General features: G+C 38.5%; 2 protein-coding genes across 3 annotated transcripts; one reads left to right on the top strand and one right to left on the bottom strand.

Moving 5' to 3' along the window:
* Positions 1 to 31,692: 31,692 nt before the first annotated feature.
* On the bottom strand, positions 31,693 to 44,406 carry LOC115713462 (intracellular protein transport protein USO1-like). 2 transcript variants are annotated; one of them, XM_061114092.1, is made up of 4 exons: positions 44,284 to 44,406; positions 37,920 to 42,700; positions 37,447 to 37,826; positions 31,693 to 37,373 (listed from the first exon to the last, which is right to left on the bottom strand). In XM_061114092.1, exons 3-4 carry the CDS (start codon positions 37,645 to 37,647, stop codon positions 36,888 to 36,890), a joined length of 687 nt encoding a protein of 228 aa, XP_060970075.1. In that variant the 5' UTR covers positions 37,648 to 37,826; positions 37,920 to 42,700; positions 44,284 to 44,406; the 3' UTR covers positions 31,693 to 36,887. Both variants share the same exon structure in this region; 1 of them encodes a protein (XP_060970075.1).
* LOC115712333 (F-box/kelch-repeat protein SKIP6) lies at positions 43,952 to 45,682 on the top strand. Its single transcript, XM_030640607.2, has one exon. The coding sequence runs from the start codon at positions 44,285 to 44,287 to the stop codon at positions 45,464 to 45,466; it is 1,182 nt and encodes a 393-aa protein (XP_030496467.2). The 5' UTR covers positions 43,952 to 44,284; the 3' UTR covers positions 45,467 to 45,682.
* The last annotated feature ends 15,266 nt before the right edge of the window (positions 45,683 to 60,948 follow it).

A 60,948-nucleotide genomic window follows, 5' to 3' on the forward strand; every position in this document is an offset into this window, starting at 1 on the left:
CATTTTTGAGAAAATAGGAATGGAAAATAACAAAATGGGAAAGTTGCGAAGTAAGGCCCAATACCCTTTGTATGGTCGGGCCTATGCATAGGAAATTCCATTTGTAGTTTCCATTATTTTAATTCCATACAATTCTAACCTAAACCTAGAGGGTTTTCTATAAATAGAATGTTAGGTCCTTTTTTGGCAATTTAGTTGTCAAAATATTTATTAATTAACGTGTATTTTATTGAGCATTAAATTTGTTTTTATCAACTCTAGACCCTTTTTCTAGGGGGAGTTGTGGTTAGTACTTGTGAACATATTTTTTTTAAAAAAATGTTAGCTTGTTTTTGGTTTCTTTGTGATATTTGATTGTGTTACTCATGGGGAGTAGTTATTTGCTCTTGCTAACTTTATCTTGCAGGTTCCTTATGTTAAAAATTATTTTGTTCATCTAAAGTACCAAAGGGGGAGATTGTAAAGTCTTTTTTTTTGGCAAGTTAGTTGACAAAATAATTTTTCCATTTATGGTAAGATTATTGAGCATTCATATTCGGATTCTTACCATATAAATTCAGATTGTAGTTGCTCTTTTCCTTGTTTGGAAAGTTGCACTTTCAGCTGAACTTTCCTTTGTTGAAAACTTCTCAAAAGAGAAGGAATTCTCTTTTGGAAAGTTGTCTTTTTTAGTGAAACTTTGATTATTGCCTTTTCCTTATTGATTTCGATTGTATCTTGATACAATCAGAATATCTAATCTGTTTTTGGCAGGAATCAAGCATTGATAGAAGATCGGACTCGATTTTAGCAAGTTTCCCGATTCTGGTGTGATCTGCTTTGTCAGCATCCAATTCTGATGTAGCAGATCGTGTTTTCTTAGGAAAGTTTTTGTACAGCTGTAGATTCGAACTTGTGGTTGCCTCTTTGGTTTCTATGTTCTATAAATAGAGCCTAGAGAGAAACCATTCGAATCAGCTCTTCCATTATTCATTTTTTGCATTTATCCTTTTTGAGAGAAGAGTGTTTCTTTGTTTTGTGAGAGCCTAGCTATTCATCTAGGTTCTAGTTGTTCTATTTCTGTTCTTACTCTGTCCTAGAGGTTGTGAAGAACTACTTGACTGAACAAGAGATTGGTCTTCGGGAGAAGACTTGGTAAAGCCTTACTTCGGGAGGAAGTAAGCACTTGGTCTTCGGGAGAAGACTTGTTGAAGCCTTACTTCGGGAGGAAGTAAGCACTCACACTTCAAAGACGAAGGGAGTTTGGGCTTGAAGGTGTTTCAAGAAGTCAGATTCATAAAGTGGATTACAAAGGATTGCGGCAATACTTTAGAGGGAGTCTAAACTTGTTTAAGTTAATTGTCTTTGTAATTTTGATACTTTATTAATTGATTTCATTCTCTGGGCGTGGCCCCGTGGACTAGGAGTGTTCGTGAGAACACTGATACCACGTATAAATCTCTTGTGTCAAGTTATTTATTTTTCTGCAAATATTTTATATTCTTCCTATTCTGTTTTGCTGTAGCAGAATTACTTTCTGCTGCTGCAAACGTTTACAGTTTTTATATTTTCTTATATACAACTGACATTTGCAAAAACACGGTTTTTCAATTGGTATCAGAGCGGGACACTAAACTCTTAGTGTGGTCCTATAACGTTTTTGTGTTAAAATGTCATTTTTTGCAGAAGGAAGTTCTATTTCTAGACCACCGTTGCTTAATGACTCTAACTATCCTTATTGGAAAGTTAGAATGAGGGCCTTCATCAAATCTCAAGATGAGAAAGCTTGGAGAATGGTTCTATCAGGTTGGTCTCTTCCAGTTGAGACAGATTCTTCAGGTAATACTACTATAAAATCTGAACTGGAATGGTCAATTGAAGATGATAAACTTTCTGCCTACAATAGCAAAGCCTTGCATGCTATCTTTAACGGTGTAGGTGAGGGTTACATTAAACTTATATCATCTTGTGTTTCTGCTAAGGAAGCTTGGGAGATCCTTCAAACCCAGTTTGAGGGAACTTCTGATGTGAAAAGATCTAGATTTATCATGCTTCAAACTAAATTTGATGAGCTTAGGATGTCTGATAATGAAACCTTAACAGAATTCTATGAAAAATTATCTGATATTGCTAATGAATATTTTGCTCTTGGTGAAAAGCTTGATGATTCTGTTCTTGTGAGAAAAATTGTTAGAGTTCTTCCAGAAAGGTTCGATACTAAACTTTTGGCAATGAAGGAAGCTAAAGATTTTAGCACAATGAAGGTGGAAGAATTGATGGGTTCCTTACGTACTTTTGAATTAAATCAACAGATTAAACAAAAGGACAAACCCAAATCCATTGCTGATAAAGGTAAAAGTATTGCTTTGAAAGTTGCTGATAATGAAAATTCTGATAGTGAATGTGATGATGAGATTGCTTTATTAACTACGAATTTTCAGAAATATATGAAAAAGATGGGAAGTAGAAAGAACATTTCGAAAGGTTCAAAAGGTAATACTTTTATGAAACCATCTGTCTCTAACAAAAAGGGAATTCAGTGCAAGGAATGTGAAGGTTTTGGGCATATTCAAGCTGAGTGTGCAAACACTTTGAAAAAGAATAGGAAAAGTTTCAATGTCACGTGGAGTGATGATGAAACCGAAAGTGATGAAGATAATTCTGAAAATGTTGCCCTAACCTCTGTTATGACTAATGTGGTGTGTGATTCACAAGTGAAAGCTAAAATGGTATGTCTGAATAATACCACCGATCATGAGGAATCAGATTCAGATAAGTCTGAAATCTGTGAAGAGTCTCTTGCTGAATCATACAAAGTCATGTGTGAAAAATGGATTCAGGTTGCTTCTGAAAATAGAGAGTTGAATAAATTGAATAAAAAATTGTCTCATCAAATTGAATTGTGTGAATTGAAAATAAAAGAGTATGAGACAAGTGTTTGTGATAAAGATGAAAAAATCACTCTCTTAAAAAGGAACTTGAAAATTTTAAGAAAAATGTTCAAATGCTTAACCCTGGATCTTCTATTTTTGAAAAAGCTCAGAATGCAGGTCAAAGAGGTTTCGCAGGTCTTGGTTCAAATGGAATGGAAAGTTCTGGAGTCACGAAGTTTGTAAAATCTAGTGTTCCAACGAACCTCTCTGCGGCTACAAAGTCCGCTGTAACAGTTTCACAGCCTGTTGCAGCAAGAGCTGTGTCTGATGCGACAAAATCTCCAGGATTTTCAAAAAGAGTAAGATCTCAGGTAAAAAGATTTGTTCCCACTTGTCATTTTTGTGGTAGAAAAGGACATATCAGACCTAAATGTTTCACGTTGAAAAATCTGTTTAAAACAAATTATTTTGATAATTTGGAAAAATCTCAAAAGAAACATAAAGGTTTGAAACAAATATGGGTGAAAAAGAATTGTCTAGCTGGTTTTTCTGATAAAACTGCTGCATCTCAAATGTGGTATTTTGACAGTGGTTGTTCAAGACATATGACAGGTGACAAGGACTTTTTGACTAACATTCGGCCTATGCAATGTGGAGAAGTCACCTTTGGTAATGGCTTATCTGGAAAAGTTGTTGGTATGGGAACTCTAAATTTTAAAGGGTTACCTAGACTGAAAAATGTGATGTTAGTTGAAGGACTGAGAGCTAATTTACTTAGCATTAGTCAAATTTGTGACCAAGGGTTTACTGTTTCATTTGATAATGATCATTGCTATGTTCTTAATGATGATAATGAATGTATCTTGCAAGGATTTCGATCCAATGAAAACTGTTACACTCTAACCCCTGTGTTTACTTGTCATTCAGCTATCAACAACACCATAGATTTGTGGCATGCCAAGCTTGGGCACATTAATTATAAAAACCAGAAAAAATTGTCAAATGCAGGTATTGTTCAAGGTCTTCCCAAGCTTGGTAAGGAAAGTGTTGGTAAGGGTGAACCGTGTCAACTTGGGAAGCAATTAAAAATCACTCACAAGCCTGTGTCTGATATCAATACCTCAAAAGTATTGGAATTGCTTCACATGGATCTTATGGGTCCAATCCAAGTTGAAAGTTTGAATGGTAAACGATATATCTTTGTTTGTGTTGATGATTTCTCGCATTTTACTTGGGTAGATTTCTTAAGAGAAAAGTCTGACACTTTTGATGCCTTTAAAACTTTTTGTTTGAGATTAAGAGTTGAGAAAGGTTGTAATATTGGGAAAATTGTTCGAATTCGAAGTGATCATGGTAAGGAGTTTGAAAATTTTGTGTATGATGATTTTTGCAAGTCTACAGGTATAACTCGTGAATTTTCAGCTCCCAAAACTCCTCAACAAAATGGAGTTGTTGAGAGGAAGAATCGAACATTGCAGGAAATGGCAAGAGTGATGTTAAATAGCAAGAAGTTGACAAAGCGCTTATGGGCTGAAGCTATTAACACAGCTTTCTACATAATAAACAGAGTGTTTATTGGTCCAGGTACCTCAAAAACATCTTATGAAATCTGGAAAGGTAAGCGCCCCAATGTAAGTCATTTTCATGTTTTTGGATGTGTGTGTTATGTTTATAGAGATCGTGAGCATATTGGTAAATTTGATGCTAAAAGTGATGTTGGTGTGTTTATTGGATATTCCTTAAACAGTAGAGCCTATCGTGTTTATAACATGAGAACTCAAACTGTTTTGGAATCAGCTAATGTGGTTGTTGATGATTTTAAAGATTTTTCAGAATTTTCCACAGAAGCCAAGATAGATAGTCTCATGGATGCTCCTCCAGAAGCAGCAAAAGCAGATCCTGATGCAGCAGAACCCATTTCTGATGCTGCAAATGACGAATCTGCTGCTGCAACTGAGACTGGAGAACCAGAATCGTCTATCTTGACTCATCCAAACATAATCAGTGATTCTATTCAGAAAGAACCAAGCACCAGAGTCAAATTGAATCATCCAAAAGATCTCATTCTTGGAAATCCTGAAGAAAGCATGGTAACTCGCAGAAGGTATGTTAATTTGATCAGCTTTCTTTGTTTTGTTTCTCAATATGAACCGAAAAATGTGAAGGAAGCCATGACCTTTGAGGGATGGCTCAATGCAATGCAAGATGAACTCAACCAATTTGTTCGCAACAAGGTATGGATTTTGGTCCGAAGACCAAAAGGTATAAATGTAATTGGAACAAAGTGGTTATTTAAAAATAAAAGTGATGAGTTCGGTACAATTGTGAGAAACAAGGCTCGTTTGGTGGCACAAGGGTACACACAGGTAGAAGGTATTGATTTTGATGAAACTTTTGCTCCTGTTGCAAGATTAGAATCAATTCATTTACTTTTGTGTATTGCTTGTATTTTGAATATTAAATTGTTTCAAATGGATGTAAATCTGCCTTCCTAAATGGTATTTTGAATGAGGAAGTTTATGTTGAGCAACCAAAAGGATTCGAAGATCCTCGATTTCCAGACCATGTGTACAAGCTTGAAAAAGCTTTGTATGGTCTGAAACAAGCTCCTCGAACTTGGTATGAAAGGTTAACTCAATTTTTACTTTCACATGATTATCAAAGAGGTAGTGTGGATAAAACTCTTTTCATCAAGCATATAAAATCTGATTTTATCATTGCTCATATAAAATCTGATTTCATCAAGCATATAAAATCACATAAAATCTGATTTATGTTGATGATATAGTTTTTGGTTCTACATCTAACCATGAAGTGCAGGTTTTTATTGATCAAATGAAAAGTGAATTTGAAATGAGCATGGTTGGTGAGCTTACTTTCTTTTTGGGTCTTCAAGTGAAACAAATGGAAGGAGGTACATTTGTATCTCAAAGTAAGTATGCTAAGAATCTTGTCAAGAAATTTGGTCTTGAATCGGCTAAGCAGGTAAGTACTCCAATGAGCACCACATTGAAATTGACAAAAGATGAGAATGGAGTAAAGGTAGACACTACACTCTATCGTAGCATGATTGGAAGTCTTTTGTATTTAACTGCTAGTCGTCCTGATATTTGTTACAATGTGGGAGTTTGTGCTAGATATCAAAGTAATCCTATGGAATCTCATGTATCAGCTGTAAAAAGGATTATTCGATATGTTAATAGCACTCTTGATTATGGAATTTGGTACTCGAAAGATACTAATTCTAATCTTGCTTGTTTTAGTGATGCAGATTGGGCAGGCAATGCTGATGATCGAAAGAGCACAAGTGGAGGGTGTTTCTTTCTTGGGAATAATCTAGTATCTTGGCTTAGCAGAAAACAAAATTCCATTTCTTTGTCCACTGTCGAAACTGAGTACATAGCTGCTGGCAGTTGTTGTACTCAACTATTATGGTTGAAACAAATGTTGATTGATTATGGATTTGAATTGGGTGTTTTGACTATTTTTTGTGATAACACTAGTGCCATAAATATTTCCAAAAATCCTGTTCAACATTCTAGAACTAAGCACATTGATATAAGGCATCACTTTATCAGGGAATTTGTTGAAAATAAATCATTGCAATTAGAATATGTTGATACTGAAAAACAATTAGCTGATATTTTCACAAAGGCCCTAGATACAAGTCACTTTGACTCCCTCAGAAAGTCTTTGGGAGTTTGCATTGTTTAAATCTCTCTTGTTCACATTTTTGTACAATATTGTTATGTGATTCTTCTCTAGCTTTTAATCTGCTTTCATTGTATTTTGACAAATCATGTTTATGCTTTTGGATTATAATTAGTTAGGATCTCATTCTAATCATACTTTGTGATGTTGTGTTAAAAGGATCATGTTACTCTTTATTTGTGTCTAGGATTAAATATTGTTCTTATACAGAGTTGAGCAATTTTTGTTTCAGTCTTGTCAGGCCCCTTGCTGGAATAGAGCTACCCATACTGAGGTGTGAAAGCCATCTTTTGAGTAAGCTGGAACATTGTAATTAGCAACTATGATGAGGATGCACTACCATAGAAAAGGGTTACCTTCAGTATGGTGTAATAGCATCCAGTTGCGGGATCAAATTGAAAAAGGCGAAAATGAAAAATCTTGCCAAGGACAATGATCCTATTTTCACTGCACACACTTATGTCTGACAAGTGTGTTCAAATTTGTAAGTCTCCTCTATTAAAATTAAATTGATAATCCTGGTTCACAATTTTTAGTAACATGCATATCCTTTCCCTCAACAATCAATTAAGTATGATTTGTTCATGAGATACTAACTAGTTATTTTCCTTAAAAGCATAACATGTATTTTATTTTGTCAATTTTCAATGATATTTGATTACATTGCTTGTTTAGAATCTCATATATTTATTGTACACATTATATTTTATTTTCGGTTTCTAAAAAAAATAAAAAAAAAAATAAAAAGAGAGGGAGACGTGTGACTTGTTTCATGGGTTAAGGAAATCTTGTACTTAAATGGTAAGTATCAACATTTATTCTCCTTTGATTTATTTTGATATGTTTCCAATTAAAGATTAATCTTTATATGGTTATGTGTCTTTAATTTTGAAAGATTGACTTATTTTTGGAAATATTGTTGGTAATTCTAGTTTCCTTTTATTTTTTTTTTTAAAAAAAAAAAAAGAGAAAGAAGATGCAAGGAGTGGGCGGTTTCCTTTTGTAGTCGTGGGCTGGTGGTTACTCAAATATTTTGAAATTGGTTTCCTTTTTGCTCAACTCTCCCATGTTTATTTAAACCAATTTTTGTCATTTATTCTCACCACCTACCCGATTCCATTTCTTTGTCTCTCTTGCTTGTTTGTTGTTCATTGTCTCTTTCAGATCAAAATGGTGAGAACAAAGAACCTACGGCATCTCAAAAAGTTGGTGGAATCCGAACAAGCCCCCTCAAATGCTCCTCTTGCTGCTCCAATCATCTTGCTGCCATGGAGGAGGTTCAACAAGAGATGTCCAAGCAGCTGTCCTCATTGATCAAGCTTTATGGGGCATAAGTTTTCTTTCCTTTTGTTTTTGTTGGACATATTTCTATATTTTCATTTCTTTTTGTCTTTGGCCCTTATAGATAAACAAAAAGGGGGAGTAATTGGGTTTTTAAGTGTATACTCAACTGTCTAAGGGGAGTTGAGGTTTGTGTTTGTGTTTGTCTTTGTCTTTGGTCAAAGTTAGCTTTTTATTTTGGTTTAATGTTGTGCTTCTTAGGGGGAGTTTTTATGTTTGTTTCGCTAACTTTGTTTTGTAGGTGTTTGTTAATTAATAATATTTTGATTATCTAAAGTACCAAAGGGGGAGATTGTTAGGTCCTTTTTTGGCAATTTAGTTGTCAAAATATTTTTTAATTAATGTGTATTTTATTGAGCATTCAATTTGTTTTTATCAACTCTGGACCCTTTTTCCAGGGGGAGTTGTGGTTAGTACTTGTGAACATATTTTTTTAAAAAAAAGTTACCTTGTTTTTGGTTTCTTTGCGATATTCGATTGTGTTACTCAGGGGGAGTAGTTATTTGCTCTTGCTAACTTTATCTTGCAGGTACCTTATGTTAAAAATTATTTTGTTCATCTAAAGTGCTAAAGGGGGAGATTGTAAAGTCCTTTTTTGGCAAGTTAGTTGACAAAATAATTTTTACATTTATGGTAAGATTATTGAGCATTGATATTCGGATTCTTACCTTATAAATTCGTATTGTAGTTGCTCTTTTCCTTGTTTGGAAAGTTGCACTTTCAGCTGAACTTTTCTTTGTTGAAAACTTCTCAAAAGAGAAGGAATTCTCTTTTGGAAAGTTGTCTTTTTTAGGGAAACTTTGATTATTGCCTTTTCCTTATTGATTTCGATTGTATCTTGATACAATCAGAATATCTAATCTGTTTTTGGCAGGAATCAAGCATTGATAGAAGATCGGACCCGATTTTAGCAAGTTTCTCGATTCTGGTGTGATCTGCTGTGTCAGCATCCAATTCTGATGTAGCAGATCGTGTTTTCTTAGGAAAGTTTTTGTACAGCTGTAGATTCGAACTTGTGGTTGCCTCTTTGGTTTCTATGTTCTATAAATAGAGCCTAGAGAGCAACCATTCGAATCAGCTCTTCCATTATTCATTTTTTGCATTTATCCTTTTTGAGAGAAGAGTGTTTCTTTGTTTTGTGAGAGCCTAGATGTTCATCTAGGTTCTAGTTGTTCTATTTCTGTTCTTACTCTGTCCTAGAGGTTGTGAAGAACTACTTGACTGAACAAGAGATTGGTCTTCGGGAGAAGACTTGGTAAAGCCTTACTTCGGGAGGAAGTAAGCACTTGGTCTTCGGGAGAAGACTTGTTGAAGCCTTACTTTGGGAGGAAGTAAGCACTCACACTTCAAAGACGAAGGGAGTTCGGGCTTGAAGGTGTTTCAAGAAGTCAGATTCATAAAGTGGATTACAAAGGATTGCGGCAATACTTTAGAGGGAGTCTAAACTTGTTTAAGTCAATTGTCTTTGTAATTTTGATACTTTATTAATTGATTCCATTCTCTGGTTGTGGCCCCGTGGACTAGGAGTGTTCGTGAGAACACTGATACCACGTATAAATCTCTTGTGTCAAGTTATTTATTTTTCTGCAAATATTTTATATTCTGCCTATTCTGTTTTGCTGTAGCAGAATTACTTTCTGCTGCTGCAAACGCTTACAGTTTTTATATTTTCTTATATACAACTGACATTTGCAAAAACACGGTTTTTCATAAAAAGTGTTGGCTTGAGGAAATGTACACACATCTTTGATCATTTTGTTTCCCTCAGAAAATGCCTCACATGCCTCTCTCTCTCTTTTCTTCTCTCATAATTTCGAAATTCCTTGAGTGAATGAGTAGTGCCCACACACATCAAGTGGTACCTCAATCATAGTATGTAAGACTATGGAAATTCTGCATCAAAGAAGGAGAAAAGAAGATCCAGGTTCAGATCTTGGTGATGCTCTGCTACAGAAAGGAATCAAGGGCTAGAGATCTGAACGGAAGGAGTCATATTATTCCGCTGCACCCACTGTAAGGTTTTTTTAACTTTATATGTGTTTATTTTCATTGTTTTAGAATTCATATTAGGTTGTTAATCCAACATACATGATAGTAAATAGATCCTGGTAAAATAATTTCCAACACATGGTTAGTAGACCCAAAATCAACAATCCGAGTGGATTTGTCGTTCTCTAAAACACATTATTCAAAGACAAAAGCATTACCTTCGTTTGAATTTTTTAGAAGCCAGGGACATCGTTCTTCTTAATGTCCCTTTTCATTACAGAACATAGAAGATTATGTCTGATAATTGTACTTGAAGAAGCAGCTTTGCTAAAGCCTTCATGCTTAATCCTTTTCCTCATATTAAGATTTGCAAATCTAAGAGGTCCCATTGCAATCAGATTCCGTTCATGGGCTCGTAATTCTGCTTCGAGCTTGTCCATGTCGAAGGAGTTGAAATTGTTGAACATGTAAGAAACAACAAATTCATTATAATCCAGAGGAAGACTATTAAGAATGAATTGTACCCATTGTTCTCTTTATAAATCAATTCCTAGTAGATTTGCCTTTTGGAACTTCAGATTCATCATCAACAGGTGCGAGTTTATGCAACTACCAGGATGCATTTTCACACTATAGAGTTCTTTTGCTAAGATATTAACTAGGAGTGGATCGGGGTGAGGGTTATTCATATTGGCACTACAACACATCAATAAAACAGAAGTAAGGTTTTGGTTCATAATTCATACACATGTTCAGAAAATAACAAATAATCACATATGTTATAAAAATACTAAATCTAACATAGTTTATTTTCCAAGGTTTTTAACAAACTGATACAGTGTCCCGTTTAGGCAAGAGTCAAAGTATCATCCATTGAATAGAGTTGTCAATTCATCTAAAATGATAATCATTATAGCAACCTTTTATTTGATCAAGATTGGAATTCAGCGTTGTCCCGTTTAGGCGAGAGTCAATGCAATTCTATCTTATGAGCTTCCACCATTGTTTCATATTTTGTAAGTCAAATATAGTCGCCACCATTAGGGTGATCCATACCATATAAAACACTTATAAAGCTACTTATCTTTCGAGATTAAACGGTGCTAACTTGCTAATGAACGTTCCTCCATTAGGGAGGATTACTCACTAAAACAAAAGCTATGTAAAACCAACAATGGAGATCGAATGTCTCTTGATTAAAGCTCATTATTTTAAAATATGTATTTTATTTAATCATTTATTCCGTATTATAATAATGAAAAATTACAAATTAAAGTTGGTTTTGAAAAAAAATTATATTAAAAATATCCAACTTTAATTAAATTTCAATTATTATTTAAATTCGAAAAATAAATTCAAAATTTAAAATAGAATAAATTTGAAAAAATATCTTGTTTAAGTTGTTTAGAAGAATCTAAAAAATCAACTTAAATATCTTTCAAATTAGATTTAATTAAATGTAAAATTAAGTTGTAACCACTTAATTTAAAAATATTCCATTTTAAGTTAATATTTGAAAAAATATCAACTTAAAAAATATCTAAAGACTCTTAATAACAAATTCCTAAAATTCCTCAACTTAATTTTGAAATTTGAAATTCAAAAGATATTCAAATTTAAGTTGATTAGTTAGAGATAACTAATTTTCAACTTAAATAGGAATATTTAATGAAAAATTTAAATTAAGTTTCAGAAAGAATCTAGTTGGTTATAATTCTATATTTAATTAAATACAAGAAAATACATATAGTTTAGCTTAGAATATAATTCTTTAAACTATGGTTTTCTTAAATTAACTTCAATCAATTTTATTAGGTTAAACTAATTTAATTAACCTAGTACAGTTATCCAAATCAGGCAAATGGGCCTTCACAATTGGGGTAGTTCATGTGAGGGGGAGCTGGGTTCAGTATGTCGTACCCACTTCTATTGGCCCCCAGCTCTCACACAAGGCCCAAAAGAGAGGAATTTAACCTTAAAATGAACAACTGTTATTAATTGAATAGGCCCAAAAACAAAATGGGCCTAAATAAAATCTATCAAAAACTATGATATTTTATTTAGCAACAACAACCTATATGCATCTATAACAAAATTAAACATATAGGCTCACACAGGCACATATTTGGATGGATCCTATCATGTTGCTAGGTCATACACAGATGAAAGAAGATTGTAAAATTTACCTGTTACAAATTATTTACTTGACCAATTGAACCATGGGTTAAAATCAGATCATTGGATCTGTCAACAAGCTAACCATGGCAATTTAAATCAAGCAATAATAGGTTTTATAAAACTTACATACAAGCTAAAACACATACTCCTGCAACAAGATGAATTGGATAGTTGGATGTAGGATTTATTTAATTTTAGATAATTATTTTCGAAAATATTTAAATATAAAAAAATATTTCGGGTTTTAAGAATAAAATAATAAAAAAAAATTAAACCTATAATTTTTGAAAAAATAGGTTTTAACTAACCTAAATATCATTTTAAAAATAATTGCTAACTACCTTTTAAATTTTTAAAGTTATTTTAGAAATTAAATATAAAATAAAAAATATATTTTTCAGATTTTATAATTTAATTTAAATAAAATAACAAAATTTAAAAGCTAGCAAAATATCTTACTTCTATTTAAAATTACATGATTATAGATCTTATTTTAAATTTAAATAAGGTCAAATAATTTAAAAAAAAATATTAAATATCTGACCTTTAAATTTAAAAAATAAGATAAAATAATCAAATTTAAAAAAAAAAAAGATATAAAATCAAGCAAAAAGATAGATTTTTACTTGTTTTCAAATTCAAATTACACTAATATCTAAAATTAAATTTTAAAAATTTCAAATTAATTTATTTCTGATATTAGATTTGAAAATTGAAAAGTAAAAATCAAAATACAAAACTACACAAAAAATCGGAAGTTAATTCCATGAAATAGCATGAAAAATCGAAGAAAAACGAAAAAAATTGCGAGCTGTACGGACAGTATGCTGTGCATACTGCCCGCGCGTGCATGGGAAGGTGCTTGACCGAGACACCTCGGCACAGGAGGCTGCATGCAGCCTCTCCGCGTGTGCGAGGCTCAGTTTCAGACAAAATTTTGTCTGTGCGCGTGCTGTCCGAGGGATGCCCCTCATCCGCGCGCGTGGGTAGTTGCACCACCCCTGATATTTTTCGAAACTTCAAAAAATCATAACTAATTCAAATTAAATCGAAATTGAGTTCTGTAAAAAAGTAAATTATTTAATGTTTTCCATACTATCCAATAAAAATAATTCCAGAAACAGATATTCAATTATTTTTTACGAAAATTCACAAACATCAATCAATCATCATACAACACACAAAACAACATGATACCATCCAAAACACAAACAAATCGTTTTAAGTCCAAATTTCTTGCAAGCAAATCAATTACCATGGCTCTGATACCAGTTGTTGGAAATTATTTTACCAGGATCTTAGATCTACTCACAAGTATGTTGATTAACACCCTAAATATGAACTTCTAAAACGATTATAAAATAAACACATATAAAGTATGAGAAACCTTACATTGGGTGCAGCGGAATAAAATATCTCCTTTCGTTCAGATCTCTAACCCTTGTATCCTTTCTGTCGCAGAGTATTATCAAGATCTGAACCTGGATCTCTTTCTCTCCTTTCTTTAGTGCTGAAACTCCTTCTTGTTGAATATATTTCTTCACGATCTTCCTCACTATGATTGAGGTATTACTTGCTGTGTGTGGGCACTACTCTAACACTAAGAGGTTCAAAATTATTCAAGGAAGAAGAAGAGTATGAAGGTGGCGGCTAGGGTTTAGAAAGAGAAGGCTCAGGTTTTTCTCTGAAGGAAACTAGAAGTAAAAGTGTATATTTCCTGAAGCCTTCAATATCTATTGATAGCATTCCACATAGGGTTAGGTTTGAATTATTTGACATTAAAATAATGAAAATATCAGATGATAAAGCCTATAAAAGTGGCCGGCCATGGCTATGTGGATTTGGGCCTCACTTTTTGTAATTTTGCAGTTTTATCATTTCCGCATCTCATTTTCTCAAAAACGCAAATTTTCAAATTCAACTATTTAAATGGCAATTCTAACTATTTAATAATTATTAAATAATATTGTCATTTATCATATTTATTAATTGAACCATACAAAGTATCATAATTAACAAATATGCCCTAAAAACTCTTTCTTTACAATTTCGCCCTTACTTAGTGAAAAATTTACAAATAGATATAGTCTAATTTGAGAATTATTATTGATTAATCAAAACCAATTAAATGAGTCTTACAAGTAATATTGTCTCAACTAGTGGGGGGACTATGGGTCTATATAACCGAGCTTCTAATAAGCAGATCATGAATTTATAACCTAAATTCACTGACTTATTAATTCTTCGTTGAATCCACGCATAGAACTTAGAATTGCACTCTCAGTATATATAGAACGCTCTATATGTTCCACCATATAGACACGTCATTAGTTATCCATTGTTATAATCCTAATTTGATCAAAGATCCTCTATATGAATGATCTACACAGTAAAGGGATTAGATTACCGTAACACCCTACAACGTATTTTATCCTTAAAACACTTAACCCCGTATAAATGATATTTCAGCTATGTGAAATGAGTACTCCACCATTTATTTTCATTTGGTCAATCTCGAAGGAGATCATCCTTTACTTTTTATTTGCCAGATAGAAGCTATAGATTCCATATTTATGTTAGCGCTCCCACTCAATTGCACTACCGTGTTCCTAAAATGTACGTATCACCCTGATCCAAAAGTAGGCTTAACTAACAAATCAAAGAACACGAATAACACTCTTGAGATTGAGCCTAATCATATCAGGATTTAGATCATTTGATCTAGAATCAACTAGGTGATATTGACTTGAATAGATATTACAATAAGTTTGATAAATCTATGTCAAAGTTCAATATCGGTCCCTTCCGATGCATACTCCATGCACCCAACCTGAGATTTACTTTAACCAATGCTCTGGAAAGAACATAACATTTCTCCAAATGCAAGTAAACTCTGTTGTAGATTATCATATTAGTAAAACCCTGTGTTTGATAAATCTAGGAATCTTTATTCACATAGTCATGTTTACTTTCCAATGTGTTGACAACACAATAAACAGGATCAAGTATGTAAAAAGGGTTTCAGATGAATTTATAAATCAAATAGACAAGCAATTGATAAGATGAACCAAAACATACACAAATGAATGAAAAATACTTCTGTTTCTTTATTGATGTTGAATAAAATGGATTACATTGAAATGGAGTTTTATTTAGGGCATAAAACCCAACAGCTTATTCGGGGTATAATCAAATCAAAATGCATCCACCAGACCAAGAACATACAAGTTTTCGAACAGATATGGGTTTGTATTGCTATAAGGTCATGTCATTTGGTCTCAAAAACGCTGGAGCTACATACCAAAGATTGGTAAATAAGATGTTTAAAGACCAGATCCTATGAAACATGGAACTGTACGTGGATGACATACTCGTCAAATCCAAGAAGGCTGGGGGGCACATAGATGACCTGGACGAATGCTTCAAAGTCCTTAGGAAGTATAACATGAAACTCAATCCCTTAAATTTGTAACACCCTGGAATTTAGAAATGGATTAGCAAAACCCTAACTAGATAATTATGTATAATTGAGGAATTATATTATTATATAATTTAATATATGTGAATTAATATGAATTTTAATATATTAAGACCCCGTTGGTGAGCCAGGGGCATTTTGGTAATTATGACCCGAGAAGGGTAAAATGATGAAATTAATTTAATTACGTGCTTAATGGAACTATATTATTATATAGTATGCATGTCTTGTCTTTTCAGGTGTGTTCTAACAGGTTGGCGCGGTATAGTCACAATCGGGAATTTCGGGCCGAACTGGGTTTTATGCATGGAATGACAAAATTACCCTTGTGTGGGTGAGTATGTGTGTATTTAAGCCCTGGGAGAAAAATTGTAACGTCCCCGCTTCAAGCCTCCATTGGGTCCTTACACCCACGAAATGAATGGCTCTTATACACGAGTACGTCACTCTGACTGCTTCCTGGATTGATGACTGACCCTACAGACCAACACGAGTGTTTTCAGCGTACTTTGTCCTCACTCACACGCATCCTGGGAAAACTTCCCAGGAGGTCACCCCTCCTTGAAATTGCTCCAGGCCAAGCACGCTTAACTGTGGAGTTCTTTCGAGATGGGCTACCGAAAAACAAGATGCACCTTGTTGATATAGGTAGTACCAATCAATCCATTTAAGCTCTCTTCAATTGTGTAGTCCCATACCTACACAGTCTCAGAATCATCCCACATGACCTTCCCTAGGCGGTGTGGGATTGTACAGCTTACCCGGTATTTCCCCTAACGGATCACGGGACTACTGACTGTCACAATCACCCCCCCTTACGGGGTCCGACGTCCTCGTCGACCACACATTTGTAACGTCCCCGCTTCAAGCCTCCATTGGGCCCTTACACCCACGAAATGAATGGCTCTTATACACGAGTACATCACTCTGGCTGCTTCATGGACTGATGACTGACCCTACAAACCAACACGAGTGTTTCCAGCGTGCTTTGTCCTCACTCACACGCATCCTGGGAAAACTTCCCAGGAGGTCACCCATCCTAAAATTGCTCCAGGTCAAGCACGCTTAACTGTGGAGTTCTTTCGTGATGGGCTACCGAAAAACAAGATGCACCTTGTTGACATAGGTAGTACCAATCAATCCATTTAATCTCTCTTCAACTGTGCAGTCCCATACCTACACAGTCTCAGAATCATTCTACTTGACCTTCCCCAGGCGATGTGGGATTGCACAGCTTACCCGGTATTTCCCCTTACGGATCACGGGACTACTGACTGTCACAATCACCCCCCCTTACGGGGTCCGACGTCCTCGTCGACCACACTTCCGGCTGGGTCAAGGCTCGAATACCATTTGTAACGTCCCCAGGCAGTGTGGGATTGCACAGCTTACCCGGTATTTCCCCTAACGGATCACGTGACTACTGACTGTCACAATCACTGTTAGGCTATTTTTAGCCTATGTTTTGGATCCAATTTATGTGCATTTTTAGCTGTGTTGGGACGGAATTACGCCTGTTTTCTATGTTTTCAGGTTCTTTGGAGTAAAAGAGGTCTCGGGTGCAGAAATTCATTAAAAGACGTGCTGAGCCGAAGAAAAACTTAATTTTTGAGTTTTTGCATATCTGGCCGCGGCGATGAAGAGGCTCGCCGCGGCGAGTTACGAGATACAGAGAGAGCCTAAATTTGGCAAATTCTTGCCGCGGCGAGAGGAAGCTTGGCCGCGGCGAGATCCCGTACGGACCAGGGGCATTTTCATCCATCGAACCCTAAATTTCAATTATAAATAGAAAACTGCGATTGAAAGTCAGGGAGAGCGATTTGGAACCCTAAAACACAGCTGAGAGCGGCAGGAAGAGCATAGAGATTCAAGTGAAGATCCAGAATTCATCCACCAACAGTTCTTTTCTTTATTCCTCTTTAATTTATTTATGTTGAATATTGTCATAGGAATGGTTATGGATTTGTTTCTGAACTAAATTTCCCATTTAGGGAGGATGATGATTGTTGTTTAATGTTTTGCCTAGTTAATGTTTAATTACCATTCCTCAATTCTTGTTGTGAAATTATCTTAATTTGTGTTTAATTTCATGTTTAAGATTGATCACCTTGTGCATGCTCTATGATCTCAATTCGAAATCTGAAAAGTGAGAATTGAGAATGCTAGAATTAAGATAATCAATGTTCTATGTGAAACGAAAGTATTTGCATGACTTATGTGACGAGTAGATTATTACTTAATGCTGATTTCATGTTAGTTTAATTAAGGAATTAATTAGATAATATGTGATTTAGAATCTAGAAGATCTGAAAGGAGCTAGGTTATTTCATAATCTGTCATTCACTCCAAGAATAGGATAGTAATTAAGCATTAACGATTTGGGTAAACAACAACAGGATTCTCCTCCCTATTGTCTCATCTTGCTCAACTTTCAATTGTGTTATTAAGTTTTCTGAATTTCTTTCATATTTTACTGTTTTTAAATCATAATTGCTTTCGATTTGCCGAATAGAATCATAAGTATAATTTAGTGGTACTTAATCCAATTCCCTGTGGGATCGACCTCACCTGTGTGAGATTTACTACTTGATTGCGTATACTTGCGTAGCGTTTATAGAATATAGCAACAAGTTTTTGGCGCCGTTGCCGGGTTTTATAGAAGATTTATCAAAGATTTTTCCAAAGTGGCCAAACCGCTATCCAAGCTTCTTGCTAGTGGAGTACCTTTTGAATTTGGGAAAGATTGTCTTGAAGCATTCCAAATTCTCAAGGAGAAGTTAATCTCAGCACCGATTGTGACTACACCAAACTGGGAATTACCTTTTGAAATCATGTGCGATGCAAGTGATTATGCTATTGGAGCAGTCTTGGGACAACGGGTTGACAAGGTATTCAGAACCATTTATTATGCAAGCAAAACCTTGAATGATGCCCAACTAAACTACGCTACTACAGAAAAAGAGATGCTGGCCATAGTGTTTGCATGTGACAAATTTCGACCCTACTTAATTGGTAATAAAGTGATAGTGTATACAGATCATTCAGCAATCAAATACTTGATGACTAAGAAGGATGCCAAACCACGACTGATTCGATGGGTTCTTCTTTTGCAAGAATTTGATCTAGACATAAAAGACAAGAAGGGTACTGAGAACTTGGTGGCAGATCACTTGTCAAGACTAGAACTGGAAGAAAGTCAGAATACGAAAGAGGTACAAATAAATGAACAATTTCCCGATGAACAACTCTTTAGTGTGAGGGAAAGTCTGATGGTACCATGGTATGCTGATTATCTTAACTTCTTGGCTGCCAATATCACTCCTCCTGAGCTATCTCGACAACAACTAAAGAAGTTCTTTTCTGAGGTGAAACATTACTATTGGGAAGAGCCAATCCTCTACAAGCACTGTGCAGATCAGATAATAAGAAGGTGTGTGCCTGAAGAGGAGATGTACTCTATTCTTAATCACTGTCATGCTTTACCATGTGGGGGACACTTCAGTGGAACTAGAACAAATTGCCAAGGTGTTGCAAAGTGGATTCTTTTGGCCAACACTTTTCAAAGACGCTAGTACTTTTGTGAAGGCATGTGATCGTTGTCAGCGTACAGGAAACATCTCAAGGAGAAACGAAATGCCTTTGACAGGAATCTTGGAAGTAGAGTTGTTTGATGTATGGGGGATAGACTTTATGGGTCCTTTTCCTTCATCGTTTAGCAATCTATACATTTTACTAGCTGTGGATTACGTATCAAAATGGGTAGAAGCTGCAGCAACACCAACTAATGATGGAAAAACAGTTCTTCGGTTCCTTCAGAAGAATATATTCACACGGTTTGGTACTCCCCGAGCGATCATAAGCGATGAAGGGAGTCATTTCTGCAACAAACAGTTCGAAGCACTCCTTTCAAAGTATGGTGTTCGTCATCGAACTGCCCTCCCCTATCATCCGCAAAGTAATGGCCAAGCTGAGATTTCTAACCGGGAAATAAAGATGATTCTGGAGAAAACGGTGCAAAGATCAAGGAAAGATTGGTCAAGAAAGTTGGATGACGCATTGTGGGCTTATAGAACAGCGTTCAAGACGCCAATCGGGATGTCACCATATCGGTTGGTGTTTGGAAAGGCTTGTCATCTACCGGTGGAGCTAGAACACAAGGCGTATTGGGCAATGAAAACTTTGAACATGGATTTAAAAGCCGCCGGCGTAAAAGACTACTACAGTTGGATGAGTTGGAAGAATTTCGAAATGAAGCTTATGAAAACGCCAAGATTTACAAGGAAAGAACTAAGAGATGGCATGACAGAAATCTAGTCAGAAAGGAGTTTCAACCTGGTCAACAAGTTCTACTCTTTAACTCAAGACTAAAGTTGTTTCCTGGTAAATTAAAATCAAGGTGGTCAGGGCCATTTACAGTGGTCAAGGTGTTTCCCTACGGAGCAGTGGAACTAAAAGGTGAAAGTCCTAATACTTTCAAAGTGAATGGACAGCGATTAAAGCTCTACTTGGGAGGTCAATTTGATCAAACCAAGTCCGCCATGATTCTGGCGCCACTTTGAAGATCTCGATCAACGTCTAGCTAAGGACGATAAAGTTAGCGCTAATTGGGAGGCAACCCAGGTGTTCTTTTGATTTAGTTGAACTCTTTTTAAGTTTACTGTTATTTTTCTTGATGATCATTCTGTTTCGTTACTGAAAAAAAAAAAAAAAAAAAAAAAAAAAAAATTTTGATCAGTGGCCGCGGCCATGGGATGTCTGGCCGCGGCCAGAATGTCCTTACAGAAAGTCCTTGTTTTTGGCGATTTCTAGCCGCGGCGAGGGTATACACCGCCGCGGCCAGAATGGACTTACAGAATGGGGCTTATTTTCACGGATTCTCGCCGCGGCGAGGCTACAGGTCGCCGCGGCGAGATTGGTCAGTTTTTCCTTTTTAAATCCCAAATCCCTAACATTTCAAATCAAACCCCACATTCAAACCCTCTCTTCTCCACGCCGAAAACAACCCTTTTCACCATTTTTTCTTCATCTAATCCCATTCAAACTCCTTTTCATCAAATCTAACCATAAACTTTCATCAACAATCATCCTAAACCCTTATTTCTCTCATTAAACACTATTTCCCACTCAAAATCAACCCCAAATCCCTAAAACCTCACCCAAAATATTAAAAAAACCTTATTCATCCTTTTCTTTCTCAAAAGCTTCAAGATGTCAACAATGGAGGATGATTAAAGGAACATTGTCATTGAGGTATTAATTCTAAGACTTCCACTCCAATTTTTATTGAAGAATTTGTGAATTTGTTGGATAGTTTTGGATTATTTGGTGGATATTTGGGATTTTTGCTATATACATTGTTAAAATTGATTGTGTGAATAGAATTGGGTTAGATTGAAGGGGATTTAAATCCCGGGAAGTCAATTTTTAAGGGGAAGTGCTGTCAAAATTTTGAAAAATCTTGAAAGTTAGAAAAATTTGATGCTATGGGTCCAAAGAGGTCAAGGGTTAATGAAGAGGGAGCTTCATCATCCAACCCATCTAGGGGACGCGCTAATCTTGATAGAGTTAGGTTTACCAACATGGAGGCTCAAGAGCGGTTTTTGAAATTGAAAGATAGGGCATTCATTGAAGATAGAGGGATAGACATTGTCAACCTAAGCCAAACTGCCAACATTCCCCCTGCTTTTGCATCTATTAGGGATCAAATCCTACAGAGGCAGTGGACTAAGTTCGTAGATGTCACTGAGCGTGGTAATCAAACTCTAGCTTTGGAATTTTTAGCCAACTGGCCTGAAAGAGACGAGGGCAAAGTTAGAGTTAGGGGGGTTAGAGTGCCTGCTACCACAGCCGCTATTCATGCCCTTTATGACCTACAAACTTTCACTAATGAAGAACAACCCTTGAAACGACAATTTTATGAGAGAAGTACGAATTATGTGGATATTGCTGAGACTCTAGGGTATCCTGGCCTTAGGTTCCATGAGCTTAATGGAGAACCATACCAATTGTACCGATGTGAACTCAACCCAGTGGCCAAGGCTTGGCTTTACTTTGTGAGTGCAAGGATGCTCCCCAACAAGCATTTTTCTGATGCTCAAATGGACAGACTTAAATGGGTTTACGGCATTATGAAAGGGTATAATTTGAATGTGGGGGATATTGTTCGAACGACCTTTGACATTATGGTTGAGGGATCTTCCGGTGGAGGACTGGGGTTGGCTGGAATAATCACTGACCTATGTGAGAAACATGGAGTACCACAGTACTCATATGATACAAAGGCACCGCCCCAGCGCCCTATTAACTTGGCGACTGTTCTTCGTTTCAAACCTCCTCATCCTCATGGTCAACCGCCAGTTCAAAGAGGTCCTCCGGCAAGAGAAGAAGAGGAACATGAGGACATCGAACCACCGCGTCTTGTCGGGCCTCTTGACCCTGCCATGCAGTACACTCACAATCAGCTGAATTATCTGATTCAGCAGAACATGCATATGCAAAATTACATGGCCCAGAGGAGTATCTTCGATGAGCAGCAGGTGGCTCAATTGAACACACTTGTCACGAGGATGAATATCGGTGTGGATGATCCAAACTATTTTCCCATGCCACCCCGTTTCAACCCTTATGACCAGCCACCGCCGCCAAACCCCTTCTAAGGGGCTCAGGTAAGTTTCTCTCACCCTGGTTTATTTTCACACATTGGGGACAATGTGCATTTTAGTTTGGGGGGGGGACTTAATTTATTTTTTTTCGCGTTTATTTGTTTTAGTTTTTTTTTAGTCTTGCGTGATAGCTAAATTGAAAGATGGATTGAATTGTTGTTATTTACTTGTGCAATGGATTGAAACATAACTGTGTGCTTGACTTGCAACTGTTTGAATTAAATTGGATGTGTGCTAGGAAGTGATTCATGTAGATTTAAAACATTGGCTATTCTCACATATCACTTTTGTTCTATTTGGATTGTGGAATGACTGATTGAACATGGAATAGAATTTGTTTGACATACTCTCTTGAAGCGGAATCCTTGATGATTTTTGTTTGGAAAGTGATTTAGGCAAGTTTTCTTTGGAACGATTGAGCCTTTCAAGCCTACCTAAAAAAGTTTTATCCTTAGTATACCCAAAGTTGAGCTTTAGCCTGTTTTAAAAATTTTTTCACCACTTCACGGAGCTGAATTCGTTATTCTAAACTCTTTTCACCCTGAACATATTTTATTATGCCATGAGCCTTGAAGCAAGTTTGGGGGGGAATAAGTGCTGTAAGTGAAAAAATATAAAGTGTAGGAATGAGAGATTGAAAAAAATAATAAGAATATTGTGTGTTGTGCCTATTAAAAAAAAAAAAGAAAAAATGTGTCTTCTTGAAGAAAAAAAGTTAAGAAAATTATGAGGTACACACACAAGAAAAATTGCAATCTCTTATTTCTGTTTTTGGGATATATGGAAAGAAAGCAAAATAAATGTCTAGGCTTGCTTGGTTAATAGTGCTTATGGTATAGTATAGCCTAAATGACTTCTCACCTACCCATGTACCTAAGCCATGTGATTTTAACCGAAAAAGACCTATTGATTCCAGATAGAAATTTGTCAACATTAGTGGAGAGAGGTATGTCATTCAAACTTATTGATCATGTGTTAGTGGGATGTTGGAAAGTTAGAACAGTTGTGATGTTGATGGAAATTGCGATGCTTTATGTTTGTATGAATTACTTACTTGTAAATTGCACATTCAACTTAGTTCTTAGAGTTGGCAAGTTGAAATTCTGGTTATTGATGGATTGAAGTTGTGCAGGTGGTGGTAACAATTTAATTGTTGGAAAGTTCAGCTATCATTGTCAGTTTTTTCTTAGTTTAGTCTTAGTTTACTCGGGGACGAGTAAAGAGTCAGTTTGGGGGAGTTTGTTAGGCTATTTTTAGCCTATGTTTTGGATCCAATTTATGTGCATTTTTAGCTGTGTTGGGACGGAATTACGCTTGTTTTCTATGTTTTCAGGTTCTTTGGAGTAAAAGAGGTCTCGGGTGCAGAAATTCATTAAAAGACGTGCTGAGCCGAAGAAAAACTTAATTTTTGAGTTTTTGCATATCTGGCCGCGGCGATGAAGAGGCTCGCCGCGGCGAGTTACGAGATACAGAGAGAGCCTAAATTTGGCAAATTCTCGCCGCGGCGAGAGGAAGCTTGGCCGCGGCGAGATCCCGTACGGACCAGGGGCATTTTCGTCCATCGAACCCTAAATTTCAATTATAAATAGAAAACTGGGATTGAAAGTCAGGGAGAGCGATTTGGAACCCTAAAACACAGCTGAGAGCGGCAGGAAGAGCATAGAGATTCAAGTGAAGATCCAAAATTCATCCACCAACAGTTCTTTTCTTTATTCCTCTTTAATTTATTTATGTTGAATATTGTCATAGGAATGGTTATGGATTTGTTTCTGAACTAAATTTCCCATTTAGGGAGGATGATGATTGTTGTTTAATGTTTTGCCTAGTTAATGTTTAATTACCATTCCTCAATTCTTGTTTGTGAAATTATCTTAATTTGTGTTTAATTTCATGTTTAAGATTGATCACCTTGTGCATGCTCTATGATCTCAATTCGAAATCTGAAAAGTGAGAATTGAGAATGCTAGAATTAAGATAATCAATGTTCTATGTGAAACGAAAGTATTTGCATGACTTATGTGACGAGTAGATTATTACTTAATGCTGATTTCATGTTAGTTTAATTAAGGAATTAATTAGATAATATGTGATTTAGAATCTAGAAGATCTGAAAGGAGCTAGGTTATTTCATAATATGTCATTCACTCCAAGAATAGGATAGTAATTAAGCATTAACGATTTGGGTAAACAACAACAGGATTCTCCTCCCTATTGTCTCATCTTGCTCAACTTTCAATTGTGTTATTAAGTTTTCTGAATTTCTTTCATATTTTACTGTTTTTAAATCATAATTGCTTTCGATTTGCCGAATAGAATCATAAGTATAATTTAGTGGTACTTAATCCAATTCCCTGTGGGATCGACCTCACCTGTGTGAGATTTACTACTTGATTGCGTATACTTGCGTAGCGTTTATAGAATATAGCAACAATCACCCAGTAGTCCCGTGATCCGTAAGGGGAAATACCAGGTAAGCTGTGCAATCCCACATCGCCTGGGGAAGGTCAAGTGGGATGATTCTGAGACTGTGTAGGTATGGGACTGCACAGTTGAAGAGAGATTAAATGGATTGATTGGTACTACCTATGTCAACAAGGTGCATCTTGTTTTTCGGTAGCCCATCACGAAAGAACTCTACAGTTAAGCGTGCTTGACCTGGAGCAATTTAAGGATGGGTGACCTCCTGGGAAGTTTTCCCAAGATGCGTGTGAGTGAGGACAAAGCACGCTGGAAACACTCGTGTTGGTCTGTAGGGTCAGTCATTAGTCCATGAAGCAGCCAGAGTGATGTACTCGTGTATAAGAGCCATTCATTCCGTGGGTGTAAGGGCCCAATGGAGGCTTGAAGTGGGGACGTTATAAATGGTATCAGAGCCTTGACCCAGCCGGAAGTGTGGTCGACGAGGACGTCGGACCCCGTAAGGGGGGTGATTATGACAGTCAGTAGTCCCGTGATCCGTTAGGGGAAATACCGGGTAAGCTGTGCAATCCCACACCGCCTGGGGAAGGTCAAGTGGGATGATTCTGAGACTGTGTAGGTATGGGACTACACAGTTGAAGAGAGCTTAAATGGATTGATTGGTACTACCTATATCAACAAGGTGCATCTTGTTTTTCGGTAGCCCATCTCGAAAGAACTCCACAATTAAGTGTGCTTGGCCTGGAGCAATTTCAAGGATGGGTGACCTCCTGGGAAGTTTTCCCAGGATGCGTGTGAGTGAGGACAAAGTACGCTGAAAACACTCGTGTTGGTCTGTAGGGTCAGTCATCAATCCAGGAAGCAGTCAGAGTGACGTACTCGTGTATAAGAGCCATTCATTCCGTGGGTGTAAGGACCCAATGGAGGCTTGAAGCGGGGACGTTACAAAAATGGTCATTTGACCATATTTGATTTACATTGAATTAAATTGATTTTGAGGGAAATAGATGGATTTTTCTGGTTACTCTCTCTCTCTCTCTCTCTCTCTCTCTCTCTCTCTCTCTCTCTCTCTCTCTCTCTCTCTCTCTCTCTCTCTCTCTCTCTCTCTCTCTCTCTCTCTCTCTCTCTCTCTCTCTCTCTCTCTCTCTCTCTCTCTCTCTCTCTCTCTCTCTCTCTCTCTCTCTCTCTCTCTCTCTCTCTCTCTCTCTCTCTCTCTCTCTCTCTCTCTCTCTCTCTCTCTCTCTCTCTCTCTCTCTCTCTCTCTCTCTCTCTCTCTCTCTCTCTCTCTCTCTCTCTCTCTCTCTCTCTCTCTCTCTCTCTCTCTCTCTCTCTCTCTCTTGCTTGAATCAAGCTTAAGTGTTGTGAAGTTTTGTTTGGAGGCTTGAAACTAGAGTGTCAAGGAATTGAGGTAGTTTTTTTAGATTTTTAATTGAATTCTCTTGCTGAATTTTATGTTGGAAAAAGCTTTGAAAAGTGGTTTGATCTTATAATTGCATGTTTGTGTTCTTGAGTTAATTTGAGCATGTTATTGTATAAATCTTTGTTTGTATGATGCTTAGTATTTTAATTAAGCTTTAGCTGAGTTTTTGGAGGTGTTTTTAAGGTTGTTGCTGCTGAAAATTATTTGAATTGAGTGAGTTAAGCTCAAGCTCTTGAGCTTGATGATTGCTTAGTTAAAACTTGGTTTCTTTGTGATATTTATGCAATCTGAAATGCTGAGTTACTGCTGGAATTGGTGTTGGATGTATGAGTTTTAATTCCTTGTTGATTGTTAGCATCAATATTTGGTAATTTGTATGTTTGGTTGAGTTTTGGGATGAAATGATTGGATTTTTGTTGCTGAAAAATCGTGTTGAGCTGCTGGTTTTTTGGGTTCTGCACCCAGATGTCGCGGCATGCTCTGGAGCATTCTGCGGCCCGCTCCTCTGAGTGGACGTGGTAATTGGTCAGAGGTGTCGCGGCATGGTTTGGGCATGCCGCGGCCCGCCCTCGTGTTTTTGGGCAATTTCGAGTTGATTTTCAAAAATTCGTAACTTTTGATTCCGAACTCCGATTTGGGAGTTCTTTATATCGTTGGAAAGCTCGTTCCGAGCTCTGTATGATTATCTGAAATTTAAATGCCATGATTGAATTTTATGAGTATGGAACCAGGGGTTAACCCTAAGTATGAAAATCTCGGATTTGTGTGACTAGGATTACCGACACCTGATCAGGAGCACCCGGGGATTCGGAATCTCTTTCCATTGCTGGACAGCAGGTAAGACAGTGATTAGCACGTAGGGTATGCGCAGTGGCGCTTATATTGAGAGTGATATGCATGAATGTTTAGTGACCGGGATTAGGGTTATTACCCTAATAGGAACGGTCTAATAGGCTAGGGTTATTACCCTAGTGATATATGTGTATAAATGCCATGCCATGTTAATTGAAATGAGATTGAGGGATTATGCACTCAAGGTATAATCAGGTTGGACTCGGTAACCATAACAGAGATGAACCAATTCTAAGGCCTTAATGTATTTAGACGTGTGAGAACAACACGTGGGTCTACGTCATGTAGATTAAATGAGCGCAACGCATAGGTCTATGCCACGTAGACATAAATGGGCATGTTGGTATAATAAGCAAGTCTGTGTTATACAGACATATGTGAATGCCATATCTATTAAATAGTATGATGAGCATATTATATTTGTTATGATTGATATTGTCTTGTTGGGCTTGGCTCACGGGTGCTCTACTGCTCAGAACCCGGGACGACTTTTCACTATAACTCAGGCTGACGCTGATGCTAGTCCGTCAGTTGTCTATTAATGGTTATTCATACACTGTGTTATTTGATTCGGGAGCTACTCATTCATATGTATCAAGTAGAGTGATAGAAAGTTTACATAAGACATGTGATATTAATGCTTCGGGGTTTGGAACCCTGTTACCCTCGGGAGACCTGGTAGTGTCCACAAGGTGGATTCAGTCCTTGTCTTTTTGGATTGACGGTTATGAGTTGACCGCCAATCTAATTGAGTTACAATTATCTGCTTTTGACATAATCCAGGGAATGGATTTTTTGTCTAAGTATGGAGCGATGATTGACTGTAAACGGAAGATGGTAGTGTTTGAGCCCAATAGTGCTAACCCAGCGGTGTTAGTGGGTAAAGTTCAGGGGGCACGCATACCGATAATATCACTGTTGAAAGCTAAGGACCTGATGGGTAGAGGTTGTCTGGGGTTCATAGTCACTACATTAGATACCAGCCAACATGTGACATCAGGGCCTGAAAATACGAGATTGGTAAGCGAGTTCCTTGATGTCTTTCCAAAAGATTTGCCGGGATTGCCACCTGTCCGGGAAATTGAATTTGTTATTGAATTGGCTCCGGGAGTGGATCCAGTATCTAAGGCACCATACCGAATGGCTCCAGTTGAGTTGAAGGAATTGAAGATACAATTGCAAGAATTATTGAATCTGGGATTTATTAGACCGAGCTACTCACCTTGGGGTGCTCCGGTTTTGTTTGTGAAGAAGAAGGACGAAACCCTGTGTATGTGTATTGATTACCGGGAGTTAAATAAGCTTACCATTAAGAACAAGTACCCTTTGCCTCGAATTGATGATCTGTTTGATCAACTGAAGGGGAAGACGGTCTTTTCCAAGATCGATCTTCGCTCAGGCTATCATTAGCTGAGAATTCGAGAGGAAGATATCCCGAAAACTGCGTTCCGTACTCGGTATGGACACTATGAATTTCTGGTGATGTCTTTTGGACTCACTAATGCCCCGGTGGCATTCATGGATTTGATGAATCGGATGTTTAAAGACTATCTGGATAGGTTTGTGATTGTATTTATTGATGACATTTTGGTGTACTCTGAGACAGAAGAAGAGCATGAGTTGCATCTCAGAGCAGTTTTGCAAAGGTTACGGGATCACAAGCTCTATGCTAAATTCAAAAAGTATGAATTCTGGTTATCTCGTGTCTCATTTTTGGGGCACATAGTGGATAAAGATGGAATCATGGTGGATCCGGCCAAAATTGAAGCTGTTCGGGATTGGCCAGCACCGAAATCGGCTACAGAGGTCAGAAGTTTTCTGAGTTTGGCTGGTTATTCGTCGGTTTGTTGAGGGTTTTTCAAAGATTGTTGTACCCTTAACGGAGCTGACCCGAAAGAACCAGAAGTTTGTTTGGACTGATCGGTGTGAGAAAAGTTTCCTGGAGTTAAAGCAACGCTTGATTACCGCTTCTGTACTAACTCTTCCTTCAGATAAGGAAAAGTTTGTGGTTTATTGTGATGCCTCGAGACAGGGTCTCGGCTGTGTGCTTATCCAGGCTGGGAGGGTAATAGCTCATGCTTCTCGGTAGTGAAAGGAGTACGAGCAGAGGTACCCTACTCACGATCTAGAACTCGCAGCAGTGGTATTTGCGCTAAAGATTTGGCGGCATTACCTTTATGGCGAGAAATGTGAGATATACACTGATCATAAGAGTCTGAAATACTTCTTTACCCAGAAGGACTTAAATATGAGACAGAGGCGTTGGTTAGAGTTGGTGAAGGATTATGATTGTGAAATCCTTTATCACCCTGGTAAGGCCAACGTGGTTGCTGACGCCTTGAGTAGAAAAGGCCAGAGTCAGTTGAATACCATGAAGCAAATCTCACAGCAGCTAGCAAATGAAATGACTCGAGCTCAGATTGAGTTGGTTGTGTGGCAATTGGCTAATATTACCCTGCAATCTACTCTTTTATAAACAATTAAAGAAGCACAAAAGCAAGATTCAGAATTGATAAAAACCCCAGCTAGGGTTTCGGCTGGGAAGGCTAGTGATTTCTCAGTGGATGAAACGGGAATGTTGAGATTTGGAAATCAAATTTGTGTGCCTATGGATGAAAACATCAAGAAAGAGATCATGGATGAGTCTCATACGACTCCTTATTCAGTTCATCCAGGGTCAACAAAGATGTATCAAGACCTGAAAACCATGTTCTGGTGGCCAGGCATGAAAAATGACATCGCTAAATATGTTGCAAAGTGCCTTACGTGTCAACAAGTGAAAGCTACTTGCAGGGTTACTTCAACCACTGAATATACCAGAGTGGAAATGGGAGGACATTGCTATAGACTTCGTGGTAGGTATGCCTAGAACCACGGGACAATTTGACTCTGTGTGGGTCATAGTGGACAGGTTTACAAAGTCTACTTTCTTTTTACCTGTTCGAACGAATTTCTCCATTGACCAGTATGCTGAGTTGTATGTCAAGGAAATTGTTCGTCTTCATGGTGTCCCAAAGTCCATTGTGTCGGATAGAGATCCGAAGTTTACATCAAGATTCTGGGAAAGTCTGCATCGAGCTATGGGTACTCAGTTAAAGTTCAGCACAGCTTTTCATCCTCAAACGGATGGGCAATCCGAGAGGACCATTCAGATTTTAGAGGACATGCTACGGGCATGTGTGCTTGACTTTGAAGGATCATGGGTAAAGTACCTTCCCCTAATCAAGTTCTCTTATAATAACAGCTATCAGGCAACAATCGGGATGGCTCCTTATGAACTTTTATATGGAAGAAAGTGCATATCGCCCATTCACTGGGATGAAGTGGCTGAAAGAAAGTTCTTGGGTCCCGAAGCTGTTCAGAAAACAAGTGAGGCATTTGACAAGATTAGAGCGCGAATGCTCGCGGCTCAGAGTAGGCAGAAGAGTTACGCTGATCCAAAGTGTCGAGATATTGATTTTTAGGTCGGGGACATGGTGTTTCTCCGAATATCTCCGATGAAAGGCATAAAACGCTTTGGGAAGTAAGGCAAACTTAGCCCGAGGTTCATTGGACCTTTTGAAATCCTTGAGAGGATAGGGCAAGTAGCGTACAGGTTGGCTATGCCCCCAGCGCTGGCAGCTGTACTTGATGTGTTCCATGTTTCAATGCTTTGGAAATATGCCTCATACTCATCCCATGTTCTGAGTTATGAAGCATTGGAACTTCAGCCAGACTTGTCATATGAGGAGCAACCAGTGCGAATACTCGATAGAAGAGAAAAAGTCTTGAGAAGCAAGACAGTGGCACTGGTGAAAGTACTGTGGATGAGCAGTAAAGTAGAAGAGGCAACCTGGGAACTCGAGACGGATATGCAGCAGAAATATCTGGAGTTGTTCAGGTAAATTTGGGGACGAAATTTCTATAAGGAGGGGGTAATTGTCACACCCTGGAATTTAGAAATGGATTAGCAAAACCCTAACTAGATAATTATGTATAATTGAGGAATTATATTATTATATAACTTAATATATGTGAATTAATATGAATTTTAATATGTTAAGACCCCGTTGGTGAGCCAGGGGCATTTTGGTAATTATGACCCGAGAAGGGTAAATTGATGAAATTAATTTAATTACGTGCTTAATGGAACTATATTATTATATAGTATGCATGTGTTGTCTTTTCAGGTGTGTTCTGACAGGTTGGCGCGGTATAGTCACAACTGGGAATTTCGGGCCGAACTGGGTTCGGGCCCGATATGCAAATGGGATTGATTTACTTGGCATTTTATTTGATATGTGATAATCTGAAATTATTTGTGAATTATTTATGCATGGAATGACAAAATTACCCTTGTGTGGGTGAGTATGTGTGTATTTAAGCCCTAGGGGCAAAATGGTCATTTGACCATATTTGATTTACATTGAATTAAATTGATTTTGAGGGAAATAGATGGATTTTTCTGGTTATTCTCTCTCTCTCTCTCTCTCTCTCTCTCTCTCTCTCTCTCTCTCTCTCTCTCTCTCTCTCTCTCTCTCTCTCTCTCTCTCTCTCTCTCTCTCTCTCTCTCTCTCTCTCTCTCTCTCTCTCTCTCTCTCTCTCTCTCTCTCTCTCTCTCTCTCTCTCTCTCTCTCTCTCTCTCTCTCTCTCTCTCTCTCTCTCTCTCTCTCTCTCTCTCTCTCTCTCTCTCTCTCTCTCTCTCTCTCTCTCTCTCTCTCTCTCTCTCTCTCTCTCTCTCTCTCTCTCTCTCTCTCTCTCTCTCTCTCTCTCTCTCTCTCTCTCTCTCTCTCTCTCTCTCTCTCTCTCTCTCTCTCTCTCTCTCTCTCTCTCTCTCTCTCTCTCTCTCTCACACCTAGTTCAAATTGAGAAAAATTACTTGGGAGCTTGCTTGAATCAAGCTTAACTGTTGTGAAGTTTTGTTTGGAGGCTTGGAACTAGATTGTGAAGGAATTGAGGTAGCTTTTTCAAATTTTTAATTGAATTCTCTTGCTGAATTTTATGTTGGAAAAAGCTTGGAAAAGTGGTTTGATCTTATAATTGCATGTTTGTGTTCTTGAGTTAATTTGAGCATGTTATTGTATAAATCTTTGTTTGTATGATGCTTAGTATTTTAATTAAGCTTTAGCTGAGATTTTGGAGGTGTTTTTAAGGTTGTTGCTGCTGAAAATTATTTGAATTGAGTGAGTTAAACTCAAGCTCTTGAGCTTGATGATTGCTTAGTTAAAACTTGGTTTCTTTGTGATATTTATGCAATCTGAAATGCTGAGTTACTGCTGGAATTGGTGTTGGATGTATGAGTTTTAATTTCTTGTTAATTGTTAGCATCAATATTTGGTAACTTGTATGTTTGGTTGAGTTTTGGGATGAAATGATTGGATTTTTGTTGCTGAAAAATCGTGTTGAGCTGCTGGTTTTTTGGGTTCTGCACCCAGATGCCGCGGCCCGCTCCTCTGAGTGGACCTGGGAATTGGTCCCAGGTGCCGCCGCATGGTTTGGGCATGACGCGGCCCGCCCTCGTGTTTTTGGGCAGTTTCGAGTTGATTTTCGAAAATTTGTAACTTTTGATTCCGAACTCCGATTTGGGAGTTCTTTATATCGTTGGAAAGCTCGTTCCGAGCTCTGTATGATTATCTGAAATTTAAATGCCATGATCGAATTTTATGAGTATGGAACTAGGGGTTAACCCTAAGTAGGAAGATCCCGGATTTGTGTGACTATGATTACCAGCACCTGATCAGGAGCACCCGCGTATTCGGAATATCTTTCTATTGCTGGACAACATGTAAGACAGTGATTAGCACGTAGAGTATGCGCAGTGGCGCTTATATTGAGAGTGATATGCATGAATGTTTAGTGACTGGGATTAGGGTTATTACCCTAATAGGAACGGTCTAATAGGCTAGGGTTATTACCCTAGTGATATATGTGTATAAATGCCATGCCATGTTACTTGAAATGAGATTTAGGGATTATGTGTTCAAGGCATAATCAGGTTGGACTCGGTAACCATAACCGAGATGAACCAATTCTAAGGCCTTAATGTATTTAGACGTTTGAGAGCAACACGTGGGTCTACGTCATGTAGATTAAATGAGCGCAACACATAGGTCTACGCCACGTAGACATAAATGGGCATGTTGGTATAATAAGCAAGTCTGTGTTATACAGACATATGTGAATGGCATATCTATTAAATAGTATGATGAGCATATTATATTTGCTATGATTTATACTGTCTTGTTGGGCTTGGCTCACGGGTGCTCTACTATGCAGGAAAGGGTAAGGCATTAGCTGATCAGCCATGAGTTTCAGGAGCAGGGCGAAGAATGTACATGTTCGAGCCCTATCAGACCAAGCGGGTTAAGGGTCTACCTGTGATGAACTTTTGAATTTCATTTTGCCGTTTAGGTCGGCTAGAAAGAAATGACTTGTAATAGAGTTTCTAAAGATTTTTGGGATCCCAACTATTTTAAAAAGTTTAAATATATTACAAGTGTATTTTCATTCTGTTTAATATAAAAGTTTAAATTCTGCGCTATTTTGATTAGTAATCCTGATTAGATGATTAGGGTTTCATAAGTATTTTGGGTAGCGTGCCTAATTATTTAGGGCGTTACAAAATTGCTCCTTTGGAGTCAGCTCAGGTAAGTTTCTAGGCTTTATCGTCAACGCCCGAGGAATTGAAGCCAATCCAGAGAAGATTCAAGCCCTCCTGGATATGAAATCGCCAACAAGAACCAAGGAAGTTCAAAGTTTGACTGGTCGGATTTCCGCACTAAGAAGATTTGTTTCAAAATCAACAGACAAGTGTGTTCCATTCTTCAACATCCTGCGAGGAAATAAACAATTTAAGTGGACGGAGGAATGTGAAAAAGCTTTTATAGAGCTAAAAATGCAACTCGCAAAACCTCATGTACTCTCAAAACCTCTATACAGAGAAGAACTTGGGATGTACCTGGCTATCGAAGAGCATGCTGTAAGTGCCGTGTTGATCAGAGAGCAAAACAACATTCAACATCTGATCTATTACATCAGTAAAAGACTCATTGAGGCTGAAGGCCGATATCCATTGATAGAGAAACTCACTTACTACCTGATTCTAGCAACAAGAAAGCTAATACCCAACTTTCAAGCTCACCCTGTTCGGGTATACACTGACCAACCGTTACGCCAAATATTGAAAAAACGGGATGCCTCTGGATGGTCACTCAAATGGGAATTGGAGTTGGGCCAATATGAGATTGTCTTCCAACCCTGAACAACAATCAAGGGCCAGGCCTTAGCAGACTTTGTAGTAGAATGCACGGGAAAGGAAGAAAGCGTATCAGAAAATAACCCCGAGCCAGAACAAATACCTCAGTCAAGTAACAGTGAATACAAGCCGACTTGGAAACTACATGTGGACGGTCGTCTACAAATTTACTATCCGGTGCAGGAATCACCCTTGTCACACCTGGGGGCAACACCTGCACGCTGTAGTCAAATTTGGATTTAAGGCATCCAATAATGAGGCTGAATATGAAGCTTTGATTGCCGGTCTAAAACTAGCCCGGGAGATGAAGGTCGAACATATTGAGATTTACAATGATTCATAGCTGGTGGTAAATCATGTATTTGGGGAATACGAGGCTCGGGGGGAACAGATGATAGCATATCTGAGCCATATACACAATCTGCTCGCACAGTTCAAAAGCTATGCTCTCAGGTGAATTCTAAGGGAAGAAAACACGACTGGTGACGCATTGGCTCAGCTTGCGAGTAATAATGTAAATGATAGAGGAAATCTGATTCCTATTCAATTTCTCGAAGAACCTAACATCACTGGCACAATAGAGATTGAAATGATTGATACATCTCCAAATTGGATGACGCCAATAACAACCTACCTCAACACTGGGGAACTCTCAGATACTCGAAATAAAGCTCGAAAGATGAGAAGGAAGGTTGCACAGTACATCATAGTAGAGGGAATTATGTATACACGAGGATTTTTCATGCCACCGCTCAGGTGTGTTGCCCAAGAAGAAGCTGTACGACTTTTGTCTGAAGTACACGATGGATTTTGTGGAAACCACGCTACCGAAGAGTTTATTTAAGAAAATTCTAAGGCAAGGTTATTTATGGCCGACAATGATTGAAGATTCAAAGGCCTATGTTAAAAGATGTGATAAATGCCAGAGATTTTTGAAGATACCTCGAGCACTGCCCAATGAGTTAACTCAGATGCAAAGTCCTTGGCCTTTCGCCATTTGGGAAATTGACCTAATTGGACAATTGCCCAAGGGTAAAGGTGGCGTGCAGTATGCAGTGGTCGCGGTTGATTACTTCACCAAGTGGACAGAAGTCGAACCATTAGCAACCATTACGTCCAAAAAAGTGCAAGACTTCATTGTGAAGAACATAATCTGCCAGTTCGGATTGCCGTACAAAATAGTTTTGGACAATGGCAAACAGTTTGACAACCAGTCCTTTACTGATTTCCGTGCAAACCATGGCATTATCAAAAGTTTCTCCGCAGTGGCACATCCCCAAGCAAATGGTCAAGTTGAAGCAGTCAACAAGACATTGAAGGATACACTAAATTAAAGACTTGAGGATGCTAAAGGAAACTGGCCGGAGGAACTTTCGGAAGTTCTATGGTCGTATTGAACAATTGAGAAAACGGCAACCGGACAGACTCCATTCGCCATGGCATATGGATATGAAGTTATGCTTCCCGTAGAACTCGAACCACCATCCCACAGAAGATTGATATATAGCCAAGAGGCCAATCATGTACCCCTTGCTGAATCACTTGATAAAATTGAAGAAAAGCGAACCACATCAAACTTAAAACTGATGGCCCATCAGAAAAAAGTAGCTCGGTATTTCAACAAACAAGTGAAGGCTCAGAAATTATTTGTGGGAGATATGGTCCTAAGAAGAGTATTTTTAAACACCAAAGACAGTACGGTAGGTGTGCTCGGACCTAACTAGGAAGGACCATGTCAGGTGGTCGAAGTTCTAGAATTAGGGGCGTACAAATTGGGTAAGTATGATGAAAAAATGCAACTCATTCTGGTACCAAGGTATTGGAATGGGGAAATTTTAAGGAAATACTACCAATAGAAGTACCAGGTCGAATGACCATATCAAGTACGAAACAAAAGAACATTTGCTCTTAAGTGAATGGCCTTCTGGGCGGGCCATGTCCAAAGGTTCGGATAAAATTACAAAGTACTCAGGTCGGATGACCACCATTGGAAGTATAATTTTCAATTTTTGCAATTTGTTTTATTTCATGTTAAGCTAAAGACCAGGTCAGATCAGTATAATAGCTTTGCTGTAAGTTACTACGGTAACAAACATATTTCCGATCAATAAATGAATAAAAATGTTTATTTCAAAACTCAAATTGAGTCGAACCTATTAGCATGTTATTAATTTACCATAAAGTGCGAACAAAAGGTTTGGTCGAGCCCAAAACCCCGAACAGACAAAAAAGCACACTTGCAAAAAATATAAAAAGTGACCAAGAGTCATACGTCTGCTCGGTCACTTGGGGGGCACCTATACCTGTACAAAGCATTTGGTAAAAAATAAAACAAACAGAATTGCATGATGATTATAAACAGAGAATGAAATTCATTAAAGATAACAAAAGCATGCAAACCCGAGATTAAAGGCTGCCCTGTCAGCTAGTTTTCTGAAAATGAAAAATAAGTTCCAAGTTTAAAGACAGCTTGGTCATTCACTTTGTCTTAAAAAAAGGCCTTATGGCCGAACAGATAAAAAAAAGAGATAGAAAAAGAAAGCATTCAAACGGCTGAAGCCCTAGGCTCTTTGTACGGGTCGGCTGGGTCAGCTGGAGCTGGAGGATCATTTGTTTGAGCGGGGCGCACTTCAACACATTGGTTAATTGAAGAGGTGGGAGTGGTCGCCTCAAATTCCCCGTAGGCCGCCTGAGCAGTGCAGTACTCGAGAAACATGTCTTTGGAATCGCCCAAGTATAATTCAAAATTCGCCTAGGGATTGGCCTTCCAAAAGTCATAGAAAATCTTGAGACCAGTTGTCTCTAAGGCATTCATTTTCCCTCCGAGTCTCTCCACTTCGGATCGCTGCTGCCCGACCTCTGACTTATACTTCTTAACCTCAACTCTAAGCTCCTCCTCCTTGGTCTTCTTCTCTTCTTCCAACCTACGGAAAACACTCCGGAGAACCTCCCTTTCTTCTTGAAGGCTGGTCACTTCCTTAGATAAGGACGCAATGGCAGCTTCAAGTTGATCGGTGGCTTGTAGATCTTTGGTCAGTTCGGCCACTTTCTTCTCAGCAGCAAGAAGTTTCTTATTGACCTCTCCTAGCTCTATCCGAACAGCCCCAAGCTGAACCCGGGCCTCCTCGATATCCTTCCTGGCCAAGTCCACTTCCGTCCGCATAGTGTTGGAAATGGCAGCATTCTTAGAGGCAGCCAACTTAGCTCGGGAATAAGCATAAGCCATCTTCAGACCGGTCTGTATAGAGAAAGAATATTAAAATCCAAATTAAGTGAAGAAGGACAAAAAGAAACTATCAAAAATGACTTACCTTGGAAAGCTCCTTCATAACTCCTCCCATCACCAGTTCCAGAGAAAGGTCATTGTCTGCCCCAGCTAGCTGCTCTTTCACCTCAGGGACCGATCGAGACACATAGTGAGTGAGCATTATTGCCTTGATCAGCTCGGATGCGCCCCTCGTTTGCTCTGGCCTGTCCGAGCTACATCCTCGAGAATCCTTGGACTTAGTCATTTTTGAGACAGGAGGGTCCACAACAGTTTGTTCCTTAGAGAGATTAATGACTACTTCAACTGGTGCCTTCTCTCTAGACAGGGCCGTCTAACCGCCCTTGGACTTCTTGGCCGGAGGAGATAAGCCCGAGCTTCCTACCACTCTCTTCTTCAAAGCGTCGAGCATTTTCTGAGACATGTCTGCATGGAGCAAAAGTAACATGGTTAGAAAAAAGCATGAGAAATATGAAGGCGTGATAATTAAGAAGGTTAAAAAAAGATGGAGTATCCTACACTTTGGCAGGGGCATCTGCCCGAACAAGCACTGATGGGGCATCTTCATTCGACGAGTCTTCTTGCTCCTCTAGGACGGCTTTCCCCTTTCCTGCTACAGGGGTGGATGGCCGAGCAGGTAGATCGGGCTCCTTGATCTGGATCGTATGTTCGATGGGCCTGTGCCCGGCCAGAAGTTTCTTCTTCCTTTTGAGCGGTCTTTCTTGCTCTTCCTCAGCCTCATCCTCCTGCTCAGAATATTCTTGAGCATGTTGTTCGGCCCCAGCTCCTCCCTTCAACTTAGCCTCACGCTTAAGTTGAATAAGCTACTTCTCCTACTCAGAATGCTCCTAAGCATACTACTTGGCTCCGGCCCCTCCCTTCAACTTAGCCTCACACTTGAGTTGAATGAGTTCCTTCTCCTGCTCACCTCCCTCAGCCGGGCCAGCACTGGACTTCCTCTTCTTCTCCTTCGAAGGCTGAGGTACGAAATATGTTGGATAAAGCCCGTACTCCACAAAGTGATATTCCGAGCATCATCCGACAGTTGAACAATCCTCTAAGCTCTGTCCCTAAGAGCCAATGTGAGGGGTGGACGGTAATATATAGGGATCTGTTGAAACCGAGTATAAGTTGTGCCCATGCCTTCCACAAAGTAATACTCGTCAACAAAATTCCTAAGTTTGCTCACGACCTTGTCCGTGGTGCCAGTCAACCACTTGAAGTCTGGCTGAGAGAAGTAGAAGTACCTCGACCTGCCTCGCTTGGGGGTAGACTTCAGGTCAAAAAAACCAACAGACCTCATGCAGAGAAGGCACACCCCACTTCTGGGTGGCGTAGAGGACGAACAGGGCAGACAGATATTTAATGCCATTTGGAGTAAACTGGGTCGGACAGAGGCGGAAGTAATCTGCCACCTTCGAAGTACGGGTGCAAAGGCAGCATTGCCCCTTGTTTAGTATGAGCACCCGACCAGGCACACATCCCCTTCTTCGGGTTTGTGGCTCGGTGATTTGAGGCAGAGACATAACATTCAAGTTCGCCCAGATAGCAAGACTGGTCCAAATCCCTTAGGCATGCCTTAGTGATTTTGGACAGATTACTCACCCATCTGGCACCTAAGGCACCTTGCCTCTTGTGAGGAACTGCAGCACTAAGCTCCTTGGTGACGTAGTCTACCCCTTCGGCTAAGACTTCGCCCTTTGTGGACACTGGCTCCCCGGCCTCATTGTATCCTCCAAAGTTTGGAGGTTTAGCCTCCTCATCCTCCTCAACCTCGAAGGGGCTGCCAGGACGGACATCGTCCTGTTCTTCAATCTCCTGGACCTCAATGTCCCCTTCGCGATCCCCCTCCTCCTGGACGGGCGGATCCTGCTTGGCTCTGGGCAGTGTGGTGAGCTGGGCCACGTGAGGATCGGATGCGTTGACCCTACGCATCATTTTCTTTGTTTGAGCCATCATCCTATAGCTGGACGGATACTGGGGTGAATGCCGAGCTACCGTGACAATAGGAACAGTAATGGGAATACCAAAGTTCCCTGAACTTGGACGGCCAACAAGCAAAGTGTCAGCAACACCTGGCCGGACAACGTATGTCCAGGTGGATGGCAGATAGCGCCTCCAACATTTCTTCAACTCCCAAATGAAGCGACTGTATCCCTCTTCAACGATCTGCTCGGAGTAGTAGTGGTGTTGTACTTCAGGTTCTGGAGTAAAAGAGTGTTCACTACTCACCTCCCAATCTTCAAAGCTTGAATTGGAGGGTCCGTCACTTGAAGAGGACAGACTGGCATGAAGTCGAGGATGATCCTCGTACAGAAGTTGAAGCAAGTCCTGGTCTATTCGGTGTTTGCTTCCCCAAAACTCACCAGGGTTCATCTACAAAAGACAACACACAAGATGAGTGTTTGGTCGGGATATCAAACAATAAACAAGCAAATATGCCGACCAGGAGTACTCAACAAATTAAAAGAATGAAAATATTCAAAAATAAGTCAAAACACAAAAGTTTGAAATTTTTGGGTTTAGGGCAAAACTTCACAAAGCTTTGAATAAGCAAGGTGAAAGACAGACAATATGTGATCAAAAGGCCAACGTCATGAACCACGAAGTGTTACAGATTATTACAAAGAAAATCGTGAAGTTTTAAACCTAGATTTTCTACCTATCTTCTACAGCAAGGTCAAGAACGCATATTTGAAACCCAAAAATTAAACATGCAAAGTAAAAAGAAGAAGGAACAGAAAACTTACTCACTATTCGACGTCTGAGTGCAGTCCAAACGAAACTGCTCGGATGCTTTTGGTAGAAATCTCACGACAAACTTGAAGTGGAAACCTTTTTTGCTCTGAGTTTGTTTAATGGAGAAATTGGTAAAAGTTAATTTGTGAAGGATGCTCAGTTCTATTTATAGGCAGAAAAATGAAAAAAAGGTAATCATTTCAAAATGCCTTAGACGCATCGGTTCCCCCCAAAAGCAAATATTGGGAATCAAACATAATCAAGTGTAACCGTCAAACGTGGTGAGAGAAAACTGAATTTCGAAGCATTAATTAAGTCAGAGCAATAATTAGCCGAAAACTGAAGAGACGCCTGGTCAGCCTCACATCGAATCGCGAACAGACGCGTCTAACACGTGTCACCCATTCAAATTCAAGGGCAGCTCGGATGAAATCTACACGCAACTTCGGAAGTCCCGTACAGACTTGGAGGCAAATGTTATCCCAATTTTTGCACTCTGACGTGGCATCATACGATGGTGACACGTGGAATCAACTTTATGTACCTGCTCACAAGAGATATGCCAAACAGAGCACCACATATATTCGCTCGAACAAAGCCTTCTTAACCGGGCAGTGAACAATCCGAACAGCATGCCAACACTTAGCAATTTCAACTTTCGCATCGTGAGTTATTTTGGGATCAGATCACAGAGATATGGCAAGCTGTCCGAATCCCTTGATTAGTGTATTCAGTATTTAATATGCAATCTGTCCAATTATATCAATTGTAATCTAAAGGGAAATTCTTCCCTCCCAAGCTTATAGCCCTATAAATAGTGTTGCACATTCACTGGGCAAAGGGTCGAAAAACTTGTCTAAGAATTTATATTCAGAGATATTATTGTAAGAGCTCTAAGAAAAGGGATTATTTTCTTTGTTCTTAAGTCAATACAAACTAAGAGGATTAGGCTATTACCGAACTGCTCGGGGCTGAACCTCTATAAAATTGTCGTGTATTTACTTACTTTATTATATCACACACAATTATACTACTTGTCGCTTACAATTTAGCCAAAAGCGAGGTCAACACGATGTAAATTATCTATAGAGGATCTTTGACTATTTGGATTAGAACGATGGATAATTCATAGCGTATTTATATATTGGAATATATAGAGCGTTCTATATAATTAAGATTACAATTATAATTCTAAAATTAGACTATATCTTATTTATGAACTTTCACTAATCAAGAGTTTAATTGTGAAGAAAAGTGATTTTAGGGTTTATTTATTAATTAAGCGACTCTATTAAGTCTAATTAATAAATTAGTTAAATGACAATTTTATTTTATAATTAATTTTAATTATTAAATAAATAGTTTTGACATTTAAATAATTGAAATTAAAAAATATGACATTAGTGAAAGAAAAGATAAATTATTGAATAAAATGGCAAAATTCTAACTAGTAGGGCCCATTGTATGGCCGACCACTTAAGAGTATTTTTAGCCAATTTTTATTTTTTTAATTCCATATAATTTAAATCTAACCCTAGGAGAAATCCTATATAAGGAATAAGATGGCTCTCATTCTCATCCAACCTAATAACCTAGGTTTCTAACTAGGGGTGCACATGGGCTGGTTTGGCTGGGTTAGAGGTATCTTAATAGGCCAACCCATTGACCCAATGATTGCGGTTTGAATAAGCTATAAAGCATTCAATTTTTTTTATTGTACAACCCAACCCTACTTAGTACAATAATATAGGGGGTGGGTTGGGTTGGGTTCATTAGGTTAAAATGAATATTTTAAACTTTAATATTCATGTTACAAACAGGATAATATTATTCAACCTAGTGCATACACAAAAAAAAAATGATACATATATGTATGTGTGTGTGTAATATAGTGCTTTAAAAAAACTAAGATAGTAGTGGTATCATTGTGTGAGTAGCAAAGTTAATAATAGTGATTGATTCTCACATTAGGCTTGTTCGTAGAAGTAGTAAGGTAGTTATAGACTACATGTTAGTGATGTGTTTTGGTTAATTCGTGTTCTAAGATTATCACAATATAATTTATTTATGTATAAAAACGTAAAATATATATATATATATTTGTATATATTTTGTGAATCTAAAAGATATTTTATGTATGAAAGTTGTCTCAAATTTGAAACATCTTTCAAGAAATGGGTTGGTTTGGGTTATATAGAGTTAAAATGTGTCCAACCCATAATCAACCATAATTATATGGTCCATCACTTTTTAACCCAATGAGCTTGGCCTACTCTTAGTAACATAACCTTTTACTACAAAAAATAAATTGGGTTGGCTGGGTTGAATGGTTTGGCTCATATTTTGTGCACCCCTATTTCTAACTTTGTCAGACAACTAGAAACTTGAGAATCTCCTTCTATAGAATTCAAATCTCCTTCTCTTTCCCTTCATAAATTTTCGTTCTATATAGTGAAAGAGTACATACCTACCCATAGCAAGTCAAGTACTCAATCATAGTGTGGAAGATTGTGAAGAATCCAACACTTGAAGGAGAATCGGACTCAGATCTTGTTATTACTCTGCAACAGAAATGAACAAGGGTTAGAGATCTGAGTGAAATAAGACATATTATTCTGCCGCCACCAATGTAAAATTTTCTAAACTTTATATGTATTTAATTTAATTATTTTAGAAAGTTCATATTTAGAATGTTAAACAACATACATGTTAGTAAATCTAAATCCGGATAAAATCTGGACCACGAAAATTTCTCTTTTTTGCCCAGAAAAGCTTGCTTAACACTTTCAAATTATCAAAATTGAACATCTCTAAATATTTTTCCTAAATAACAAATAAAAACAAAATCAAACATAATTCTGTACAAAAAATTATAAAATACTAAAATATATCTTAAATTGAACTATAATAAATACATAAAAATATATCTTTATATATTAAAAGTGTCTATCTAACGGCATTTCTTGGTTTAACATTCTTGGTTTAACAGAATATCCTTAAAAATAAAAGAATATTCTGTTAAATTTAACGATTAGGTTTGATCTCTCGTTAAAAAATAAACCCAATAATTAAACCCAAAAAATTAAATAATCTTTTAAATAAACAATCTTTTAATAAACAAACTTTTAAATATTAATAATCTCTTTTTAAATTAAAAAAATCATCTTAGCCACATATCTCTCTAACAAACCTATCTTGGGAGAATATTAATAATTTTTTTATTTATTTTTTAAAAAAGAAAAATATAGATAAAATATCTAGAAAAGATAATATAAAAGAAGATTGATTGTGTTGGCTTAGAAATTTTTGGGCTTGGGCTTAAAAAAATAATAAAAAAAAAAAGATGAAATGGGCTGTAATTAGTATTTACCTTATATGTTTGTGCTTATTTTTAGTTTTATTTTTAATTTTACCACCAAGAGGAGAAGGTTGAAAAATATTAGAATATGAAAATATTATTAGTGCTTATTAGTAATTTGCAAAGAATGTGAAAGTCTATAAATATATAGTTGTGTAGCTATTATTAGATATGAAATGAGATAATAGAACTTTTTTCAATTAGAAGATTAATGTACATTTTACTATTAATAACATACATTATTATAACATAACTATGTTTTACTTACTAAATATACTGACACATATTTTATTTTTATAAAATAAATCGTTCAAATAATTATACTATTTTAATTATTAATTAAAATAAAAAATTAAAATATTAAATAAAACTAACACTACGTGGCTTGGCACGTAACAATCACCTAGTGTAATATAAAGTGTACATTTACATATAATATATCACATCATTTCTTTAGTTGTAGTATCATTCCTTAGCTCAACAGTATATTCTCTTTGGCACTGATAATTTATACATAAAAATTCGATGACTCATGCAAGGAATATGAACGAAACGAATTATTTAACATATAATTAAGATTAATTGTGCTCACCACACACACACAACACAACAATGAACAGCTCTTACAATGCAAGATGGTGTTTTTTTTCCTCTGAAGGAATAGGATTCCTCTTATTAGTCTTACCATTTAATTATGTATAATAAATTATAGACCAATTAGCTATAAAAAAATGAAAAAGGAAAAGAAAAAGTCAAGAAGAACAACATATAAAATTAAGCATTTACTATGGTTTGCTACTCAGGCGAGCACTCATCATCATTCATGGCTTCCGGCAAAGACAAAAAACAAAGCCAGCAGCCGGAGTTAGCGGCTGATATTCTTATCCCATCCCTTACAAACGACGTCGCTTTAAACTGCCTCGCACGAGTACCAAGATGGCATCACATCATTCTTTCCCAGGTCTCTAGACCCATCAGGTCCCTTCTTTTCTCCCATCAATTCTACACCGCACGATCAATTCTCAACTGCACCCATGATCTTCTTTACATAAGGGTCGGATCCTACTCTGCCTGGCCCGCCACATGGTTCTATATCCAGCAGAAACCCGACCCCAGTTTAACCCGGAATGGTGCTCTTATCCGAGTCCCGCAACAACCTCTTCATATAGAATCTTCCGCCTACGCTGCCGTAGGCTACAAGATCTACGTCCTCGGCGGCTTCGTCGACGGAGAATTCTCCTCCCACGTGTGGATTCTCGACTGTAGGTTCCACACGTGGGAGCGCGGGCCGAACATGAAAATGGCTAGGTGTGGCGCCTCGGCTGCGGTTTTGGGCGGTAAAATATACGTGGCGGGAGGAGGTGGTGGGCCAAGCTCATCACACGGAGGTACCCATTGGGTTGAATCGTTCGACCCAGATATCGGAGTCTGGGAAGCCGTTCCTTGTCCTGATGGGGTTCGAAACAAGTGGGTCTCGGACTGCGCCATTGTGGGTGGCGGGGTTTGCATTTGGGTGGGCCAAACCGGGTTCAAATTTGACCCGAAAACGAATGTTTGGGAAGCCTTTGAGAATGAGCTGCAGTCGGGTTGGAATGGACAGAATTGTGTGGTGAATGGTGTTTTGTATTGCTATGACAGTTGTGGGAGGTTCAAAGGGTTCGATGAAGTGAATGGGAGGTGGAAAGAGGTTAATGGGGTTGTTAAAGATTTGCCTGCGTACATGAGTGGAGCTAGGATGGTGAGCTTGGAAGGAAAGTTGGTTGTGGTTTGGGGTGAGAGTGATTTAAATGGGGTTTTTGAGCATTTTCAAAAGAAGAGAATGGAGTTACAGTGGGCTGAAATTGAAGTGAAGAAAGATGGGAATGGTGATTTTTGGGGAAAAGTTTATTGGTGGGGAAATATTGAAATTCCGGATTGGATTTTAGGGAGATGTCCCTTGTTCTACCATTGCCTTTCTGTATCAATTTGATTTGATGAGGCAGCCATCGTTTACCTGAACAGCTTCGACTTATACAAATTTTTGGGTTGTTTTGTTTATTAAATTTCAGTGGTTAACTTATTTCTACTGGATGTGTATGATCACTGAGTCTGATGTGATTTTATGAATTATATATACGGTGTAAGAATAGAGATGAAAATATAAACAGATTAAAGCAATAAAGGAGTAACATTCAAGATGTTGAAATTATTAGTGAAGAAATTAACAATGATTAAAGTATACAAATTTCATACAGTCTAATGAAATGTTTATTATTAAAAAATAGATATAACTCTATATATTTACAAACATTAATTGAAGTTTTTATTAATTGCTAATAATCATAGATAGTAACACTCAAATCATCCTATGCGAAAATTATCAAATATTTTATTTAATTTAATTTATGAAATATAATTAATTAAAATTAATTTAATTATTTTTTTGAAGGAAAATGGTAAACTTTATTAGAATGAACTTTCAACCATTACAATAGATAAAAGATCAGCAGGAGCAGTACTCTCACTGAAAATACGATCTGAATACAAACAAGAGCTACGAGCAAGACAATGTGCAGCTTTGTTTACAGAACGTTTAACAAAATTAATAGTAACAAAATTAATATGATTATAATTAAAATTAATTTAATTATAATCATATGTAATTATTAAATATTTTTTTTTTGATATTGAGGGAGGAGAGATTAGAACTTGGGACCTCCTTTTTGTAAAGAAAAGTGTAGAACCACTAAACTATGACTATGACCACAATTACTAAATATTTTATTTACGCGATTTAATTTCCTAAATTAATTGTCAAAATATTCTAACAATTAACTGAGGTACAAATACTTGGATTATCTTACCTATAAATATAGAGTGTCAGTCCTCAAATTCACTACTTATTTTTGTGTATTACAGTAATTCTATCGAAACGAGTTAGAGAGAGCATGGAAGTCTAATTACACATTCTAACTTGTTTTCAGTTTTCTTTTGTTGATCCAAAAGTTTGTAGATCAAAACTCTCTAAAGTTGGAGGCAAGGGTGAAGCAAAAAAAAAATAAAATTTAAGTGGGGCAATTATGTATTTTTATAGTGAAATGCTAAGGGCATCTATGATGTCTAGCACCCTAATGTCATAAGTTATTTGTGTAATTTAATATCGAATCTCACTTATTTTACTTTTAATAATGATTATAGAAAATCAATAACTATTTAGAAGGCGCCACACATACTAGTACTAAAGATCATAATACTTAATGGCAATGTTTATTCTTATATTATGTAGGCTTCAACATTTAATAAAAATTATAGAATTGTTTATAATAAAATATAAAATAATAAACAAATATGTTAAAATAAATTTAAGTGAAATGATATTTTAAATTTATTGCTAGTGTTGACTCAAAATTCTGGACTAGACTTATAAGCTACACACGCTCGCTAGATTGGCGAGAATGAAAAGTTTATTGAGTAATTAATAAGAGACACCTCAATTTATAATCGCTCACCTCCTATATCGTGATAGTAATGGGGTTACGTCTACTTCGAGTTTTTATTTCTCACGAGATGGTAATTACAACAATTGTTTAAGTATCAGAAGCTTCGAATTCTAGATAGAGAAGCTTTGACCTTATGGGTAATTTTCTGAATGTGAAAAATGAGCTAAGAGAGCTCTCCTTTTATAAGTGAAGGAGACCCACAAAAATAGGAGAAAAAAATACAAAAAATTTTGTTTTTCACCATTGATGATGATCTAATGGTAAAGATTAGCTTCAGGTGGTGAAGGCCAATTTTTGGTTCCCGGAGGGTCCTGGTGCGAGTTACACGGAGCTTATTTTCGTAAATCCCTTAAGGTTTGACGATGATAGCTTCAGAATTATGCTTGGGGTGTGAGATATGTCTTGATAGATAATTTAAACAGCTTCAAAATGCAAGTTGAATCACATCAATCGAATAAAAATTGAGTGAGTTATGACCGTTTTACTGAAGACAGTTCAGGTCCCAACGCCCAAGTAGACATCTCAACGCCCAGGTTGACGTCAGGTTGACATCTGATGTCAACCTGGGCGATGTATAGTGTAAAACAATCAATGGAAGTCCTTTGAGATGCCTAAGTGATAATTTGACACCACTTAGTCCTTTTATAGGTTCTGGCAAAGCTAGCCACCAATTCTCAAAGAAGTTGCTGTTTTGGAGAAATAAGAGACTCGAAACTCTTCATTTCCAGGAGCAAAAATTGAATTTGTGAATTTGATTTATCCTACTTCATGGATCATTGCACTTATGAAAAACTTGACAGACAGTCATGTTGGGGATTATTTTACCAAGATCTAGATTTACTACCATGTATGTTATTTAGCATCCTAAATATGAATTTCTAAAACAATGGAATTTCAACACATAAAGTTCAAGAAACCTTACATTGGTTGCAACAGAATTAAATGACTCCTTCGGCTCAGATCTCTAACCCTTGTATCCTTTCTGTAGCAGAGTATCACCAAGATCTGAGCCCGATTCTCCTTCACTTGATTGGATTCTTCACAGTCTTACACACTATGATTGAGTACCAACTTACTATGCGTGGGCATGTACTCTATCACTAAGGCTCGAATTTTGATAGTGAAGAAGACTAAGAATTTCGAATTAGAAGAGAGAAAAGAAGAAGAAGAAGTCTCAAAACTCTAGTTGTCTGTCAGAATGAAAACTAGGTTTAAAGTTTTAGAGGATTAGTCTGGATAGTGAGACATTACTCTTCTTTTTATACTAATTCTATTAGGCTTAGGATTGAATTATTTGGAATAAAAAAATGATAAAAATATAGCAAAAATAGGGTTAAGTGGCCGGCCCTTTATGTGGGTCCATCACTAGCTAGATTTTTGCTATTTTTCTCAATCATTTATCTATTTTTTACAAATACCACTTCTTGCACTTTCAGTCCTATAAATGCCAAAACTATTTATTTAATAATTAAAATTAATTATCAAATAAAATTGTCATTTATATTATTTATTAATTAGACTCCATATCTCTTAATTAACAATAAACCCTAAAATTCTATTTCTTCACAGTCAAGCCATAACTTAGTGAAAATTCATAAATAAGACATGTTAGACTTTTTATTTGGGCTTACATTAACTTTTATTGGTTTTTATTAAAACTTGGGTTGATTGGATAGTTCTTTGTTGTATTAACCCATATTGTTGGTGATCACTTGTTAATGGGCTTAGCATCTGTGTGTAAAGTCTAGGTGAAGCAGAAGTGTGGGCTTTTCTAGTTAACTGAAGTCTTTGATGAGCAGGCCCAGTCAAACTAGGGTTATGTAGCTAAGTCCCCTCCCTAACTCTATAAATACATATTGTCTCATCACAATTGTATATCTTTTGATAATCAGATAAATAAACTGCTTCTGATTTAGAGATCTAGGGAGGAAGACTTAGTTGATAGTATTGCACTATCGAATTGAAGTAATTGCTATGGATCGAATTGGGGTAATTGTTATGGATCAATCAGGTACGCATACCTAATTATTATATATTATTATTGTGTTTTATGTTATATACAAATTGGTCTTGAGTTTATTATAAATTTTCCTAACATGTGGTATCAGATTGTCTATTGTATATGATTTAAAACCTATAATTTGTATAACAATTACTATGTATATGATAATTTTTTTCAATTACATATTAATTTCGTTGTTATTTTATGTTGAATTTTTTGTTTTTAAATCTTAAAACTTTAGGGGTTTTATTCATCATTAAATTCTCTTTCAATTGATATAATATATGTATGAAATCATTGTGTATATTATGAGAATTTTAAGTTTAAAATTTTAGGGTTTATATAATTTTATTATGAAATTATAATTTGTGTTTTTTGATTTTATTGTTTATGATCTAAAATTGATTATAGATATCTCATTATTAATTGTTTATCAATCTTCTTACACAATTTATTTCGTGTTTCGAACGAGATTGATATCACAATCAATTTTTTTTATGTTCCTCAATTTTCGGATTAATTTCAATAAGATCTAGCATTATTTTACTTGTTTCATCCCAAATTGAACCCATAAATAGAGTAGAAATTCTGATCTGAACAAAACCCCTAGTTTCTTCGTCTCGACCCGACTGGAGAGAACCTCGCGCGACCCACTTTCAGACCTGGTTCAAGGTTGAAGACAATCATCCTGTCAACAAAGCCCACTCTCGGTAGCGGCGCGTGGGGGCGCGTGCGCTGCCGTCCGACATCGATTTCCGACGTTTCTTTTTTCCAGCATGCTTAGAATTTAATTTCTGATTTTTCTATGATTTTTAAATAATTTTTTGACTCCGTTTAATTATTATTATTATTTTAATGATAATTATGCAGTTAAAAAATTATTAAAAATAATTTTTGATGATTTTTCGAAATCAGTAAATCATAGAAAAAAATTTTGAGTTTCTTCTCATTCTGTTTGACATAGTCACTCTCTTATTTGATTTATCTTGACTATGTAATCTCCACTGATATTCTTTCTTTCACATCTTTCTATTATTTGTTGTTCTAAAATTTTAAAACTTGATTGTTTGATGCCAAAATAATGTGTTATGGTGAACACTTTATTTTTGATGATCAATATATTACAAGCAATTAAGATATCTCCTTTTGGAAATTTGGTTAAAAATTATTAAATTTTTAATGATTATTTTATCACCGAATTTCATATGTAATTACTTGCCCAAAGGTAATAGTTATATATATTAGTTCACATTCCATGAAGTGAGTTAATATTAAATGTGTATATTTTAATTATTTACCCAAAGGTAATAATTTAAATATATATTTATTGTTATTTTATGTTTGAATTAATATATATTATTTAAGAAATCTATTTGCCCAAAGGTAATAAATTCTTAATTGATACGTATTTTTTCTTTATTGTTAACTTCATGAAGGTAGATCATGTGTGTGTTATATTCTCACCCCAAAGGAGAGTTTATAATGACCAGTTGACTCTACAATATTTTCTAATTGCTTGGCTCATATAGCTTGATCAAGTTTTAATTTTTTGGATTTTTTGGTCTCCTTTCTGAGAACAACAATAACGTTTCTATCTGAATTCTGAATGCTTCCAACTTTAAGACATGAAAACAATATGTGAAAATTACTTTAGGCATAATAGATTTGGACTTATGCCTGCGAGAAGAAAAATCTGTTGATCTTAGTAATATCAGTATTATTGCTTAGAAAATTCTTCATGCACAAGGGAAAAATTCAAATCATCTTAGTCTCATTGCTATGAAACGTTCAATTCTTGAACGTCTTTTGGTGGTTTGCCAAACACCACAAATGCTAATGAATATTTCAAAACGGTAGAAAAAACTATTTGACACTGGTGAAATCGATGTCGTTGGACATCTTATGGATGCTATGACAACCATTCAGTATGATAAATTAAAGGAGTGCGAGGTTTTATTTTAAACATTATTAATGTTCAGTCCGAGTTGCAAGATCATAATATTCCTCTTCCTAACTCTTACATTATTCATCGTGCTCTTCATGCACTTCCTGTCTCTTTTAGCTTTATCAAGACAGCCTAAACACTTACAATAAAGCATGGAGTTTTAGCGACCTAATGTCTCAGTGTGTTGCTGCTACAAGCAAGCTAACAAAATGAGAAGAATGAGTCTTCTTACTTTGTTTCTCAACTCAAGCCCAACAAAGGATAAAAAAAATATGTGTTGTTGAGTGAATTTCGCAACACCAAAATGTATTATTTAATTAATATAAAAGAGAATTTTTAGGGAAGTGACAAGTGCGAGTATTCGACCTAGAATGGCGAGTACTCGACTGGGAATGCAAGAACAAACAACAAGGCTGGAAAATGTAAATAAGACAAAGAATTATAGTGGTTCAGCCAGATTGTGATCTGCTTAGTCCACTGTAGCAAAGGATTCGTAGGTGCCATTTTCATGGTGGATCACCCCTTTATATACAAAGTAGGTGTCCAATCGGTTACACAAGGATCACATTCATTGTTAATCCATTATTTACATATTGAATTGCAATAAGTAAACCCAAACAACGTTAACATCAATAAATGCGTAACAGTTACTAAGTTCATCAACGTATGCGTTTTCCGCATCTGCGAGTTGACTGTTCATGTTCCGTTTGTTGAGCTCCCAGGGTCATCAGTACGTTTGGAACGTCTGCGCCCTTAGGTAATCGCCCCTTGTATACATCGCATGTTTGAGCTGGTAGAACTTGGACATGCGAATTTATATCGGCTTGTCAGGGCTATTGGATCATTGGGACCAAATTGCATCATAGAGAGTTGGTCTCTATGCTTTTCGCGGAAATATAGAGGGGACACTCGCACATGTTCTGACACATGCGAGTTGGATCTACCCTGCATAACGAGAATTATGGTTACGTGGTTCGACTTAGGTCGCACTCGCAATATCTCGCTGGTTTTATCCTGAGCGAGGTCTAAACTTCGAGAAGTCTCTCACGGACATTTTAGCTTTCATTGGAAGTCTGAACACACGTGTCCTTTAAAGAGGAGTCTGGTCTCGAGTTTCTAGGTGAGAGAAATCTCACTATAACACATGCCCCTAGTTTCGCGACGTGACAGGAGCGGTCACTGAGGGAAACTATTATTCGAGAGACAGGTGAAAGGTTGTCACGAGGAGGTGACCTTTTGGTTGTCCCATCGAGGGTTTCGAAAAATGACGGCTGTAATTATTAGTAATTATTACCTTTATGGTGCCACGTCACAAAACCCTTCGGTTTTCGTGTAGGCGTGGCCATCGTTGGCCGTTAGATTGGGCGACCTTAGGCATTCTGGCTGCCACGTGTCACAATCCCAATTAATAAGGGATATGGGTATTTAAATACTTTGATACGAATCAAAATTCCCATTTTTCCCTCTTACTCTTAACTTCTTCTTTCCCTCCATTACATACACTTCAAAAATCCACTCCCAGATTTTCTACCATTTTTCCACAACATTCTCAATCTCAGAAGTGATCGAGAGCAATCGCAGAAGTCAGAACTAAAGGTTAGTTTTCAAATCACTGCACTTTCGTTTGTTGTTTTGGAGAAAATATGCTTTCCTTTCTGGGTTCGGGTATTTTAAAGGTTTTTTTAGGAATGTATGCTAGTGGGTGTTAATGAGGCTATGTGTTTTAGGTAAGAAAACCTGGGTAAATTCGTAGGATATGACCTGTAAACTGACATAACCGCACACAATTCATAGGCACTGTTCCACGTCTTGAATACTCGCGGATATTCGGATGAACAACTTGAATGTTCGCGGGTGTTCAGATGAACAGCTTGAATACTCGCATATTGCTAAGATTTATTTCCATTTGACTGTTAGCTAGATCTTTTAGGATTTTTATATGTCGCGGGCTGAGTTGCGAGGGTGTTAATCGCTATTCCAAATGGTGGGTGTGTCACAGTATTCTAATGGCCATATACGCGGTTATATGCCCCTTGAGATACTGAGATACACCCAGCCATTTGCGACATGCGTTAATATTCGAATGAGCGTACTCTTTGGTTGATAGGTAGTCTCGGAACGGTGGGGGTCTCCCAGTAACTTCAGGATTATGCTCGAAAATGCATACCCCTTGAGTCACTGGGAAACTCCCAGCCATTTCTGGAGGTATACCGCTTAGCCGAGGATGCGTGAATTACTTGCCCAAGATAGTTTTATCTCTTCTCGCACATTGATGGGATGGTCAGTATTCGCAAGGAGGCTGACCATTCTGTCGAGTGCGACTTTATAATCTACTGCGGGTGAGATCACTCACTTTGTTTTTCACACATCCATCACACTGAAAAGATCTTCTATCTTTCAGATGAGCGATCTATCGGATAGCCAACAGCTCGGCTCGGGAGGTCATGCATTTGACGGTGAGACTGACCAGGAGAGGGACAGTTTTCTCCCCACGGACATTTCCGAAGTGGAGGCCGCTCAAATAGAATTAGGTCCGATGTCTTCTGTGGACATCGAGAGGATGGTGCAGGAACTCGCAGAACCTGGGACCATCGATATCCGGGACAGCGAGTCCACAGTGTCGGCACGCGACTACCTTATACATACGAGGCATGCTCCTGACGTTGAGGTCGAGGAGATGGACGAGGAATGGACGACTCCAGCTCGCGAGTCAGGTGGGGAAGAGGAGGAGGCGGAAGGGAGTGGGACAGATTCGGTCGACGATTCCCAGCTGAACGAGCCCTTCGCGTGCGAGGATTTAATCTCGAGGGTTGCCAAATCAGACTTCACCACCTTTGTGAGGTTGAATTTGCTGCGACTCGCGTTTCAACATCCTAAACCGTCTCAGAGAGCGCACCTTCCATTTACTAACCCTGCGATCATTCCCACAGAGGATGTGGTAGTCTCAATACCCATCCTTCGGTGTGGTGTATCGGTCCCCTTTCACCCCTTCGTCGCAGTCATTCTCAGGCGATATGATGTATCGCCCTTTCAGCTAACTCCCAACAGTTATCGCACTGTCCTAGCCTTCTATGCGATGTACATGGAGTATGTCCATAGGGCTCCTTCAGTAGAAGAATTCAGCTATTTCTACGACATAAAAAGCGTAGGTCTTCATAACGGCTTCTACTGCTTTAGCAAATGGGCGACTTCTGAAATCAACGGAGTTGAGGGAATGGTGTCGAACATGGGTGATTGGAAATCGAAGTGGTTTTATGTCTTTAAGGTTCCATGGATTAGGACTGACTTTAATCGCAGACCTAGTATGTTGCGTATTTCTTTGACTTAGACATTTTTTGCATTACTTTTGGAATCTTTTGCTCACTCGCTCTTTGTTGTCATCGCAGATAGACCAGCTCGACCGACCCTTGACGCGACTAGCAAGGAGACAGCTGAAATTCTCGGGAGCCTTCCGGTACAAGATCGCGACTGGCGATTATTGTGTACAACTGCGAAGTTGCGAGAACATCAGCTGATTCCTGAGAACGCAAGTCTTCAAAGGGAGCCAGTATACAAAGAACCATCCGAGAAGCAGCAAGAACGAATAGACAAGCGTCTTTCTAAGCAAACTCCTCGACAAAATTCAGGTAATTCGTCTCTTGTTATAAACTAACAGGTAGGATTTTGACTTATACTTATCTTTCATTTATGTTCGCAGATATGACTTTTCTGAAGTCTGCCCCTGTCCTGAAGATCAAACCAAAGGGTGGAACAGCGACGACTTCGCCGGTTGTCGCTCAGAAGAGGAAGAGCGATGCGATAGCTACACTTGTCGCGGACTCTTCCAAGAAGCTGGCCAAGACCACACAAGACAAGGGGAAGAAAGTCGTAATTGATCCACCTGTTCGAGCTCGCGACTTCCTGGCCATGCAAGAGAAGTTCCTGGCTGAGATTCCTTATGAGGATCTTGTTACGCGATATGCTGAACTGGCCGCGCAGTCAATGGCTTTGTTCATAAAAGCTGCGGCTACTCCTTCGAAGGAAGCCGACTCGCTGAAGAGGCAGAACGCTCATTTTAAAGAGAATATAAAAAAGCTGAAGCAAGAAGTGGCGAGGATGGAGAAAGAGCTCGAGGAACTCAGCAAGGCCAAGGAGAAGGAGCTCGAAGAACTCAACAGGGCGAAGGAACAGGCGGAGATTGAAGTCAAGAAGTCGCAGGCAACGATCGTGGAGATGGCCCGCGATTTGGAGGCTGAGAAAGAGAATGGGAAGAAGCAGTATGATCAGGCAGTGTCTGATTATATCTATACCACTCTTTCCAAAGTCCCACACTTCGACTTTTCTCTTCTTGGAGCAGAAGCCGCTGAGATTGCCAAGGCTTTTCGCGCCATGTCGCCTACTCAGACTCAAGGTGGGGGAGGTAACCTTCTTGACGAGGTCGAGGGCGCACAAGCTGAAGAAGTCGAGAATGAGGTCATCAGCAAAGTCGCGGACAAGACTGCTCCGGATGAGACTACTCCTGCTGCTCCAGATGCTTAGTTATCCTTATGTTGTTTTTTAATTTTACTTCTATCTTTTTTTTTATATATGCGGTACAAGGGTACTCGCGCTTATGTACTTGGATGAATTTACTTTTTGTTTTGGACAAATTTCTATCCTCGCGGGGATAGCTATCCTTTAACATTTACGCAGTACACGGGTACTCGCGTTTTTATATATATATATATTTGCGACTCCAATTACAGCTTGGTGTAATAAGTAGGAACATTTGCAAAGCTGGTAAAATTTTTGAAATTTAACAAGTAATTTTATTCATATAATCAATAGTACATTCGGGCATATATCCCCCTATACTTAGGATTTTTCCTTGTTGAATGAAAAATATCTAAGTATAAGTACAAGAATGAACATAATCGAATAATGCGAATACTATTGATAATAAACTTTCAAGCTCTCGCTATTCCATGCTCGTGGAATCGCAGTTCCATCGAGTGTTGCGATTCGATACGTTGCATCACCAATTTGATCTGCGATGAGGTATGGTCCCTCCCAATTATCTCCGAAGACCCCGTGCGACGGGTTTTTGGTGTTTGGCATTACTTTTCTAAGGACCAAGTCTCCTGCTCGCAGGGGTTTTACTTTCACTTTGGAGTTAAAGTATCTTGCAATTCGCTGTTGGTAAGCCGCATTTTTTAGGTGCGCTTTATCACGCTTTTCCTCCAAAAGATCAAGGCAGAATAGCTGATTCTCGTTGTTCTGAGAGATGTTGAAAATATCCCTGCGAAGGGAACCTGCCCCAACTTCAACTGGCAACATGGCCTCGCACCCGTAAGAAAGTGAGAAGGGTGTTTTGCCAGTTGTAGATCGAGGGGTCGTACTATAGGACCATAGGACTTGCGATAACTCGTCTGGCCAAGCCCCTTTGCGATCTTCTACTTTTCCCTTTATGGTGTGTTTAATTATTTTATTAACGGCTTCAGTTTGTCCGTTACTCTGCGAGTAAGAAACTGCGGAGAAAGCCTTCTTAATCCCCAAATCGTCACATAGCTGTCGCATCTCTTTACAGTCAAACTGTTTTCCATTGTCTGAAATGAGTTTATGCGGAATGCCAAAACGACAAATGATGGAGGTATAGACAAACTCGCGTAATTTCGTTGCAGTGATGGTTGCGAGTGCTTTGGCTTCAGCCCACTTCGTGAAGTAATCGACTGCGACTACCACATATTTGACTCCGCCTTTTCCTTTGGGTAACTCGCCGATTAAATCGATTCCCCATATTGCAAAGGGCCAAGGACTTGTCATAGAGTGGAGGTTACTCGGAGGCTGATGTGTGTAAGTGGCTATTCGCTGACATCTATCACACCTCTTTGCAAATGCGAGAGCATCTTGTCGCAATGTTGGCCAGTAATATCCTTGCCGCATAATTTTTAAGGCAAGGGAATTACCTCCGGTATGATTGCCACAAATCCCCTCGTGTACTTCACGCAGTATGTAACCGCAGTCTTCTCCACTGATACATTTGAGAAGTGGTTGGCTAAAACTTCTGCGATACAACCTTTGGTCATATATCACATAACGGGCTGCTCGCTGTCGCACTTTCCTCGCTTCTATTTTATCATCAGGTAGGAGCCCCTTTTCAAGGTATGCGAGGATAGGAGTCATCCAGGTAATCTCCTGAACATCATCTATCTCCATGATTACTTCTCGATCTATGGTTGGGTGAGCCAATACGTCTACCGGAATTACATCGAGTAATTCGGCTTCACTAGTTGAGGCCAAACGGGCCAATGCGTCTGCGTGGACATTTTGAGCACGTGGTACTCGAGATACAACTACATTTTTTAACTTCTGCATTATTTCACGAACGATGGCTAAGTATTTAACCAATCTTCCGCCTCTTGCTAGGTATTCTCCATTCACTTGGCATACCATGATTTGAGAGTCGCTAAAAGCCTGTAGATACTCGACTTTCATCTCGAGGGCCAGTTTCAATCCTGCGATTAAAGCCTCATACTCGGCTTCATTGTTAGATGCAGAAAATTCAAAACGTAAAGCAGCGTGTACCTTGAAATTATTGGGACTGATTAACAAGATCCCACTGCCAGAACCTTCGTTATTTGAGGCTCCATCGACGTACAATGTCCATACTTCTTTGCCTGCCATGACAATGTCATTTCTATCCTTTACAACTGCCACCTCGGTTCTTGGGAATTCAAGTATAAAATCTGCCAAGGCTTGCCCCTTGATCGCAGTTCTCGGTTTATACTTGATGTCGAACTGACTCAACTCCATCGCCCACTTTAACAATCTCCCCGATGCTTCTGGTTTCGCTAAAACCTGTCTTAAGGGGAAGTTTGTCAAAACTTCAATGCTGTGAGCCTGGAAGTAAGGTCGCAATTTTCTTGAGGATATTATCAAGGCGAAAGCTAATTTCTCCATTTGAGGATAACGCGTCTCGGCGTCTAGTAATCGCTTACTGACGTAATACACCGGGTATTGGCGTCCTTGGTCCTCGCGTATTAGTACTGAACTAATCGCATATTCGGAGACGGCCAAATAGATAGACAAAACTTCTCCGGACAACGGCTTCGATAAGATTGGAGGTTGCCCCAAATGCATTTTTAAAGCTTGGAAGGCCTGCTCGCATTCTTCGTTCCAATGAAACCTTTTGTTGCCTTTCAAAGTCTGGAAAAACTCTTTACACTTATCAGAGGATCTGGATATAAAGCGGTTTAAAGCCGCGACTTTACCTGTGAGGCTTTGAACCTCCTTTGGCTTAGTCGGTGATGGCATCTCTACCAATGCCCTGATCTTCGCAGGATTGGCTTCTATTCCTTGCTGATTTACCATAAAACCAAGGAATTTCCCCGAGCCCACCCCAAAGACGCATTTCAACGGATTTAGACGCATCTTGTATCGCCGCAATATGTCGAACATGGCCTGCAAGTGGGTAATATGATCCTCCGCATGTTGCGATTTTACGAGCATATCGTCAACATATACCTCCATTGTCTTTCCAATAAGATCTGCGAACATCATATTCACTAGCCTTTGATAAGTCGCACCTGCGTTTATTAAACCAAAAGGCATTAGTTTGTAACAGTATAATCCTCGATCAGTAATGAACGAGGTATGTTCTTGGTCTGGTTCATACATCGGGATTTGATTGTATCCCGAGTACGCATCCATGAAGCTCAAAAGCGCGTGACCTGCAGTGGCATCGACAAGCTGGTCAATGCTAGGAAGAGGAAAGATGTCCTTGGGACAGGCTTTGTTTAGATCTGTAAAGTCAACGCATGTGCGCCATGAGCCATTAGGCTTTGGCACGAGTACTAGGTTAGCTAACCAGTTGGGGTAAAATGACTCCCGTATAAAGCCGCAGGCAAGGAGGCGGTCGACTTCTTCTTTCAGCGCTTGGTACCTCGCAGGGTCCATTTTACGGCACTTTTGTCGGACACCTCGCACTTTGGGGTCAATGTTCAAGCGATGACACATGACCTGCGGGGATATCCCGACCATATCTGAATGTTTCCAGGCAAAAATATCAAGATTTTGCTTTAAAAAGGTCGTTAATTGTTCTCGCAACTGTATATTTAATTTAGAACCAATTTTTAAAACCTTGTTATTATCTATAGGATCTATAGGTACCTCGATTGTGTCTTCCGCGGCTTGGGCTGCGGCGGTGTGATCGAGGATTCTCGGATCCAAGTCTGGTTCGTCCATGTGCGGCACCTCCTCGATCCTGAGGATCTCCTGACGAGGCGGTGGTGCATCCAAAAGGTAGATAACATTTACCGTCCTTTTTTCTGCGAGTTTAACAGCTGCGTTATAACATTCTCGTGAGTCTGATTGGACTCCCCGCACCGAACCTACTCCAGCGGGAGTAGGGAACTTCATCGTCAGATGATAGATCGAGGTTATGATCTTCATCTCCTTCAGAATTGGTCGACCAATTACGGCGTTATACGCTGAGTATTGGTCGATTACTGCGAAGTCGGCCATCGACTTGGCTGTTACTGGGGCAGTTCCCAAAGTGATTGGGAGCTTGATCATTCCTTTAATTGCTATGACATCTCCCGAAAAGCCATAGATGCTTGATGTCATAGGTCGCAAATCCTTCTCTTGCAACCCCATTTGCTTGAAGGCTTGGAAATTCAGCAAATTCACTGAACTCCCATTGTCAACCAGTATACGATGGACATTGTCTCCACCAATATTGGCGACTATCACTAGTGCATCAGAGTGCGGGTGATGGACCCATCTCGCGTCGCTCTCCATAAAGATGATGTCGTCGCATTCTTTCTTCAAGAGCTTCTCTGGCCGTTCACCAAGATTGTTCACATTGGTTAGCGGCCTCTCCTTGGCTTCTCTGGCATACCTTTCTTGCGATTTGCGAGAGTCGCCTGCGATGTGTGGTCCTCCGATAATAGTTAGGATATTGCGAGGTGTTCTGGAGCCACTCGCGTTCTGGGTTTCTCCTTTGCCATCCGCTTGGGGATGACTTTCCTCGCTTCTTTTATACTTGTCGAACTGCCCTCTTCGGATCAGTTCCTCTATTTCATCCTGCAAGACCCAACATTCAAGAGTAGTATGACCAATGTCTTTGTGGTACTTACAGAATTTTTTAGGATCCCTCCGGTCGCGATTCACCCTGATGGGGGGCGGCTTCTTGAAGACCCCGTTCCTTTCCTCAATCGCATAGATATGGTCTCGAGGTACGGCAAGTTCAGTATAGTTGACGAAGCGAGGTCCTCCCTTCCTTTTCGGCAAGGACTCCTTCTTTGGGGGTGACTTAGCCAGCTTCGGGCTTCGCTGTCTGCGCGGGCTACGTCTTCTCGGGCTTCGGCCCCTGGAATTCTTCCCTCGCAGACTGCGAGATCGTGACTGCGGTATGGGTGACCGACGTTTGTCCTTCCCCTTCTCTAACTCTGCTAGAGAGTTCTCGATTCTCTTGTGAGGTTCGGCCATGGCGAAGAACTCTACTAAGGACTCCGGCCTTCGAGCTTGCAATTCCTTCCAGAAGTCGGTCCTCGGTAAGATGCCTGTTATCAACATACAAACAAGCGAAGACTCGGGGGCCTTCTCGACCTTTGTTACTTCTGCGTTAAAACGCTTGAAATAGTCTTGTAAAGACTCACCAGGTTCTTGTTTGATGTTGGCCAAAGTCGTATACGGTGGCCTATACGTCATTGTGGCCTGGAAATGCGTGAGGAATAAGTCGACGAAGGTTTCCCACGTCGATATCGATGCCTCAGGTAATTGGGTGAACCAATCATGAGCATTTTCCTCGAGTGTTGCCGCAAGAATGCGGCACTTCGCGAGTTGCGGTACCTGGTCTACTTCCATTATAGTATTGAATTTTTCTAAGTAATCTATCGGGTTAGAAGTACCTTTATACTTGAGGGATTCGGATAAACGAAACCCTTTCGGAAGTTGAGCCTGTCGCACCTCTGCAGTAAAAGGCGAGGTGCCATGCAACTTGTATATAGGCTTGCGCTGCTGCTCGAGCATCTTTAAAGCTTGCAGAAGCATGCTTTGGTCAATTC

The sequence above is a fragment of the Cannabis sativa genome, chromosome 4 (genome assembly GCF_029168945.1).
Source record: "Cannabis sativa cultivar Pink pepper isolate KNU-18-1 chromosome 4, ASM2916894v1, whole genome shotgun sequence".
In the NCBI taxonomy this organism is placed as follows: domain Eukaryota; kingdom Viridiplantae; phylum Streptophyta; class Magnoliopsida; order Rosales; family Cannabaceae; genus Cannabis; species Cannabis sativa.

Excerpts from the sequence above, each read along its gene's own strand:
- LOC115713462 (XM_061114092.1), bottom strand. The coding sequence starts at position 37,647 with ATGACTAAGTCCAAGGATTCTCGAGGATGTAGCTCGGACAGGCCAGAG. Across the intron at positions 37,374-37,446 it reads TTATGAAGGAGCTTTCCAAG|ACCGGTCTGAAGATGGCTTA; the intron begins GTAAGTCATTTT and ends TTCTCTATACAG.
- LOC115712333 (XM_030640607.2), top strand. The coding sequence starts at position 44,285 with ATGGTTTGCTACTCAGGCGAGCACTCATCATCATTCATGGCTTCCGGC.